This window comes from Notothenia rossii (assembly GCF_949606895.1).
Source record: "Notothenia rossii genome assembly, chromosome: 2".
NCBI classification, from domain to species: Eukaryota; Metazoa; Chordata; class Actinopteri; order Perciformes; family Nototheniidae; genus Notothenia; species Notothenia rossii.
The window spans coordinates 81,022,018-81,094,106 of NC_136904.1; the positions used below are offsets into that span (position 1 = coordinate 81,022,018).

Consider the following 72,089-nt stretch of genomic DNA (forward strand, 5'->3'; position numbering starts at 1 on the left):
AAGACTTGAACATGGTCATTTTTGTTTTGTAACATTGAATACAAAATTAAAATAAAGTATTTAAAAAAAAATTAAATTTTTTTTTAAAAATCCCGATTCCCGATTTTTTTCCTCCCGATTCCGATCTTTTGAAAATCACGTGACCGGCTCCGATCCCCGATCACGTGATCGGATCGGGACACTTCTACCTTCTATAGGAGTAGTTTTAACACATTTAAAAGTCAGGGATACAGTTTTCCCTTGAGAAGTAGGTACACCACTGTTTAAGTGTGTGCACTTGTAATGAAATGCCCCTGTAGCTCAATTTGTTATGGAACAATTGCTACATGATTTCTGTAAATCTAATCCATTCATTGAACATGAAGGACAAAGCATAAAGTTGATGCCAAATCAGATCTGGAATGAGATCATAGCAAAAGAGATATCCGGCTCACACAATCCATGCTGGCAAACTGGGAACCATAATCTTTTAGCAGCTATAAGTTTGGGGTATTGGGAAATAGAGGGATTATAAATTAGGAATTGCTCTTAATGCATTGCATCTAAAGTCAAAACAAGAATCACTGTAGAATACGTTAAAGTTCACACTTTATAAAGACTAAGGACTTCTAGCCTGGCTACCATTGCGCAGTGAAGTTTGTCCCCGTTAAATATACTCTTTGTTGCATAGATACAAGCATTGATTTGCCTCTCAAATTCAATGTTTCTTCGTTTTCTCTGACAGGCATTGCCATGGAAACACAAGGCAGTGGAATTACTGTAAAGTTAAGAGAGAGGATGTAAGAAGGAGCCAGTCCACCAGACTGTGAAGGACTGGTATAATTTCAGACGAAAGTCAAAGCTACATCATCTCTGTAGGGCTGAGACGTCTACAGCTTTTCTTGAAGGTCCTCTTGTACTTTTTGTCTCTCACATCTTTTAGAAAAACACTGTTAGTTTAACCTTACATTGTAGGCCTACAAAACAACCCTAAATGTCTTAGGAAATATGGTATCTTTGCATGTTTCCACAAAAGTAATAGCAAGGATTGTATCCTATTCTTGTCTCTCACACAGATGGGGTGTTAAACATTGATAGGGCTGATGCAGGGAGAAAGAGAGACAGCAAAACCGAGAGACTCTACTTTCCTCTCCGTTAGTTTTGATTTGATTACTCTTCAGCTTCCAATTTTGTGGAGTAGGGACATCTGTTAAAATGCAGCAACTGCAGACATTCTAAAACTGACAGGCATTCATGTGCAAACATAAAAAAGTACAATCCAGCTTGTGAGTAGTTAGACAGTGAGACATGTTTTTATGTTGGGCTGACTTTAATGTATTATTTAGCATATACTTACCATAATACATGCTATGTAGGAAAAATGCTGAACTACACCTTGCCTGTTTAGGTGGCGTTTACCTTCAGTCTGGTCTTCTATAATTAAGAAATGCTAAGATGATATTAGGATAGTTACATCAATCAAGACTAGACCTTTTAGGTAAAATGCTCGGGTTTTATATTTAAAATGTTTGATCTGCCGCGTTGTCCTACATTGTGGGACCATGAGAAAAGGCACAATTCATATTTTGCTCAACCATTACAGATGTGAAAAACCTTGACACATTCTTGAAAGTCAGATTTTTCATCTCATAGTAAATGTTTAATTACAAATCCAATGTGATTGAGCCAGCCAAAACAAACAACAATGAACAAGCGCTGTTTGCACAGACTCTACACACAAACACATATTCAGGAAGCGCAGACTCCTTGAAACACAGTCAAAACATACAACTTCCACGTCTCATCTATATAAGTTGTATTGTGCATTCAGAATGACATGTAAATGTTGTATGGCTGATATGCACTTCAATTGCATGCAATTAACCTCAAACTGTGACCTGTCTGCTCAAATCCTGTCACACTTGCATCTCAGCAGTTTCAAAGACCACAGAGGCATCCTGTGCTTTTGCAGAACCACAGATCACTGTCATTGCCCGTCATGCTTTCAGAAAAAAACACATTTCGTCTGCTTAGCTGCTCCCTTAGACATGCTATGCTCTGACTTCCCCATCAAAGACATAGTATCAAGCTGCCTGAACGATGTTACATAAAAAGGAATCTGTCATTCACGGTATGTTGCTTTGTAGGTGTAAAGCCACAAAGTTGATCTCCTGCCTAGCTCAAGTGTCCATTGCAGGCAGTAAGAAGCTGGTGATTATGCAAAGATGTTTTAGCTGCAAAAGGAAAAGTGCCTTATTAATTATCATGAATACATTCAAGAATTCATAAAGGCAGTAAGAACATTTAAAAAAAACGTGTATTGACTATTATCAAAATAATTATTTAACAAATAATTATTGAATAAAACATAATAAAAAATGCTGTAAATACAGTGAAAATGTTTGACTTATAAAACATTGCATGTATTACATTATACAAGAATATCAGTGCATGGGGTTTTTTCTCTCTTTTTCTCCTCTGATCTTTGAGCTTCAATCGTCTGCAATGGGTTTGGTGTTAAGAGGGTGTTGCTCAGCCCACAGATTTTCACCAGACTTATTTCCTCCTGAGACCTTGCTCCGGCATGTCTTCAGCACCAGTAGGACTATGACCAACATGGAGCAGATGACAGTAACTATGAGCATCCCCATCCAGATATTAGACTTGCATTCTGGCTTGGAGATGGCTTTAACGAATCCTGCAAAGAAGTGGACAAAATAAAAAAACTTGACTTGCATCCACGTAATGCATGACTTACCATGATTTCCAAACAATGGGATTTGCTGAAAGATACTACTAGTCACATTATGATGTGCTTACCTTCATCATAGAAATGAACAGTCAAATGTCCTGACTTTTCCACAGCAACCTTTCTCCACCCAAGAGAAAGAGATAGGAGCCACTCTTCTACCTCACAGAAATACAGGCCACTATCTTCAGGGCTTGTCTTTGAGACTGTAAGGCTGAATTGTTTTGGCAAAGGGTGGCCAAATCTTAGCTTATCACCCTTCCCAAGCCTGTCTTGTAGGGTGGCGTTACGGTAAATTGTGAATATGGGGCGTTGTTCCGTTTGTGACTCTTTCTGCCAAAACCATGTGACCTGGAGCTCAGATTCATTGCTGGATTGTTTGGTGATATGACAAGGGATTGTAAAATTCTGGGATCTGGTCAGATTCAAATCCCGTTCTTCCTCCACAACAGACAGGTTGATGTCTGTCAAAAAGCACAGAGATAAAAAATAGTACACATTTTATTCAACTCTAGTTTGACCAGGCCAATCCATCAATACCACTAATATAAATTTAAATTCCTAAATGCACGGACAGACATTGAAGAAGCTTAAGTAAGGGCAGAAACACAAAACCATAAAAAACATACTGGCGCAAAACACATGACAGCGATTAGAGAAGTGGTTATTCTGCTGAGAACAGAACAATCCCACCAGACAAACGCAAGCAGACAAACAAACACACCATTATAAGACATTATAATGTATTATTGACTGCATGTATTATGGGAATAGCTCAATATTTGTGCTTTATAGGATCAATTGCTTTTCCTTGCCTTGATAAAAAAGCCAACAATGTTGTTTACCAAAATGGTCAAACTGTTTCATTACACACCCTAAAAGGAATAGCCACATTTAAAATCATGCCTACAAAATCCTTTAAATCACGAGATCATACCTGTAACATTCACAGTCAGCAAGATGGGGCCAGCGCTGTCAGAGGCCTTTTGCTGCCAGTGACCTTCCTGATCCAGCTGGTATTGCTCCACCTGACACTGGTAGGTACCATTATCCTCCTCATGGGCCCTCTTTATTCTCAGATAAAAGCTTCTCTGGGTGGGTCTGGATAAATGAAGCCGCCCCTGCAGTCCTCTGAGCTCCTGGTTCCCTGGGTAACTCAGCAGGCCTTTGTGGTCAAGCTCCACCAGGGGGCTGCGGACCGAAGTACCGTGTCCGGTGTACAGCCAAGTAACTTTGTAGAAAAAAGATGGACTGGATGCACCTGAGATGATGTTACACTTCAGCTCCACTTCGTCTCCCTCCCTGGCAGTCAACCACTGCTCTTTCTTTTCTAAATGAAGGTCATTGGCTGGAGAATTAGAGTAAGCACAGAAAAAGAAATTGTAAATTAAGAAATGCTATCTATCCATTCATCCATTCATCCATCCATCCATCCAGCAAATGACAAATAGAAATAGATAAATATGGAAATCTGTCATTTGGAATATGGTAAGCTTTGAACTTTGACAGACCATACAGTATAAAGTTCTATAGAAACACTATATATACTATAACATTGTTTATATCAAACGTGTTGGGAAAAATGGGTTTCCTAGGCAAATTGTAAGGACTTCATGTATGTGAATACAAACTTACCAGGCTCAATAACTGTGAGCTCTGTGGTTTTGGAAACTGGTGAGAGCTGATACCAGTCACCATGAGGATCTTGAAGCCACTCCACCACCTCACAGACATATGAACCATTGTCTGAAATTCGAGCTTGCCGAATATTTAACTCAAAACTGGGGCCTTGAGTGCGCTTCATGCTGATTCGCTGACTGTGGCTCGGTTGTACATTTGGTCCGAATGTAACTAGAGCATCCCTGTCTGATTTCATAATCATCGTACTTTCTGCCTGCTTCTGCAGTAGCCAGGTGACTGCATAGTGAGTGGGAGTAGAGGGTTTTGAGTTGACTGAGCATTTTATTTTGATGTCAGTGTTGATGTTTCCTGTCAAGGCAGGGGTTGGCGTCAGATCAAGTTTGCTCGCTAGGACAAAGAGGGAAATATAAGTCATACATGGTTAGAAACTTAAATAAATGAAATGCACAATGCAGCTTTAATCCAAAATAGCCCTTAATATGTGTAGCATACAAAAGGTCAGCTTACTTGGGTTCAGCACCGAAATAGCCACTAGGTTGGATAGAGGCAGCTTCTTATATGCATTATCCAGGAAAACAGAAACTCTACACTGGTAGATTCCCACCTCACTTTGGCTCACACCGTTGATGAGCAAAGAGTGAAAGACTACATTCTCTTGTTTCTTTACTTTCAGCTGGTAGCGGCTCTGGTCTCCAGACCAGCTGATGGCACCATCATAGTACATTGTCAGGATGTTATCTAGGGTTGAGGCATCACGCTGCAGGCTCCAAGCCAGTGTAATTGGTACAGGTGGCCCTTTGACCCGGCACATCAACTCCACATTTTCTCCCACAGTCACATTGTTGTTGCGACTTATCAGTGACACTTTCACAAAAGATTCTGTAACGTTGGAAAATAAAAAAGCAGAAGTTGATGATCATACAATTGTCATTCGGTCATGAGTGTTTAAAGTAAACAAGAGGTGTGTGTAAATGACATTTCCAACATACTGTCCGTCTCGTTCAGTTATTGTAATTCGCACAACATTATGGTATAATTTTCAGTTCTAAAACAAAAATGCATATTATATGCAAATACGGTATGCAGTGAGGTACTTTAAAGTCTGCTCAGCAAATGCATGTTAAAGCCCTTGAAGTGAAACCTGCTATATTTATTCCATCATAGAGCATGTAGTGTTCAGCAGAACATAAAATATCCACCTGTTTTCTTTTTCTTAAAGGGGGTTAAAGTGCACAGTGTGTTCTGTTTAAAACCTTAAACAGTTTTCCTCATGACTTTGCAAATGTCAAGGTATGTGAAAATGTTTCCTGAGGTGACGCAATAGGAAGACATTGCAGTTCTAAAAGGGATAGTGTTATGTGGAGCAAGATTGTGCTCAGTACATTTCTTCAAATGACATTGATATTTCTTGCATGCGAAAGATGTTGGGCTGAACATACTTATGAAAGAGATAAGAAAGATTATTGGACTCATAACTGAACTGTTGGTTAGAAGGTAATCCAGGTTTGTTGAAAATCACTGATTATGTTTTCAAACAGGTAATCAGACAATCTGTCATAAGAGGAACCTGGAGTGTCAATATAACGGTTTCATCATACATTTTTCTTGAATAATTTGTACCACACAGAGAGAGCCACGTCTTACCCGAAGGAACCACTGTCACAGTGGTCGTCTGTGATTGGCTGTTGGTCTTGCTGTTGCTTTCCCACTCAGACACAGCACACTCGTAGACTCCTGCATCAGAAGGTCTGACCTCATCAAGCTCAAGGATGAAGGTGCCAGCCGCAGAACGCATTGCATTTACTTTGTGACTCATGAACTCCGCTTTTTCCACGACACCCTCCTGACTTAGACTAATGACTTTGGTGAAAATGGCCGCTGATGTGGATGTCGGTTTGCGCTGCCAGGTGACAGAGAGTTGACCTTTGACCCCATGCACTTTACAGGTGAGCATCAGCCCATAACCTTCGTTAACACCCACAGTGTTTTCCATTTCAACTGAGAACCCACTTTCTGTGATAAGGCAAAGCAAAAGATAGTTAGTGATTGTGTTGAAGAAGATAATAAGAAAACATAGTAACTTTATTATTAAAATAATCATGTATTATCTCATTAATAGTAATAATAACTTGATAAAATAAAGATGATATATCTTAAAATCCAAGGTACATCCTGAATACAATTAAACCCTGTGTATATAAATGTTTGTGTATATAAATGTTTGTGGGGGTGCTAGTGGAGCACGCTCACAAACTGTTCGTCAGAGCCTCACAGCGGGGTTACTGCGGAGCGCATAAAGCAGGCCCTTCACGCGATAGCAGAACGAACAGGTACAGGAGAGGTAGAGCAAGGGATCATTGTCCACTAGTTGATCGATCGCAGATGGCGTCGTGCTCGCGGACCTAAATGGGTCGCGTAATATACTTTGGCGGACGTTAATATACCTGGGCGGCCCGCCCAAAGTCTATGTATATTTGTGTCTTAGACTGACCTGTGGTTAAGATGCTGATCGAGAGCTGGAGTCCTGGGGAGCTCCCTGTGTAAAGGCACCAACTGGACCTCTGTCCTGGAGCCATGCTCTGCAGATATACTGGCCTTGGTCCTCGGTTCTGACGTGCTGCAATATGAGAAGGTAATCTCTGTCCCCTATCCGAGATGCTCTGAGCTCTCCTTCTTTCACTCGCCCACTGTACTGGGGCCCTACAGACTGAATGCCTGTAGGGCCAATGCGGACCAGCTCAACATTTCCTCTGAGCCAGGCTACAGAGAAGAACCTTTCATTGAGGTTCTGCGTGTCAACATTGCAGAACAGTGACAGCTCTTGCCCCTTTTGCAGAGTCACCGCCTGGGCAGAAATACTCACCGCCAGAGACGACGTGTCTGGCAGGACTTCTACCGGAAGCAAAGAATAACCAGAGTGAGACAACCACAGTAACAAACATCCTGCCATGATTCCACAATGACATAAAAGAGAAAGAGTTTAGTGAATACGTCAACCCAAATATTTCATTTTCATGATTCTTACCTCTGGCTTTGACATTCAGGGTAGTTTCCTTTGCAGCTTTCTCTGCGATGGAATACCAGGATTGGTCAGAATCTTGAATCCACTCCTGAGCTTGGCAGTAGATCCTGCCTTGGTCTGACAGTTCGAGCTGGGCCATGTTTAGCTTGTATGTGGCCTCCCCCAATTTATCTAACCTTATGTGTCCAGCTTGGTAGCGCCCTTCAAAACCCGAACCTGGGCTCAGTGTGAAATCTCTACCCAGAGAAATGATAGGCTTACGATCCTCACCGTCTTTGTGGAGATACCAGGCAAAAGACAGATGGGTGTGCTGGATGGTGTTGCTGGATGCCTGGCATGTTAAAGTGAGAGCATCACCCTCATTATAGCTCAGTGTAGGGGGGGAGGAAGGTGATGAAACACTAAGGGAGTTGTCAATCACTATGGGACCACATCAGAAGCAGAGAGAGAGAAAGAAAGGAAAGTCATATACTTTTGCCATCTTAGTTTACTGCGCTGTAGTAAGATTTTTCCATTCAAAAGTCCACTTACCTTTCACTGTTGTCTTAACACTGTATCTTCCATCATAATTAGTTTCATGGTTGACTACAGAGCATTCATATTCCCCTTCATCACCTTTCTCTAGTCGTTGTATCTTAAAGAATACTGAGTTTGGATTTTCATGTTTCAGAGTAATTTCGTCGCTCCTCACGCGTGATTTATACACCGAATAGCTGAAATCTAGGTCTCCGGTGCTGATGATGTTGATTTCCGTTGCTTTTGCAGGCTTCTTCACACGGAATTGAATTTCTTTAGTAATGCTATCATCTGTGAAGCCACTCACATTGCAAGAGATGGAGAGTTCATAGCCCACCACACGATACAGAGGCCCAGCCTGCGTTTCGGTGTTCACTTTTGCTTCCCCTGTTTGATGCACAGACAAAACACAGATACAGATTTGAGTAACTGCCACTTACAGTGTCAGTCTGTTTTATAAGTGTGCTATGTTACAGGGTCTAACCTTTTGTTATTTGTAATGACATTTTATATTGCTTTTAAAAAAAGAGGCAAGACAAAGAACACCATCAAAATCAATCAAAACAATACCAACAAAAAGAACAAGGAAAAAAGAAATACATAAATGAATAGACAGGTGCAGGTAGAATATCATGTCAACATTACTTTGGTAGTGCCAAATTATGTTCGGTATAATTCTCAGTCCTACATAAAGATGATATTAACAACCGGAGCACTATCAGACCCTATTTAATAATAATTATCTTAACAAATAATATCAATACAATACTCTCATAAACCAATCTTTTATTTTCAACTCCAACTTTGTTAGCTTCCCAACCTTTGTTTTTTGTATTGCATAGGTATGTGAAGAAACACATTGTAGCTTTAAGTTGCTTTCCACATTGCAGGAAGTCAAACCTTTTTGAGACCAGAGTGTAAAGTAGGTTATAATAATCATTGAACATGCAATGCCTGCAAATAGTGGGAACCCACTCTTAAAGGACATTTATTTGTAACTATAATAAAGGAAGGAATTTTTGCCGCTTCTCCAGACTCAAGTGATTTGATAGTCATGTATTAACCTGCTTCAATACAATTATATGAATAGACAGATATAAGAAAAGTTATTTAACAATTATGAGTAATTGAGTTCAGCCACACAAAATATCTGTAAATGCAATTTTTCGTGTTAAAATAAGTAACACAAATCCTAGTGAGTATGTTAGAATGATCAGTAGGATTTAGCTTCATATGGTTTGGTGGTTCTTTTCTTTCTTCCTACTTATTAGTATTTATTTATTCTTACTTATTAGTATTTTACTCAAAATGGACATAATATAGGCTCCTTTCTTTAAGTGACTATTTCTTTTCTTTTCTGTTTTATTACTGTTAGACTACCATCATTTCACACATCATGATCACTGTCCAAAATGAAATCCAACTGCAGGTATTCAATGTACTAGCCTACTTACCACAGTGCAGAAGTAGTCCCAGAAACAAGAGCAAGTCATTGGCCCTCAAACAAGTTTTCTGGGAACACTTCATCCTGAATCTGCCTCAGTTGTAGCACAGTGTTCACACCATGAGCCCTGAGTCAGTCGGTCTCTCGTGAGAGAATACATGCGTCTGTGCTGAGACAAGTGGTTGATGCTTCCTGTACTGAAGGTACACTAAGAGGAAGTCTGACATATTTCCTGCACACAGTTGCGTTGCAGATGTTCTTGTAGATCTATTAGTGATAATATAATGTCTCATGACCGTGCAGGTATTGTGTGGTGGAGTGTTTAAAAACAAACAAATAAAAAGCACACACCCACAAATGAGCTTTGTTCTACTCAGGATTTAATGTGGGTTACACACTCATTTGAAAAAGCACATTGTCCTCGTTTGGGCTTATGTAGGCTACATCACAGTTTGACACCAGCATCAAATTTGCTTGGCTACAAAACCAATTGGACAAAAATATGCCTTAAACAGACTGAGAGAAATCATGGTGAGCGCTAATTTGACCTTATTCTTACCGCAAATAATGGGAAGTGAATCTTGTGACGTTAGGTGATTCACTCTGTCTTCAGACATCGACACCCCTCCATGTTTCAAGTTTTAGGGCTAAGAACGAGCTACAGCAAAACAAATGTAAATACATATTTCAGAATAAAATATACGGTTCCCAAATTATGAATTTACATGATTAACAATTTGATAATCCGATCATTAAACATTGTGGAAGATAAAGGGTAAATTGATCGAATTTGCGTTGCTAGGAAACAGCTTGGATCCAAGTTTGGCCTATTTCGCCAAACATTTAAACATGAAATAACTTCAGATTGTGTTTGAACGGTACTGCAGACCAACGAGGCAATAGTGCCACTTAGTGGAGAAGATGAAATCCTGCATTTCTGCTGCAGAGCTGTCGGTCATATTCTAATTTCACCATCTAGTCTGAGCTATTGCTTTGATAGTGTCTACACATGCTGTAGACTATCGGTTCATAGGAGGTAAAGATATTATACTAGAGTCCTTTATTGATCTGAGAGGAGTCAGTAGTACAGACAGACTTAGAGGAAAGGAAAACAGAGGAAAAAGCTATAAGTTACATCTATGGCATACATTTTTTTTTTTTTTAAATGTATAAAACCCAATGTATAATATAGGGTGCTCAGCTAGTATAACTTGCATTTCATAGAACTGTGGAACTATTTGTGCATTAGAAGTACAGCAGTGTCAGTGCAGTAGCCAATACATTAGAGTATATTGGTTGTATAGCCCTCTTTAATATAATACATATGCATGCAATTAACACATGGTACACCATTTTATGTCTTTTTTTTTTACCTGATTCAACAGATTTGAACCTTTTTCCAAGACCTATATTCTGACTGGTTTATAACTTCAGACAAAACTAAGAAACTTTATAAACTGTGTCATGCTGCAATGACAGTTTATTCCCTTCGGTTAAGACGCTGAGTGTTATTTGCAGTATTCTATATTCGGTGCAATCCTTTGGAAGAGACCTGGCGTCTGTGGCTTCCGAGTAAAAGATTGTGTAACTTAGGGGAAATGTGCTCAGCGCAAGAAGAGGAAGTGTCTAGAAACATGCGTTGTGTATGTTGCTCACAGAACAGAAATAGGAAGTATGAAGAGTACAGGAAAAAACAGATCCACAGTGACACAACTGTTTCAACTGTAAACCGTAGAGGTCTTTTATCATAGTGCAGGGGCAACTCAAGTAGCTGTTCTTCTGAGTTTCTTCGGGGCTTCTGGCATAAAAGATGAGTGAGACACTGGAAAGGACTACAGACTGTCCTTTGCTACTTGTTGATGAGGCCAGCCGAGTCCAGGGGGAAAACAGTCAGACGGGCTCAACTGAGTTACGTTGGGAAGATGGAGGTCTACCTTTGGAGCTGCAGAGAGGGATGGAGACCCTACGAGTGAACAGAGAACTGACCGATGTGGTGCTGCGTGTTCAGGGACATGACTTCCCTTGTCATAGAGCCATACTTGCTGCTGCCAGTCATTACTTCAGGTAAAATAAAAACCAGTACTATCTAACTCCACTGTGACGGCACCGCTAGTGTGACTGAATTCATGTTTTATTTCTGTAGGGCTATGTTTTGCAATGGTCTAAAAGAGAGCCATGAGGAGTGTGTGGAAATAAAGGGTTTGGACAGTGGGACGATGCAGTCTCTCCTGGAGTATACCTACACCAGCCGGGCCCTCCTCACACACTCCAATGTCCAGAGAATACTAGAGGCTGCCAGTCAATTTCAGGTGAAACAAATACTTACTATATAAATTAATGACATGCCTTTACGTAAATTCATTGACTTCCAAATCTTCTTATCCTATAAAGATATGAGATGATAAACATATCCTCAGAACATAAATAAACCTGCTAAGAAAAACATTTCCTTTTAATCTTGACACATTTTTGACGGCCAATGTGGTGTGAAGAAGTTTTATCAGATGGGTAACACTTTCTCATTTATGTCACATTGATCACACGCATGATAATGCTTTTCTTCACTGGAAGCAAAAACTAAAATTAGCAGTATTCAAAGTTCAAACCCGACAGTTTACTTTTAATACAATATAGATGGCACTTTTATTGTGTCAAACAATGATATGCAAGTGATGCAGAAAACACATTTATTTACATTTAGAAAGACTCTGAGACTAGAAAAAGACGCAGAACGCATGCAGAACCTCAAATGGTTTTCATCACCTCACCTTTTCCACCATTCATTGGAACAAACATCTGACTAAGTAAGAATTGAAAGAAAGAGGGAAGTGAAAGTTGCACTGTTGTTTACACTTTGGATCAGTTTTCCATACAAGCTTAAATTAACCACACAGCTGGGCCACTCAGAGGGGGGGAGGCACATGTTTGTGTTTTTATACTTCTATTTTTGTAGCGAGTAATTTGAATTTTCGGAAATAATAATAAAAAAGCTATCTTGTTGTTACTTGCATGTTTTGTTTATTTTAGGGTTGCAATTTATTTAGTTTAGAATTAAATTAACATTTAGGATACATTTGGGGATATGCATTTAATAATAATAAGTTTAGTTTAGTTTATTTATTGATACAGTACTATACAAATGAATGCAATAACAAAACAAAATATTTAATTAATAACTGAATAATCTATAGTATCATTGTCTGATATCAATAAACAATAAAGCTTTTGCTAATTACACGTCCGAAAAGGGGTCGGAAGAAGTTTACACTTATTTAATCCAACCCCTTCTCCCTTTTTTTTTTTTTTTTTTTTTAACATCTAAATATATGTTAACATACAATATCAATGTATACTTAAACCTTCCCTAATTTATATAATCATTCATATAATATATACAGGCAAGTTAGGAGAATGGTCTCTATATATTTATATATATATACATATGTACATACACAAATTCATACAAACACAAATAACTTTATGAAGCACTTTTTTAAAATTGGGTAACAATGTTATTATTGGTAAATGCAACACAGTAAAATGTTAAAATGATTAGATTACAACAACAAAAAAGTAGAATACAAAATAAATAAAATATTGCAACATTGAGGCGCACATAGCATTTTTTATCTTGAGTTAGTTCGAGAAAACATGGCCCTCGTCAACTTTTAGGTTTCTAAGACCATGTTCCTGTTATCATGTTTCCTTTTGCACAACTCTTTTGAAATTCTAGTGCGGCTCAAAATTCTTTGAAATGTGGTTTAATCTTTTTATCGCTGACATCTTTTAGAAACACTGAACGTGTACATCAGTCATTTCAAAAGTCATTTCAAAAGATCTATCTTAAAAGTTCTAACGCCTACGCTGTCATTTTTAGTTCCTACGAGTTGTGGAGGCCTGTGCTGGCTTTCTGAGCAAGTCCCTGCACCTGGAGAGTTGCATCGGGATCCTGAATCTTGCTGATAGCCATGCCTTGCCGGCCTTGACGACGAGTGCTCAGGACTTCATCACCACTCAGTTCTCCCAGGTAGTCCAGCAGCAGGACTTCCTGGAGCTGCCGGCTGATTCGCTGGAGGCTGTCCTGCAGAGGGATGACCTTGACGTGAAGTGTGAGGAGTGTGTTTTTGAAGCTCTCATGCACTGGGTGAGAGCCCAGCAGGATGAACGCTATCCTTTACTGGTCAGGTTGCTCTCACATGTGCGACTGCCTCTGTTGGAGCCTGCTTACTTTGTAGAAAAAGTTGAGTCAGATGAACTGATTCGCCGCTGCAGTGAGGCTTTTCCTTTGCTGCAAGAGGCCCGCATCTATCACCTCTCTGGCAGCGAGGTCAGTACACAGGAAGGACCACAAAGGTGTTGTTGTTGTTGTTGTGTCATAATTTCTTAATAAAATGCTAGTAGGGCTAGGCCTTTTTAAGAACATCACTTTGTCCGCCAGTGAGAAGAGTCAAAGTCAAAAAGTCAAAGTCAACTGTTTTGTCAATCTTTCAGTTTGTGTGTACAGACAGAGATCGAAATACCGTTTCCCACAATGTATTTTACAAAAATACAAATATATATACAAATATGTATAAAATATGTATGTCCTATACACAATCAACAGACACATTTATACATATGCACACATTAAGATAAAAACATAACAATAAATATACAAAATAACAGTCACTTCAATATCTTTGGGAATGTACATTAGTGCAAGATTCTGGAGCTGTCAAATACTAACACTGAAAGAAACAATCATTTTGTGATAAACAGTGTTTCCCACAGAATTTGATTCTATTTGTGGGGGCACCGCACCGCACCGCACCCGCCCACCCCCCCCCGGCAAGAAAAGCCAAAGGCTCCTTAACCTATTCGGGTGGTCCATGCATCCACCCCCCCCCCCCTCAAATAAGATAATACATGCGAGTTCATGGCTACTGTAGACAACGATATTGTTGCTCTGGGTTGCGTTGTTAATGAGTGAAACACACCGGAGTTGAGGATCCGTGGGGTTTATTCTCTCAAAAATATAATTTACAATTTACAATTCAGGCATTTTGCAGACGCCTTATTCCAAAGCGATTTACAATGACCAATTACAGGGACATTCTCCCTGGACTAACCAAGGGCTAAGTGCCTTACTCAAGGGCACACTAGTAGTGGTGTTCCAGGCAGGATTTGAACTCGCAACCTTCCGATCATCAGCCCACCTCACTATCCATTAGACCACCAAAATAAAAATAAATAAAAATTATAATAATAATTTTTTTTTTTTTTATGAGATCCATTTGTGGCGGACGATATTTAATTGTGGCGCCCCGCCACAAATAAATCAATGTATGGGAAACACTGAATAACTACTGCTGTGTTTCATTGTTTTATAGTTTAATGTGCTTTTTACATGTTTGACATCTTAGGTGGTCTCTGAACGAACCAAGCCTCGTGTGCAGCACTATCTGTCCGAGGTGTTCCTGATCATTGGAGGCTGCACTAAAGATGAACGCTTTATTTCGACGGTCACCTGTCTGGACCCCCTCAGGCGCAGCAGGCTGGAGGTAGCCAAGCTGCCAATCACAGAGATGGAGGACGAATCACAAAATAAGAAATGGGTGGAGTTTGCATGCATCACCTTTCGCAATGAAGTGTACATATCTGGTGAGAGAGGTCGCATGTTGCATTTATTGTTATTTTTATGGAAAGGTTTAGTTACTGTGACATGTGTAGGAAATTCCCTTCAGTGCAGATGAAAGTGAAAATGTTCTCCCTCTACTGAGAGTTGATGTGCCAAGTTATGTTTTCTTTTTAAAAAGTTATAACTAAAACCTAAAGTGTTATTCTCTTTTGCATCTTCATTTTGTTAGCAGTTTGTTGTGAATGGTGCTAGGCTTCTGTTATTCAAAGAATCTGATGGCTAAGTCAGTGAGAAAAGTAGAGCTGAACAGAACAACAGGAAGATGTGGTTTAGTCTGCCGTTACAGTTGTAGAGGGTTGATGTGTTTCCAAACTCAGGAACTGACGCCCCAGCCGGGGTAATTTTAACCGTTCAGAAACTTGTACACTGTGATTCTGAGTTCAGACTACTGTAGGTCATGGCATTTTAGATCAGTGTGAAAGGTCTGTGGTCTAAAAGAGCACATTTAGAGCCATAATTCAGCGAAACATCAATGTTGTATGACAGTTGTCTCTAATGTTTCCAATTGCAGGAGGTAAAGAGACACAAAATGATGTTTGGAAATATAATGGCGCCCTGGACAAGTGGATCCAGATCGAGCCCCTGACCACAGGGCGCTGGAGACACAAGATGGCCGTTCATGGAGGGAAGGTTTACGCACTGGGGGGATTCGAAGGAGTTCAGAGGCTTGATAGTGTAGAGGCTTATGATCCCTTTCACAATCGCTGGACACAGGTAAACATACTGGACTTCTATAAAAGGGGTATTTTTGTGTAAAATTACAGCAACTGTTCCTTTAAGCAGATCTAATAATGGCCTTTATGTACAGTAGAGTCACATTTTGTAATCAGCAGCTGGAAAGTGAATACAGAATGACTTTGGGCTGTTCAAGCTAACAGATGCTGATTCTAGAGGTCTGGTTGCAGCTCCTGAACTTGCAAGTATAGAATTTGAGAAGAAATATAATTTGGAACATAATATAATGAAACAAAAACACACTCTAAAAAGAGAATATTTTTAATACATTTGTTTTAATTATCAATGTTTCTGTATATTATTACCACAATTAGATCATGTATTTATCTTTATCATTCATATGAATTTATTTATTTATTAAATATTGAAAATATTAGATCTAAACGATAACCGTTATTATTATTATTATTATTATTATTATTATTATTATTATTATTATTATTATTATTATTATTATATGCATAAGGTATTAAATGATTTACATATTTTACACTATTTATACCTCACACATTTCTTTATATGCGTCTGTTTGGTTCTGCTTGCAGGTGACACCTCTTGCTGTAGGTGTGAGCTCCTTCGCAGCTTCGAGCTTTGACAGATGGATCTATGTGATTGGTGGAGGGCCCAATGGAAAGTTGGCAACTGATAAGGTTCAGTGCTGGGAACCAGGGACAGACAGCTGGGAGCTGCGGGCGCCCATCCCCATCGAAACCAAATGCACTAATGCAGTCACATTCAAAAAATGCATCTATATAGTTGGTAAGTGGATAGTAACTAAATACATGTACTTGACATGGATCTTTTCACAACAAGCTTATTCTAAACTGATTTGATAATATATTTGACTTTTCTCTCCAATATTTTTGTTTGCATGTTAAATATGATGCATTTAAATTCATGAAATACCAATACATCCAAAAGTAAATATTAACTTTAGCTAAAACAATGTAATGCTACTTACAGTACACATGCATTTAACATTCATAATAATCCAATTATATTTATTAGTATAACATTTTAGGGATTTTAGTTTTTGAAATTCTCAACACATTTTAAAATAAATTGTATATGCTTTTACTTAAATGGCATTTTCAGGGCACGTGTTTATTTCTAACAGACTATTTTTGCTTTGAAATATCACTATCTTTACGTGATTAAAATATTGAAATATTTCCTCCACCACTGGCTTTACATTTAGTGGGTTTCATCTTGTTATTTAAGTTTATGTTTAGTGTGTAATGTGTATAGTATGTCATCATTAAAATATAGAAGAGCAGTTTAATTGTTTTTCAATAATTAGGTTTTTGTCAGGTTTATTGGTGAGAAATGAATGTGCGCGTATGTATATCTTTAATATGGTGTCTTTGTTTGCTTCCAGGTGGAGCCATGCATGCCATGTACTGCTATTCACCTCTGTCCGATTCCTGGTCCCTTGTGACCCGTCTGGGGGAGAGGGCGAGCTGCGCCATCGCTGCCTGCAACAACAAACTCTTCATCACCGGAGGACGGGATAATAAGAACCAAGTCATCTCCACAGTGATGTGCTGGGACGTTGGTCGAGGCGTGTTAACAGAGGAGTGTGTTTTACCTATGGGAGTGTCGCACCACGGCAGTGTGACACTCATGAAATCCTACACACACATACATAGAATAACACCTGCTTAAGAAGGCCAATGACAAAGACTTCTGTGAACGGACGCTGTTGTTGACAGAAAAGAGGAAAGTGACCAAAATGATGTAAATACAGATATTGTTTAAAGCATGTCTTTGTTCTTCATTTCTATGTGTGAGACTTGAAATACTAGAAGTCAATCCCTATGTTTATCATTAACCTGTTCCACCATGAGCCTGTTTTTTAGGTCTCAGGCTCGTAAATGACATTCCCAGAACAAATGACCATATCTTCCCTTCTAAAAGGGTTAAATTAATAATCTTTGTTCTCAAAGTAATGATAAACCTGTGAGTTGGATGTAGAAAAGTCAGAATCAATATAGATGTTTTTTTATTTTAAAGAAAATTCTGATTGAACATAGTAAAAAAATGTAAATTATAGTGTCGTCCAAAAATTCATTTTTACTTATAGTGAAAACTACCCTTGGATGATGGGTTAGTAGACTAAAAGCTTTAGGAATCCAAAGTACAACATATAAGAAGTACCCTGTATGTGTTCTTGTTTTAATGCCATTAAACACGTCTTTTGATCAGATTGACAGCTGCAGTGAGATGATCTCCCGTAAAAGCTCCGTAAAGGTACGTGTTGTGATGTCTGTGTTTGCTTCCCCTGTCGCGAGTTCGGATCGCTCAGTGATGATATACCTATATAATCTGTGGAGTCTCAGTTTTAATCGGATATATTGTATGTGAGTTACGATAAGTAATAAGGGTATCTTTATCTTGAATTCTGTGCCAAAGTCAGTTTGCATTTTTTTGCTCTGGGATCATTAGACGCTTCTTAGGAGACTTGTGCTTTGTTTTGGTAAAAATGGTTCATATCTTCAGTTAGCTGAGATTCTTCCCGTTAATCTGGTGCTACACATTAATAGTTTCATGTTAAGACGCCCTGAGACACAGTCTCGAAAAAAAACGTTGGGGGGCTCCAGGGCTTAAAAGGTACAGTACAATGTAATATAACAGCAATCATTGTTAAAACTGAATTGTATACTGATAAAATAATATGTACAACAGTTGCCTTTAAAAGATTAATTGGTATACAGTTCAATACTTTACCAATAATTACATTGTTTTAATGGAGTCTACAGTTGCAAAGACACACTAAGCAATGAAAGTTGCTAACATAGAAACAATGTTTTTTTGAGAAAACATGATGCATTTAAACGACAAAAAATATCCAAATCAACGGGAGGTGTGCTTATAGCACCTGGTGTTGTTTATATACGCGTGCGCACACACACACACACACACACACACACACACACACACACACACACACACACACACACACACACACACACACACACACACACACACACACACACACACACACACACACACACACACACACACACACACACAGGGGGTGTTTCTCAATGTCGAGGAAGGATCCTTCAGAGCCACTGTTTCAAGGATGCTACGTTATCGAATCCCGCTGCCGAGGACTGAGTCCTTCTTTGCGGGAAGTTTCAAGGATGCACATGTGTATCCTCCGCGATCTTAAAATACACACAACGCTTAGCGCACGGACCAATTTCCAAAATCTTTTTGGAAAACTATGAGAATTAAGAAAGGTGATTGAAGGTGAGAAATTAATGTAAATGTATGTATAAATGTAAATATGTAAGTAGGAATAACTTGCATTAATGATATCAGCAGTAAGGGGTGGGAAATGTTATACGCATTTGCTTCCTCCTGCTCCCTTTTGGGCACATATGATTTATTATTATTATTAATATTTTTGTTGAATATATAAATATTATTATGAATATTGATAAATACTGTATTCTAACAATACGGGGTTCTGTTTTTCACATTTTTTATTTGTTTTTTTTATCTGTTCAAAATAAAGATGTAAATGAAAAATGAAATGAAATACACATTTTATTATTGATTGGTGATGGTGATGATTTTCTTATGGCTGCTTATCCTCCATGACTCTTTCAAGGCTGCAAACAGAAGGAGAATGTTTTATGTTAGTTTAGTGGTTCTGTCCTGGAGAGATGATCATTTTACAAAATACAGTTGGTGTATATTGATTATGGACTACGACATGGAGGTTGACCGTTTATTCAACACGTTGCTTCACACGCTCTCATGACAACACAACAACATTAACTGTATCCGGTTCATACATCCCAAAACCCTGGTGCCATCTTAAAGGCACAGTCACACCTGGTGTGACACATACATAACATTTACCTCCCCCCTTCAAGAAACCCAATTAACTTTTGATCTACTCTAGATGAACTGGGTAGACTGCCAGTCACCAGCATAGCCATGTGGATTATTCTGCCACGCAACAGGCTATGCTCTGAACATTACCCCTGAGAGTCACAGGCTCATAATATGGTCCTTCAAGTATCTTGGTCTGACCCGGACACGGGCCGGATGAGCTTCGGGACGAACTACTGGCTCAACCGGGTCAGGTGGGAACTCAGCTGGACCCTGCAACTGCTTGTCGGGTAAAGCAAAGTCCCTGTCCTCTCTGGGCCCTGGGTCCCCGATGAGGGGCGGTGCCACCTTCCGAAACCGGCTTGCATGCCACCGTGATCCGTCGGCCAGACGAAAGGTGGCTGACCCCAGTTGAGCGGTGACCTTCATCGGCGCCGTCCAGAAGGATAGCAGCTTATGATCCCGGTTAGGACGGTGAATCCTGACCCAGTCCCCCACTGTGAAGGAAGGCGCTCTCACCCTCCGTCGCTTGTCAAACCGCTGGCTCATGCGACGCTGAGCCTCTGCGACCTTGGCTCTCTGGCAGGGTGCAGCTGTTGGCGTGACGGCCGCCGGGGCCCGTAGCCGATCAAAAGGGAGCTGTAGCTCACGGCCCATCATCAAGAGGGCTGGGGAGCTGCCGGTAGTTGAATGCGGCGTCGCCCGGTAGTGAAGCAGGGTGCGGAGCAGCGCGGCTGAGAACGGAAGACCATCTGCCAGGTGTGCTCTAATCCCGTTCTTTAGGGTTTGGTTGAACCTTTCCGCCCCCCCATTTGCTTGCGGGTGGTAGAAAGCTGTACGGATGTGTTTAATCCCCCTCTCTTCCACAAAGGCGGCAAACTCAGCTGAGACAAACTGTGGGCCGTTATCTGTAGTGATGGCGTTAGGACTGCCCCACCGAGCAAACAGAGAGGAGAGGAAGTCTGTGACAACCCGAGCCGTTACAGACCCTGTGGAGACCACCTCTGGCCATTTTGAATGGAGGTCGTAGGCCACCAGGAGGAAGCGTTGATGGTGTGGGACGCCATGGAGTTCCCCACAGATGTCCAGCTGCATGTGCTCCCAAGGCGCGCGTGTCCACTGCAAGGGCTGCAGGGGCGGCGGGGGTGGCGGGCCAGTTTTCCCAGGGAGCAGGCAGGCCGTGCACTCCTTCACCATTGTCTCTATATCTCGATCTATGCCCGGCCACCACAACAAATCCCTGCAGCGCTGTTTCACCTTCACGATACCCAGGTGGCCTTCGTGAGCCATAGCCAATACGCGTGCCCTGAGGTCGATGGGGACGAATGTGCGGAGACCCCGGGCCAAGCAGACACTGTTCCAGCAGGTCAGCTCGTCCTAGACCCAATGAAAAGGGCCAGCTCCTCCGGGAACTTCGCAGGCCATCCCTCCCGGATGTAAGTGCGGAGCCGGGAGAGTGTGGGGTCCTCCTCCGACGCGAGTCGACGGTCCTCCAGGGAAACCGCAGCCTGAAGCGGGGCGTGGAGCATGAGTATGAGCTCTGACTCTGTTGCGTCCGGGCCCGCGCCGGGGTGGGGGTGGCGCGAGAGAGCAGGTCAGCCACCACATTCTCCCTGCCGGGAGTAAACACCGTGGTGAAGTCGTACGGCAGGAGTCTCTCTGACCAGCGGTAGATCCTCAGGGGTTTGTGCCCTGATCCCGATGTAGCAAGCAGAGCTGTGAGAGCCTGATGGTAAGTATGCAACGTAAAGTGTCGCCCATACACGTACATGTGCCACCGCTCGCACGCCCAGACGCAGGCCAGGGCCTCCCGCTCCCCCACCGAGTATTTCTGCTCGGCCGAGTTGAGGGACCGAGAGGCGAATGCCACCGGGCGCTCTGTGCCCCCCTGGATCTGGGGCAGCACCGCCCCTATTGCCGTATTGGACGCATCACAGGTCACAAACGTGGGGCTTGCTAGGTCAAAGAATGAGAGTACCGGCGTTGAGGTGAGCTGCGTCTTGAGCTGGCGAATAGCGGCAGAGCAGGCCGGGGTCCACTCCCAGACCGCGTCCTGTTTCAGGAGTTCGCGTAGTGGGGTGGTGGTCGAGGAGTACTGAGGAAGGAAACGCAGGTAGTAGGCCGTCATCCCAAAAAATTAAGAGATCTGAGCGGGACAGGATGGCTCAGCCAGGCGCAGCACCGCCTCTACGTTGGAGTGTAGCGGGCTGAGGCTGTCGGCGGTCAAGCAGAACCCCACAAACTCGATGGCTGGGACGGCGAAGGTGCACTTTTTCCCATTGAGTGTAAGGTTGTGTTTGGTGAGGACGTCCAGCACCCTCGCCAGGCGTTCGTCATGAACGGCTGGTGTTGCACCATGAACCACTATGTCGTCCAGGAAGACGACCACGCCCGGGATGCAGGCGAAGATGGTGGTCATGATCTTTTGGAAACAGCTGGGGGCCGAGCTGAGGCCGAAGGGCATGCGGGTGTAGCGAAACACTCCGACATGCGTCACGAAAGCTGTAAGGCTGCGACTGTCAGGGTGCAGCGGAACCTGCAGGTAGCCTTGGCGAAGGTCTAGTTTTGTGAACATGGAAGAGCCATAGAATTGTGCGGCTAGCTCCTCCACTGTGGGCAGCGGGTACCTGTCAGGTATCACGGCCTTGTTCACCGGCCTGAGGTCGATGCACGGGCGCAGGCCCCCTGACTTCTTCTTCACCACCACTAACACTCGGCGGTGACGTCGTCGCGCAGGGCGAGAGGCAGGCGGCGTATGGGCTGAATCACAGGGTGTACCTCAAGCTTGAGGAGGGGCTGGTGGTTAAAGGCGATTAGGCAGCCCAAACCACTGAAGAGAGCAGCGCTGATGCCACGGCGAGCCAACAGACAAGATGGCGGTCCCAGAATTGTCCATAAGGCTGAAACCCAACTCACAAAACAAATCAAAACCCATGAGGTTGGCCCCCAGGTGAGACACTTGAAAGGTGAATGTGGAGAGAGCCTTAGTCCCGTAACGCACAGCAAAGGAGATTGTGCCCGCCATTCCTATTTTAGAGTGTCCATACCCATACAGATCCTCGGCGTCGGCGGTGAGTGTTCGGAGCGGAAAGAGACCCCGGACCGTGGAAACATTCAGGAGCGACTTGGAGGCCCCCGTGTCCACCAGCAGCGGGAGGCAGACCCCATCCAGCTCCACGGTGCAGCTCTTTAGCGGTTGGGAGATGGCTGACAGTGAGTGGATGGTCGCCGGTGCGTGCGGCCCAGGCGTACGTGGAGGTGGGCTGTCGGTTGCAGGAACAGAGCGACAGAGCTGTTAGTGTGCTCAGCCAGCTGATCCCGTATCAGTTCATCTTCCAGCGCTCCGAATTTACAGAGGCTGGCTAGTCCCCTTAGATCAGCCACGTAATGGTGGACGGACTCACCCGCCTGTTGCCGGCGTTGCCGAAAAACAATCCGCCGGAGCATAACATTTTGTGGAGCAGCAAAGTGTCCAGTGAGCATTGTAACACAGTCCACATATTTCGGAGCTAGTCCGAGAGTCCGAAAAATCCGCTGTCCCTCGCTGCCCAGTGAGTGTATCAGCAGCGCTTTCTTCTTGTCTTCGTTAGCTTCAGCTAGCCCCGCGGCTACTATGAACGTTTCGAAGGACTCAAGCCAGCGAATCCACCTAATCTGCGGTTCGCCCGGTAGTGCGAGGAACGGGGATAGAGGTGAGAGTAGAGAACCCATAATCCTCGTCGCCAATGTTGTATATTGATTATGGACTACGACATGGAGGTTGACCGTTTATTCAACACGTTGTTTCACACGATCTCATGACAACACAACAACATTAACTGTATCCGGTTCACACATCCCAAAACCCTGGTGCCATCTTAAAGGCACAGTAACACCTGGTGTGACACATACATAACACAGTTACTCAAGTACATCTTTGCAAATCAGTTGTGAGTCTTCAAACAAATCGCACTCAATAAGGCAGGGCCTTGCATATGGTGCACACTTGCTAGCCTGTTCCATTCTTCGTTCTCCGATGCTAGGAAGGATTCTTGCCTAGCCTCTGAAGGACCTGACTCGGAAGGACATGTCATACCAAGGAAATTTCGAAGATGCACATGTGTATCCTCGGTGGTGAATTTCAGTTGTATTGGATAGTAGAGATCTACTGGAAACAGTGGAGAGAGAGGAGATGATATGCAGCAAAAGGCCCAGCCGGATGGTTGCTTCTCCATGTGGAACGTGTTGTATCAGGTAAAGCACTTTGGTACCCAGTTATTTATGGTATTAATTTCAGGTGTAACATCACAACAATGGTTGTACATGATATAGACCTCCTCCACCTCTTTGCTGTCCTACTGTTAATCCCACCCTCAAGCATTTTTTAGGGTATAGTTGTAAGACTAGTACCAATAAATGGAGCAAGTTTCATGTATGTGACCCTTTTATTTTGTAAGATAGCAAGGGGGTGCATATTGTGACAACCAGGCCTGCCGGAAACCCCCCCCCCCCCAAACAAATATGTTTCTACTAATCCCACCCTCAAGCATTTTTGAGGGTATAGTTGTAGGACTAGTACCAATAAATGGAGCAAGTTTCATGTATGTGACCCTTTTATTTTGTAAGATAGCAAGGGGGTGCATATTGTGACAACTAGGCCTTAAACATTTATTAAATACAAAAATAACTGAAAAATAAGTGACGAATGAATGCAAAATCCAGGATTCGACACCACTACCATCAAAATACGAAGCGAAAAGTTTAACCACAAGAATCAAGACTATATGACCTACCACTAAACCGACTCACAGTCTGAAAATTACCATTAAAAAAACCCTGGACGTTTACTTTTCGTTTTAAGCATCGTTTTAAGGTCTAAACCAGGGGTCACCAACCTTTTTTAGGATGAGGGCTACTTTCAAAAAATAAAGCAAGTCGGGGGCTACTTTTAGTCCTCTTTTTTTTTTTTTTTTTGCAGTGTATATATTTTATTTTTATATATTATATGCTTACCTTTAACCCTTGTGTGCTGTTTGGGTTTGTGGGACCCGTTTTCAGTTTTTACTAAAAGAAAATGTATGCAATTTAATAATTTTAACCTGCTTTATTTGGGGGTGGACCTCACATCCTCCAGGGGGGATCTCACATCTTCTAAAAGATTTTTTTTTTAATGTTGAAGTGAAATGCACCAATCTGCTGCACTTTGAGTACAAAATGAATTTATGGATACAGCTCTCAACACTCATACTAAAGGGAGCTGTATACTTTTCAATACTCCAATCATCTTTAGAATATTATCACAACCAATAACAAATCATTTAAACTGGTTTATTCTTATCTTATGTTACCTAATTAGCATTCTTTCTTTTTATTTATAGATATTTTACTAATCACTCCCCTTTTAAACTGTTTTTTGTACTGTCCTATAGTACACACTGGAATGACTTCTTACTTTATCTATATTAAATAGATAAAAGTGCTCTCTCTCGCTCTCGCTCTCGCTCTCGCTCTCTCTCGCTCACAGAGGCTGTGTGCTCCTCCTTGGCGATGACGGGTTGCGTTAAAAAATAATAATAAACATATTTGTAAAGTGGGAGGACACAAACGGGATTTCGAAAAGTGCGGGGGACATGTCCCCCCTGTCCCCAGTGGCGATTACGCCATGCCTGTGTGTGCGTCAAGTGGAATAAATATATATGCAAGTTACAACACACACAGAGTAAAACTCTGCTCCTCATGTGTTGTATAGGCTGGCATGATAGGCTGTTCAATGGGGCTGATGTGTTGTGTAGATTCTGCCAGAAGGAAAATCAGAAGGGGAGGTGCCACATTGCTTTTCTTCCCGACTGCAACGCTGGTCCCGCAAATCAAGCAAAACGTGATTGGTCGATATTCATTGTGGGGGTGGGGGAGGAGGGGTGTTAGATAGATATAGAGTTGTAGTAAGTAGATAGAGTTCGCTATGATTTAGGTTTCGTTTATGCATAGAGTAGATTATTTTAATTACATTTCCTTTTTTGTTTTGGATTTGCTTGGCGAGCTATTTTTAGAACATGCCCGGCGGGCGACTCACGTTGCCCCTGCGGGCGACTGAGTGCCCGCAGGCACCGTGTTGGCTACCCCTGGTCTAAACGTTTCATTTAGAAATGCGCGTTCCCGTGACACGGGGCGCATTTCACAGTGGGGGTGCATAATTTGACACAACACCGGTTTAGCTAGTGCACCAGCTAAACCAGCCAACCATTCCAGCCTAATATCTACTGGCTGGTCAGGCTGGTCCGGCTGGTCAATTTAGCTGTTTTTTTCCGCAGGGAAGATACTACGCAAACTTACTTGAATTTCATACTGAAAGTAACCAAGGGCCATTTGCGAAAAAAAAACAGATAACCTAACTTCCTGTAGATTTTCAAAATAAAACACATTGATTATTCGACCAGTCTATCAACTAATCACATTTATATTTGCAAATCGAACACACCTAATTTGGAATATTGTGTTGAGTTAAACATTGCTGTTAATTGGTCACAGACAACACTTACATAAACAGATAGATTATCTTAGGGAGAGTGGGGTAAATTGAGCCATTTCTTTTTAGCTGTCCTCTAAGCAAGGAGAAATGACACATAGTTAAATGAAAGCACACTTATAATTCAGGATGTTTCCTATCAATGGCAATGATAAGAATTATTAAATATTACTTCTAAAAAAAAAAAGTGGTCTTGTGGCTCAATTTACCCCAGTTTAGGGGTAAGTTGATCCAGGTCAGGGGGTATATTTAACCACTGTTGGGTGAATTGACCAATTCACTTTTTCCAGTTTAAACCTGGGCATACCTACAAAAAATCTTAAAGGTAACAAAATAAATAACAAACCAAATACAAGTTTAATTTTTTTAATATTTTAATATATATTTCGATTGAATTGATTGATATATTTTTTTAAATGTTAACAGGAAAAGTAATCATACAAATGGTGATACAATTTCATACATCTTACCAATCAAACACAGGGTAAATTCAACTCTCTTATTATCAACTGGGCCTACTTTCATTCTGCTACTCCATTGAACCACTGGCTCAACTTACCCCAAGGCCCATGGTTCACTTTACCCCATAGCCACCATTTTAGAAAAAATAGCCTAGCTTAAAAATGCTGCAGTCATCTTTAGCTTAATGATTCACATGGTTTAATACGCTGCTAACACATCAACATATACAATATATGTTTTTAAACCTGGATACATTTTGCTTGACATGACAGCCGATATAGCTGACATCTAGAAAATATACTTTGACAAGCAAAAAACGTTTTTTTGTAAAAATGTTTACTTACCAGACCACAATGGGCATCTGAGTCATTCTACAGAAAAGGTGGAATCTGGGTGATACAAATCTGCTGAAATATATTCCTTCTAAACACATCTAAAACTTGCTAAATAGCAATAACTAACTCTTAACTTGATGAATCCACAACAAGTAGAGCTTAAAGTATTTTTACTATTTTTATATTATACAAAGCTTATTTACATAGGGATGTCACTGGTGTTACGTGTTACCAGGAAGAAGAGTAACACCAGTGACAATTTGGAGAAAACACTACTATTTTAACAAAATGGCTGCAATGTGTCAGACCAAATATGGCTTCAGTCAATATCAAAATCGTTTAACTCTTCAATACAAACAAAGTAAGAAGTATCTGACTTTCCTTATGTCTTTGTCCACTGCACTGCGTCAAATTATCTCTTGTTACAGGAAGCACTTCAGAGACAATACATTATTTCAAAAATAAAAGCGTTTTGTGTAGCAGTAACACCAATGACATAATTTTGGGTGACTGACATTTATTGGATATTATTAATAAAAATTTGCGTTTTTTTTTTACCATTTCAGTTTTATATTTAATGTATGTAATGTTATGTAAATATGAATGACATTTATTTATTGAAAAATATATATTTTAAATGAAAACTATAGGCTCCTCTTCCATGTATGACCAAAGTGACAAGGCAGTTCCTTGAACTTGGCATTTTAAATAAATTGCAATTTATATATAAAACAATTTTTTTTCGTTTTTTTATTTAGTACCATTGCAAAGACAATCTCTATTTATTCAACATATATAATGAAGTTAGTGAGTATTAGGTCAACGTCATGTATTTTGGTGTCTGCAAAAGTAAAGATAAATGGGAGGAGCTTGCATAATTTCTGGTCACCTGATTACAACTATAAAGCGTTGCCTGGTTACAGGGGGTGGTTCAATTTACCCACTGCCTCAATTTACCCCCTTCTCCCCTATGTAGATATAGTATAAATTAATGTTTAACAAATTTGAATGGTTATAGAGATATTTGATTCGTTAATTTACAAGTTTGTAACTCTGGGTTGATCACTCACGTTATGTTAATGTGTTTAGATTTAGATGGTCAGATTTCCAATTTATTGTGAAGGAGAGGGGAAATCGCCAGATCGAGAGACCGGAAATAGGTGTTAAACCTGTCCCATTATTCCTGCTGCTATTCTGCCTGGATCCTAAAAACACACCTCTAGGATCACCTGCGCAGGTATTAACTAGTTTATTTTAAAGCCTGTCCAAACTTGTTGGAGTAAAAATAACAATCCGGGAACCTTTGGACTAACTCTGTTGAGAAAAATAATATCTGCCAGAAGTGAAAGTAAATGCGAACAAGTGAAAGTAAATGCTTCAAACGGAGATTTTTCTGCTCTTCTGAAATGGCTCGTCGGTATTTCCTGACTTATTTCACCCTCACATCATGCCTAGGTGAGTTTGTCTCTTAAATGCTTTTGTCATTTTTATCCGGTTTTTAAATGTTTGTTTCGTCTTAAAAACTCGAGTGCACTCCTACTATTTCACTCACAGGCCATGCATGGACAGGTTAATGATTTATCTAAAGTTGAGTACAATAGTTCATAATATCTCAGGTAGTAATAAAGTGTCTGTGATACACACAAGTAGGCTACTGACCTTTAACTCTTTTGGTTAAAAACTCAAATGAATGTTGAATTTATACCGAAAGTTATTATAGGAATACAGCATACAACATTGAGAATGATCATACACCTGTCAAGTTATTACAGTTTTGCACAGATATTAGTTATTGTTATCATATCTTTCAATGTTACAACTAAACGTTTCCACATTATACTGCCTATATCTACACATTCATGTATTTTCTCTGTGTCTAGTTGCAGGACAGTCTCCAGAATATGCACTGCAGGGTGGGGAGGTGTCCTTAAAGCCAGGCGTCAGTGGAAACCCTGATGGAATTCTGTGGAAACATAACGGCAACAAAGTGGTAGAGTTTAATGGCAAAGAGCAACATGTCTACAAACCATTTGAAAACAGGATCACTGTTGATTGGGTCTCTGCAGATATCCAAATTACTGACCTCAGGTTTGAAGACAGTGGAGAGTATGAGTTGGAACTAGAACTTAACAAAAAGTTGCAGCGTTTTTTTTATCAATTGGAAGTCATTGGTACGTTTTTTTTACTTTACTTTGGTTGTATGCCGTTTATCACATGAATATGTTACCATGATTTTATAGCAGGTAGTTGATCCTATAGCAACCCCAATGCCTTTAAATGACCTTAAAATAAAACCCAATGCACAAATAAATTGATGGAATGCAATAAGGAAGATGCCACTGCCAAAGTTTCTATTTTTTAGCAAATAGTTTTGCATTACAATGGATATTTAAATGTAAATGTGACAATGATCAACATAACATTCTTAAATGTTCAATTACGAGTGAAGTTAGTAGTGAATACATGTTTATTATCAATACAACTTAGAACACCTTGTAATTGACAACTTGTCGCTGATGATCGAGCTTGTGAGTCACTAGTGTAAAACAATAAATGAAATAAGCATTGTTAGTATTTACAGTTTTAAAAAAAAAACAGAGTAGCAGTATCAAAGACATGTGGTTGTTTTCTTGAGAGCGTTAAAGCCCCACAGAGGACTCATCGAGTCACTGAGACAGGACTTCTCTCCCACACCCAACAGTGTCTGTTAGTTATGTTATTAATAGGTCACCTATAAAAAAGGATTTTATACTTTGTACATTTGATTTGATTGTTATGATGGCCTTGGTATCAGTTAAGATACTGTAATGACTCAAATCAACTACAGGTAGTACACAGTTTCATTCAGTGTCAAAGTAGGAATTAGTGGGATTTGTTGTATTGCAGTATAACGTCAGGGTGTTGGCCTTAATGTCAGGATGTATACCAGTATTCAGATTTAGCCATATTTAACTGTGAGAACACTCTTTCCCTAACTTCAAACTAATTAGTTATAATAACCTTAACTCACTAATTATTTTTAAACAGAACAGCAGGTTCCCTTATGTGACAGTGAAGATTAGTTATAATTGAAATGAAATACAATATATCTTTTCAGCACTTTATGTCCTTTATATCCTTTACCATGTGTAATATGTTGTTATTAGATAGAGATAAGGTAACATGATGGAATCATTCATTTAGGTATGATTAATTGATTTTGTCCTTAATGCATTCATTAAGACAAGATTGCCAAGCCCACCATATCCTGTGAGATAAACGATGACAGCATCGGTAACATCTCTGGAAAGCTGCTGTGCTCTGCAAAGCCCGGAAGACTTCAATCTATAAAGAAGTTGGAGTGGAGATCTCAAGGAAGCGTGCAGCCTGGCCCAGAGTTTAACATTCCTCTGGGGGGCGAACATAATGAGGAAGAGTACAGTTGTACAGTCAGCAACCCTCGGAGTAATGAAACAGCTACATTCACTGCAAAGGATTGCTACCCAGGTAGGTCACTATGTTAACATGAACATTATTATTATTATTATTGACCCGCTGTAAGCTATTAGGTAACACCTGCATGTATCTGCTCTGTGTGTTTCACAGAATGAATACATTAATATTACTGGTAGTAATAATGGGTAAACAAAGGTATTTCAAATGAGCTTCTTTATCTTTTAGTTTTAATATCAAGAGGGATGACAGGGTTCATGTCCAAAATGTAAACTAAAATGTTTATGTTGTATGATTGTTGCTTCAGTAATGAATGTAATGTCACAAGATGTCGTTGTAACATTTACTCTTGTGTTTCTGTGCAGTAAAAATCTCATCTGTAGGACTGACTGCCGGCCTTGTCAGCTTCTTTTGTATTCTCCTCCTTGGGGTTCTTCTGGGCATAGTTTTGTACTGCAAACTATGCCATAAAGGTACAGTAATAGTATTACACCTTAAACGGAATTCTTTCAAGAAATGATTTGCTTCAACAGTAATATTAGCAAACAAACATGTGAACACTAATGCTCACATATTCAGAGCTATGTGTAACAGTTGACCTAATGTCCTTTTAGTTCTATATGGAGCAAGGCTTTCTGTCATTTGGAGATATTAAGTATTTCCAGAAGAGAACATTATGCATAACAAGCTATTTAATTGCAGTATAATTGTACACAAGCAGTCTAACTTTCAAACATATGAAACTAAACACAATTTGTCTTTGTTCTTTTCTGTCCTCTCACTCATGGTCCAGCATGTTTTGCAAAAGATGATCCTGAAAAACAGTCACCAAAAAAAGGTATGATATTGTCTATTCAAACCAAAAAAATGCTGTGGTGTTTATAAATAACTAAGAGGATTTATTGATAATTTAAAAAAAATGTTCTTAATTGTCCTTGAATAGAATAATCATTTTAATTGAATACTAATGTCTGCACAACTGAGATGGGAGAACAAGCAGTAAAGACAACAAATTATCAAAGAATAAAAAGTGTAGGTGCTCAAATAGTTGCGGTTTTTCAATAAAGAAAGCTCAAGGGAAAGCAAAGACAACAAAGGTCATTGTAATAAACATAATGGGAACCTGCCCCGTTCTGGTCTTAATTTCTTTCTCTTTTCTTTGTTGTAATTGTATAGAACATTGTAGATTACTTAAAGAGAGTAGTAGTTTAATGTAGCTGTTGTTAAGCCTGCTTTGTACACAGGGAGTGTTGCAGATAAGAGCTATAAAGCAGAGATAAGCCATACCTCCAAAGCTGCACAATCCTTTCAATTAAAACAGCAGGCGTTTTGAATCTCAGACTGAGCTTTTAAGAAGGCATATATTAATTCCTACTTGGGTCCATTTGTAGGCAGTCCATGGCTCTCATGTGAAAACGCTTCTCAGCCTTTTATTAACATTACATATTGCTCTTTCATTGATTGTTCATTTCTTAAAGGTATTATTGTTTTAGAACTTTTTTTTAATGTTCAATATCATTATTTCATACCAGTGAGTAACATTATGTTTTGTATTTCAGGTGAAGAGAAGAACGAAGCAGAGAGTTCTGAAAAAGAGCGTCTTCTTCATCCCAGTCAATCCACACTACGCTCTAACCAGCCTCTCCATTTTAATCAAGGTAATAGAAACACGAAGCTACCTGCTAGAAATCACAGAAAGGACACAGATTCTGAATTAGTTTCACGTTTTTATCAATTGAAGCAATTAAGGACTAAACCAGGATTGCAGTCTTTATTTGATTCCTTTCTTTTTTTGTTCACAGATCATAATATCAATCAAGAAGATGATACGCCACGAAAAGGTTCCACAAACAATATTTTATTAACTATATCTTAAACATAGTATAAAGAATACTATATGTTGATGTGTGTGCTGTTCGCTGTTTACAGGGATGGTCAAAGAGCGCAGAAAAATATTTGAAAAAAGCGATTCTGGATATAACGACGGACCACAGATGGGTATTAAGTTTACCTTATTGTTAGCTGACAGCTTCAACTACTTGTTGTGTTCAGTTGTACCTAATCCATTTTTATAATCAATCAATAATTTTATTTATCATATATCACACTTTTTTTTTAAATAGTTGACATTTTGAAGATTAGATGAAGGGATTTCTTTCCTAAAAAATAAAAAAGCAAGACGTTTTTTGTATGATTTAATTGTATGTTGATCAATTAATTGATTAATATATTTTTTCAACTTACACATTTTTCTAACTTTGGCTTTTGTTTGTTTAGGAAAAAAAATCCCGCAGGGTAAGCTCACAGACTCTGAGGAGGCAGAACCAACCCCCGCAGGTGTGTCGGACGTCCCGACAATTTGTTGTACATTGTGTGCATTATAAATGATCATTTAAATGAAAGATGATTTATCTTCTGTTCATCAATTCATTGATCAATGTATTGTTTTCATGCTACTGTTGTTTGAATCCCAATTTCAAAGACTGCTCTGTGTGTTTTAATTTCTCAAAGTCTTCTTATCCTTGAATCTATTTTTGAATCTCCTTCCCCTCGGCATAATGAGACAGCTTCTTCTCTGGATCTGAATAATCGAGGAGATGAAGATGCAGACCAGAACAGAGAGGATCTAGAGAGAGAAATCCCACAGGGTAAACTCACAGACTCTGAGAAGGCAGGACCAGACCCAGCTGATCTGTCGGAAGGCCTGAGTGAGGAATCCTCCGTTCCTGAACAGACAGGTTTGGGAACTATAAAACAAAGTTGGAGCTTGAATCAGATTGTCAGAGTGAAAAACAAACACTAGGATGAGGAATAACAGAAACAAAATACATTTCAGCACAGTGACAAGCATTTATAAAATACATAATTAGGAACAACTAATGGACAGGTACAACTAAACTTTTCTCAGAGGTGGGAGGAGTACTCAAATCTTGTACTTGAATAAAAGTAGAAGTACCCGAGTGTAGGAATACTCTGTTACAAGAAAAAAGTCCTGCCTTAAAAAGGTTACTCAAGTAAAAGTACAAAAGTATTGGCATCAAAATATACTTATATTACCAAAAGTAAAAGCACTCATTATGCAGATTGGCCCATGTTAGTATAATATATTATATGTTTTGATTATAATGATTGATCATTAAAGTGGTATCAAAGCTGGTAAAGGTGCAGCTAGCTGAATGACTCGTGGATTTACTCCAGGTGGAACTAAAGTCTGATTTAAGGGTTGATTGTATCATTAATCCAAATCTGTGAAGTAACTAAAGGTATTATATAAATGAAGTGGAGTACAAGTAAATGAATCACCTCTTAATTGTAGTGGAGTAGAGGTACAAAGTAGCATACAATGGAAATACTCAAGTAAAGTAGTCAGACAGCAACGAGTCTGGGTGTGACCCTAGATAACAAACTGTCCTTCACTGCAAACATCGCTGCTACAACCCGCTGCTGCAGATACACGCTTTACAACATCAGGAGGATACGTCCCCAGCTGACCCAGAAAGCAAAAACACGTGGGTTTGCTATCCATGCTATTCTACATTACTATAGTGTGAGTAGATTCTGTGAAGGTGTACATCAGCACTAGAGGAAACACCCAGTTAGGTTTGATTAGATATCTTTTGTAATATCTCACACACAAACAGAGGGTGCAGCAGGTTTTCATAAATGATTGATTATTCTTTGCAAACATAAACCTCCATGGAGTTAGACTGACTCAATGATTGTAACAATTCCTAGCAGTCAGGTGCACATCAGGTGAACTTTGTTTTGTGTTTAATCAATCAATCATATTACTTATAATATATCAACAAAAAAAAGTGAAATGTTCTTAAAAACCCAAAGTATAAAAGAAACGTTCAAACATTGAAGCGATTATCCGAATGAAAGATGATTCATGTTTCCATACTACTTGCCAGATAAACATTTGTTGATGTTCTAGTTGATAGAAGAAAGATGGACGTTGACCAATGATGGCGTTTTAAAAAGTCCAAAGCTCATAATTTGGACATTTATACTATAGAACAAGTTAAAAGCTGGAGGAATTATATTGGATTCACTTTATTGCTATTTTGTTATTAAATCACCATGAAGTACTGATTTACCGTCATTTTCGGACTATAAGCCGCGCCTTTTTTCCCATTTTTCGACCCTGCGGCTTATATAACGGTGCGGCTAATCTATGGATTTTTACAGCTAACGGCCACTAGGGGACCTCCTAAATCTATGGATTTTACAGGTTACAGTCCACCACCTTTAACTCTATGGGCTCTATGGCCGGTCCGCGCCCCCCACCTTTAAGCGGCGGGCTCCAGCAGGAAAAGCTGGAGGCCGGAAAAGAGTGAGACAGGTAGCGCGCAAAAGTAAAAGTGGAACCGAGAGTGGTACGAGAGACGGAACGAGAGCAAGACAGACAAACATTACGAGAGCGAGACAGTTTGTCCCCGTACCACTGGTTGAAAACCACTGCTGTAGATCACTGCCGGTACGTGCGCTGGGAGCGCACCGTTTAAGTTTGAAAGTTGAAAAGTTTGTGTGTCTGAAACGCTATGTGAGACAGTACAGTTTACACAGCACATGTTCTGTAGCTACTATTGCACTAAATGCTAACACTTGAATACGTTATGCAAATATGCAACTGTTTGTTGAAATGTTAATAAATGGGAGCTTCCTCAAACAGCCATCTCTTTCCCGACAATCCCCTCTGTGCACGAACCCTTACATATGGTAATTAAACATTAAAACACCTGCGGCTTATAGTCCAGTGCGGTTTATATATGTACACATCATTCAATTGAGCTGCTGCGGCTTATATTCAGGTGCGCCTTATAGTCCGAAAATGACGGTAATTCTTGTGAAATGCTGAGGTCAGGTGAACTCATTATGCTCTTTTCTTTTACTGTGTGTTGTTTTTTAGAGCCAGAGAAGAAAGACGATGAGGCTGAGGAAATGCAGTCTGCTCCTGCCAGCGCTGAGACTTGTTCTCCTGCTAAGCCACCTGAGGACAGTACTTTTGGACACAAAGAGGACGCCAACTCTCAGGTCACTAAAGAAACTAAAGAGAAGAATGTCAGAGAGTCTGACTCACCGGGTGAGGAGGAAAGAAATGAATCAGACGACTCTACCGAAGACAAACATTCGCCCACCCCTCCTGAACACAAAGGGTTAGAAACAACACGACATGAGCAAGATTTAAAAGCCGCAGAAGAAGAAACACACACAAGCCAAGATAACAAGCAAAAGGTCAGTGAAACAGTCAAACCGGTTTCCGAAGATGGAGATAAAACAGAAAGTGTAGGCGACTGTAAAGAAACAGATAAGGAACCAGATCTGTATTTAGCCACCTCCCAGCAATGTCAGAGCCCCACACCTAGCAGTACCTTTCAAGAGACTCCAGACACTGCAGGAGCAGAGCCAGATCAAGAAGAAGAGGAGCAACAAGGCCATGATAAGTCTAAGGTGCAGTCAGAGAAAGATAAGGGTGATGTTGTTGAAGATAAACATGAGGTCGAGTGTGGCCGTGAAGAGAAAAAGCCAGGCAATGAAAGCCTTAGTGAGGATGAAGAAGAACAAAAGAAAGATAAAGTTGTTGCTTAAGCCTTTAGGCAACTTGACAAATATGAAAGGTAGAATCCAAGATGGAAGTTGATAATAAAAGTGCAGGTGTAAACACAACACATCAGCAGGAAATGAGATCAATACTTGATTTTAAATGTAGAGTTCAAGGACTATTTAGGAATGTATAGACAGTCAAAATGTAGAGAAATACCTGCTGTGGTATTGCAGAAAGAAATTGAAAAGATGGACATACTGTACAGCAGGAAAAGAAGCAGACAATTAGCAAGGGGAAAAAAAAGTGGTTCATTCAAAGGTTATTCAAAATATCAAAATGAAATGAGTAATATCATTATTCTATCTCCGTAACATACAGTGAACAACAGAGATAACCATCTCTCAGAGAGCTGGCATGCTCCTGAAATGACTTTATATTATTTACATGTTTACTTGGCAGTGTGCAGGAGGTGAAGGGGCAGAGCACCAGGGTGCACAACTAACACATGTGTTGCTTCCTTTTTAAGATAACCCTACTTCTCTTATTTTTAGCTATAAAGTTATTTTACATATTATTCAACAAGTGTTCGGTTAACAGCTGCATTGTTTTTTTCAATTGTTTTAATTGTTTGTCTTTTTAAACGATATAACTTATCCACTAATAACTCTACCTAATATGCTTAATTTATTAATCAAGGTAGATAAATAAGAATGTATAACTCTAATCAATTTAACAGCACTAATCTTGTAAATGTTATATTGTGACCTTGGAAACATTTGTAGTTGGTTGTGCAGAGACTGACGTGCTCACACACTAGATGTTTGCCGTTTTTAAAATCTTAAAGCTTTAATGAAGGTTTTGTAGGTGAGTATAATCATCAAACACAATAAATAATTCGTCTGGATTTATAATGGACAATATATGTGTTCACTGTACGATACTGTAAGCAATAGAAAATACATATTTGACCTTTGCTCCAAGTATTGATAACGTTTCATGTATTAATTTATCTGTATTGAGACCAGCTTATCACTGCTAATATTTGAAGTGTTTTGGAGCTCAGGGTATATTTCACATTATAAACTTTTAATGATTTATATGATATTTCCATGCATGACACTAAGATTTGTTTACAATGTGTTTTTTACCTTTCTAACGCTTGAGTTTTTGCTGATGATATTGTTTTCGAAATGTTTCACTGTCCTGGTTAGTAAAGGCATTTACATTTTTAAATAAAAGCTCATATTCTGCAGTTTTGTTTTTGTAATGACATTACCAGAATATCATTGATGATTACAGGATTTGCTCGAGAGATTCGTTCAAAACATAAGAAATGGAGCCAGAAAGCTCCAGGGATTTATTTACAGGAGAAGCAATGTATCATGGAGGAAATTATTGATGAAATGATGAAATAAGAGAAAAATAAGTTGATAAACTGATGGTGTGTTTGACAGCTTAGCACAGCGAATCTATAACAAAAAACACTTACACTGCATTACCTGATACTGGTAAATAACTGTCAAGATGTATGTGCGCCAGTAGGGGGCAGTGTTGATCAACTCTACACATAAACTGAATATAGGAAATGAAGTTTTTTTATATTGTTCTAAACACAGAGAAGTGAAGGACATCCTCATCTATAGAGGTAACACACCTTTGATAATTGTGATGCAGTTTTACAGGAAACAGAACATTTCTCTAAAGCATACGTGCACTTTGAGTTCATGGGGATGAGGAGTTGTATAACTGCAGTGTGTAGGAGTTTGTGCCACTGTGTTTATAAAGTGTCGAACTGAGTGGAAAGCTGCCACAGTCAAATCAACTAAAGCAGCTAGTGATAAAAAAGCAGGTTCACTCGCTGCATGGACGACAAGCTGGTGTAGATTTCTTAAGGTAGTGGCTGGGCCATGTGAGAAAGTCATGCATGATTAGTTTAACCTCTGAGCCACAGAGACGTCTGTGATCTGCTACCACCTGACCTGTGGGTTCAGGGCACAAGGAGAAAATGAACACTATCCTATTTCTGTGGTCACAACGAATACTGAGGGGATATTAGAGTATTGAATTATTTGTGGGGATCGGGGCTATGCCTCCTCCGACGAGGGTCACAATGTGGTTCCACTGAGACATCGCTGATGTGTTGAAGGCAGCAGGGAAGCTCACAGGCGCAGAGTGTTCAAGTCATTTCACTATGCCAACATTTTTAATATAAGCATATTTTCTGTGGAACAATTGTTACCCCAAGGCTTTTTCCCCTGAAATAAAATGAAAAAGTGACTGTCATGCCAGCCTAACCTACCATGGAATGCCTTTTCAAATATAAGTACTTGTTTCCTTTTCCACATCATATAGTTATAATACACTGGGCCGTAATATTCTTTCAGGCACAGGCCCTGCTTTTCCCCTTAGGTTGTTTAGGTCTTTTCTGGCCCTGTTGCAATAGGAGAGAAAGAGAAAAAGAGGTGCCTTTTATACCAGGTTGATTAGCATGCTGGGTTGTTTAAACTGCCTCCTGGAGGGCTGACGTGAAATCGAACAATATCCTCTGGCTTTAGAGAGTTGGCCCGATAGCTTCTCATTTATTTTTATGCAGAGCTAGGACAGACCTTGGCAATACTCCGCTAAGGAAGCTGAGCCCGGGGAGGCCAGGTCTGGGTAGGTCAGGACAAATCAATTAATATCAGCTCAATAAAAGTTCTTGGCTCTTTCTGGGCCATTCTTTACTGTGACAGACCAACCTGGGAACCAACCCTAATTATGTGGATAAGTGTTGTTGAGGCTTTATAATGAAATACAACCCTTTTCAATCTCTATAAAATACCTCTTTTATTGTCTGATTTGTCTTTGGGCCCTGTTTTTCTGAGAAGTGATAGTAAAATATGATTGTCATTGTTATTATAAGCGTATATTAAACTAAATCTCCCTCTGAGGTGATGATGTTTATGACTTTTTATCTGGGCCCAACCCAACCTTTATGCTGCCCGAGGTAGAGTGATTATTATACCCATGGTGGCAACCAAAACAGTGGAAACATTTATTAATATACCACTTATATACCCATGAATGCCACCAATGGGACACATAAAATGGGTGTAGTGTAGAGCAGTTGTTTGACTCTCCTCTCTGAACCAAAAAGGATCTCAATAGAAATTATTAAAATATCTGCAAATAGACCTCAGCTCCTAACAGAGGCCTTGTGCGGGGGAACATCTGATCAGGCCATTGTTGAGATGTATCAAGTGATAATGTTGTTATTACTTCACTCATTTAATTGGAGGATGTTATACTGTTATGGCTGTGTCTGAACAACAAAGGCTCTATTAAACACATCACTGTTGCTGCGTTCATATCTGGTGACCACAATATAAGCACTGGTTATTAGACCTCAAGGATGAGTGGAGGTGTGAACAGCGGCAGACATGTTGGCCTCCTGGTGGATTCCTTAACATCGGGACAGCTTAAAGCTAATTACAAAATCTCAGACATGTCTTTGGGGCAACATATTTCTGCCTGCATGCTTTCTCTGTCACACGATGTCTTGGCAATTCCATCTGAGACATCATCAATTGTTACTTCAATAAGTAAATATTTTCGTCTGTATGGCCAGGAAAAATCTTGGAGACTTTGAATGTGGCTTATTTTGGGCTTTGTGGTGGGGACACAGACCTGGCTTATTTTTGTATTTTATCTAAACACTATGGGCACACGGGTAAGCATGGACCAGAGCCAAACAATTGCTTAATTGTTTTAATAGTGTAAAACAAATGCCTCTTTTGTCAAGCATTATAAACAATTATAAACAGGAAGGTGACCCAGTCGGTTCAAATTGAGCAATTAAACAGGAGGAAGGAAATATTGAAAAGCAATTATTTGTACACAAATCATAAAAATATATATTTTTATTAGCCATGACTAAGACCTAACAGTGTTTAAAACATTTTGACTTTTTAATGATCAACCCACTGTAATAAAGCTATTTAATATTTCCTTGCTTGTTGTTGGTACTTCTCCATCTTAGAGGACCTAAATTGCCCTTCTGTTTTTCCAGTTTTTCCCAGGGGGCATCCTTCATTTAAGATACAGAACAACAAAGTTATCTCTCTTTCCCATTAGACAATATCAGTTTGACTGCTGCAGTATAATAAAGTATATTTTTTAACTTTTTAGGGATGTCCTAGCCATTCGATTGGCAAACCTCATTGCTACAGACTGAACAATCTTAACAACTAGAGGAAGACTTTAGTGATCCCCTCACTTTTCCCCTTGTGTCAACAACATGTTATAGTCTTTATATATACAGTACAGTCTATGGTTGGACCTAGACCGTTTTTGATGAGAGAAAGGGTTAAAGATTGTCATTAAATTTGGTTCAGCTGTGGTTACTCACCATAAGAAAAATAATCATATTACCATCAGTCTCAGCTGCATTTTAAACACGGAAACATTACACATTCTAAGCAACAGCTTGTTTGTAGTGTCATTGTTAGCATGTTAGCATGCTGACATTAGCATTTAGCTCAAAGCACTTAATTGTCTACAACTATCACAAAGCTGCTAGCATAGCTGTAGTGTAGACTCTCTGTGATGGTCTGCTATTTATCAGAATATTTGCCATTTCAAATTCATCGGAGCCTTGCAGAGCATGTAGTCTTTTGAGACAGATTAGATAGATGGATGACACACACAGTATTTTGATTTACGAACAGTATTCTCTAGCAATGAGCCCCACTCATCATCTGGTTCCGCACTCTTTTGTCTAAAAACAACCAGCACCATATGAAGCCATTTGTCAAATATAACTTCAACACAAGTAATGGTAAGCCTTTGACTATACAAAGCTGTCACACAACAACTTTAGTTTTTCATTTTCTCACATTTTTTAAAGTACTCTGTAACCATTTGTAAATCATTTGAAGTGTAAAAAGAATGCACTGCATTTTAAAACATTTGCAAAAATATTCTTTCAGCACCATGGACCGACAGTTTCCGAGAACCAACAGAGGGAAGTGCTCTGTTTTTGTTTTCTGTTGTCATGTGTCTGTAAATACTGTCCTTAACAGTCGAGCCGTTTATTTCAGAGCTTTGTCAGTTCTTTATTTGAACAAGCTGCCTGTCAACGTGCCACACAGACGCATCTGCACTTGTGCACATGCAGAACCTGACACAATTCTCTTGTGTCACAAAATGGAAAACGCTTGCAGCATACCGCCTGTCTTGTAGTGTCTGTCTATGGGAAGATTAAAGCCAATCCAAACTAAATGTACTCTCTACAACTCTGAATCGGTGGAGGTTGAGACCACCAGAGGGGAATTGCTAGCTCCACTATGTCATCGATCATATCACATTATCATTGATCTCAGTCTCCCACTCTCCTCCCCTGTCTGTCTTTGCCCTCCTGAGTCTTTCAGTGAAATTTCTCATGGCTCACTGTTGCTTCTTATCTTTTGCGTGTGATAGGTAATCACAATGACATCACCAGAATAACATGTTGCATTTGGGTGCACAGAGATTACTTCTTTAACAGTTTTGGTCCTGGGCTTTTAATGTGAAAAGCTTTTTTTGACCATTTTCTTATAGCAACATCTGTCAATATAAGCAAGGAATGTTGTGTTTTGTCTTCACATTAAAAAGTAAAGCCTTCTACCAAAATCATATACCCTCCTGTAGAGTATTCATTGACAGCAAGCACTGTTAACAGCAATTACTAAATAAGTTAAATTATTAGATCAATTCAAACACATCATTGAAGCTTTGAGTTTATAACTTCACATTCGAGAAAAGGCAAGATTTCTACAGAGCAGCAGATAGAAGCTAAGGCTTTGGCATGGAGGTCACCCACATTTAAACTGTGCCTAGGTTAATTGGTTTATAAGAGTCCTCAATAATACTTATTGAACAATTACGATCTGACCCAGAAGTCAAAAGTTCAATTTTAAATTGCTAATATGCTAAGGGTTATAATCAAAGACATATTCAGTAAAAAAGAAAGACGAAATGAAAGTAATTTCAGTATTGAAAAATATTGAAAATAGCAAATGAATAATTGAGTTAAATGTGTTTCTTTCAGTAAGACAGATCCAGAATTGTGTGGAGGATTGTGGCTATTTAACATTCTTATGAAAATGAGCTGTTACCAAAACAAGATGTATAACACTCGGCCTGCCTCTCTTGTGGTCCATGCAGAGTCTGAATATGTCCAAATGCTCTCCATATGTCTGGCAACTCCACTGACCCCTCTTACTTAAACATTGCCAGGGTGAATGTGTCCCACGTTCGGCTAATGTACGTAAATATTCTACTTTACATAGTAAGCATCACAGCAGTAAAAAAAAAGGAGATGTAGATCTACCACTGTGGCATGTCGAAATACGGATAAGATAAAGGTTGACACAGATTGAAATAAGTTATTGCCAGCAAAAGGAATTTTTATATACTCAATAATGATGCATTGGTACATAGGGAAAAACTCCTGCTGTTAATGCTCACTCTGCGAGACATAGAGTTACTGTACGGGAAAGTGAGCGTTACAGCCAAATGTTATAATTGTTTATTTCTGTCTGTTCAGCTCAGTGGGAGCAAGTCACTTCTGTTTCCTTGATCTGTCTGTTGGGACTGATTCATGTGGACGGCACCGCAGATTGTGCTGGTGATTGCCCAAAATAGCCCTTGCATGCAGCATTGTACAAGTTTTTAATAGGGTACATGCGTAAGGAGCAGTGTCACATTTGTGCAACATTTTTTATTTGCACCTGAAACATGTTCGCTTATGTGTGCATTCCTGCCCTCATGTGCTTGAAGCCTGTGATCTGGCGAGTTTCTCTCCACCCATGGTGGGCCTCCCTCAGCCAGATGGATGGTCTCAGCCAGTGTCAGAGAGGTGACAGCTGGCTGGCCTGGCCTCTCCTGGCCAAGATCTGGATCCTGTCCTCTGACAGCTCCTGACAGCTCCTGATGGGTGACACGTCTACCACTCCCCCCACCCATGAGCTTGCATCATGGAAACTCCTGGTTAGCTGAGGAATCAATGATGTCTCACAGCGTGCTTTAATGAAATGTAAATTATATGAGCCACACCCCGGTGAGATGACGCCTGCACTCATAAGTGTTATAGAGGAAGTAGCCACCTTACTGATGATTGAGTAATTAGGTCCTTTCAATGGCTGTAAAACATGTTTTACAGAGGAAGAGTAATAGCTGCTCCACTCCAAACTGAAATTGTATAACAGGTCACGCTTCATACTGAAAGTCTAAACTCATGTACCGTGTCAAAAACCTCATTTGGTAAGCCACACGAGCTGTCACAAAACCTCTCATGAAGGCCATAAATTAGACTAAGCCAGTGCTACTTTTTTTTAGCTTCACATAACACATAACAGCTCTCCCTGTTGGCTCTTATGTTCCCTTACTCTTTAGTGGCCTTACCATCACAGTCAACTCATTAGAGAAGCTGGAGGCCTACACTGCTGCGACCCGGGGAGTGGTGCTGGAGCTGGGGACTCTGTGGACTCAGTAATCTGTGAGTCATTATTTTCAGCTTCCATGCAGCCGGATGCAGACTGCAGGACATCGATGGGGCTGTGCTTTAACTAAGCTTACTAGTTTATGTGTTAATGAGACAGCTCTGCGGGGATGGGAAGAACACACACAGAGCAACTCAGGAGACGTCTGCTGCCCTCCCAAAGGTAATTCCCTAAATGAAAAGCAGACTGCATGCTAGTCATTGTTGCATCAAGGGGGTGAGGATGAATGGTGACGGGGTTGTATTTCAACACACCTCCCCGCGCTCTTGTTACGGGGCTGAGATGAATCGAGGCAGGGGTACCTTGTGCAGACACTCCCTGCCGATGCTCTTTCTTACCCAATTATCCTTGACTAGAAGGAGTTGTGTAATACTGGCTGTGTCACGCAGCTTTCGAATGGATGTTTTATCCTATCAAGGCCTTTTCATTTTTCAGATTAAGAGTTTCTCATGCGTCCAACCAAGGACACCAACAGGACTGAAGTGCTCCACATCTGGGAGACATTAGAGACACATGGAAGAGGCTCATTTAAGGCTCTTGTTAGCTCACCTGACGCTTTAAGTAGGACCATTAATATTGATCTACTTAAAATATGAACAACCTCGGTTAACACATGTCTGTTCGATGAGAGAGACACAACTTCCCTTGGTGTGCACCAGCATGTCAATTCCAGGCCTGCATCAGTCGTTGCTATCAAACTGGCCCAAGCTGTGATTTGGAGCTAATAGGCTTTCCAGATGTTCTCCCCTGTATTTCATTGAATCCAACACCTCTGCAGGCCACTGTCCAGCCATAAATCACAGCCTGCGTGCTGCATGCGGAGAAGGAGGGGATGTGGCTTGATGGATAGGTCACATGCTTGATTCATGAGCTCACTGAGAATATCTTCAGGACACAAGCGAAACAATTAACTGTTACCTTAACCCAGAGGCCACAAAGTCTCTTAAAGGGGTTTAGTATCCCCTTTATAAGCTCCGAATCCCAAGCTCAAAGCCGCGGGGACAGAAGAGCTTTATAAGAATGATTTGGTTTTATGTGGTATTTTTGGATGACAGTCCACCACAAGTCACTGTGCAGTGTTAGCAACAGTTCATGGCTTTATTTGTGTCTGCAAGCGAGCTTCATTTCCAACCGTCTGCGGTTAGTCAGGTTGAACAGATGTCTGATAAAATGTTCCTTTCTCATCCATCTAATGTAAATGTTCTATGTGACCAAGGTTGTTATTAATCTCTGTAAAGCATCAGGGAAGGTTTTTTTGCCTATCGCTGAGCCAGAATAAGTCCTGTTAAGAATTACTAGGATGCCTGTATTCAGCATGTGGGCTTGGCATTTATCCATGAACACACATGAAGCCATTTGCACCTACTTGAATTCTCCAATGTGTAATTTGTTGATCCTCCCTAGCCATGCTCTCTAATGAGAATCTTAACCTTGAGCTGTGTGGAGTTTTTAATTACATAGACGTTTCATTCATCTGAATTGTTATGAATAACACTCGTAAACCTTTTTGTTGCGGACACCTTAGGAAAATAACACAATTGTAAATCTTTCTCCTTTCTGATGTATCCACTTTCCCACTTTTTTAGGTTTTTTAAATGACCGTTGGCACGTCTGAAGTCTCTCAATGTGCAATCCATCTGCTCTTTGGCGCGTATACAGGAAATGAGCAGATCCATAATCTATACCTGCACTGGCAAGTTGACCTGACGGAATGATCGATCTGGTGTTAAGGTTTATCTTTCCAGGAGATTTTTGTTTGACTTAGATATCTTAGTGGGAGATATATGTATGAAAAATGCATAAAGCTGTTTGCTCCCACTATCTGAGCTCTCCAATATCGTGAATCATCAAACATCAAAAAAAGAAAAGAACCGTGTTCGACACACGCAAAGGTTTATGACCTGTTACTTGCACGCAGTTAGACATTTCCCAAATAGTTCCCCACCCTTCACATTTGATGGTGTGTGGATTTGTGTTTAACTGTTAGTATTGTCACGCCCAGATATTACCCTTTCTACAATTATGGACCTCTGGATGGTATTGTTCCTGCAGTTCAAGTACAAACATGCTTCTCCTTCTAGACATCCTTGCATTTTTGCCCACCAATCCAGGGCACCGTAATTATATAGTATGAAAAGATAAAAGTGGAATATACCTCTGAATCAGGTATGGTGATGCATTATCCCTACATAGTCAACTTAAAGACACAATACATCGATACATATTTATTTGCTATTTATGGATCTAGAATATTTTGTAAGAGAGTGTTGAAGTAATCAGCCTAAGAAGTGTCTGCCTTATTTTGATTGTAATGGAACTAGATCACATTCTGCTTGTGTGCTCCAAGTTAAAATAAGTTTGAAAACTCAACAGCAAAGTTTCCTTCCAGAAAATCATGAATTTTGCGTAGGAACTATTTTCTTTCTGTCAAACTACACCCACCACCTGAAGGAAATGTGCATCTACTCCTAGACTCCTAGAGGCTTGTGACAGCATGAGATGTAAACAGCCTCCTCTTTTACTGAGCTGTAACCTTAGATAACTCAGGAGAGCCTCTCCTCCATGAGCAGATGCACGCTTCATGCAGTGTGTTAAGATTGCCAGGTGTAGTTGGAAAGAAAATACATCCTACACTACATTATATTTCATTTAGCTGAAGCTTTTATCCAAACCAATACGTGCATTCATCATCAATCAAAAAACCAAAAATCCTGCAGGTATATCAATAAGTCATGTTAATTTACAGAAGAGCAATTTATTTTCTTTGTATTGGCCAAGGCGCTGTAGGAGCCATTGGGTCACATCATGAAACTGCTCATTGGATCATCTTTAAAGAGATATAATAACTTATAACCGGATCATGATTCTCTCGATCTCTCTGTCCGTACACACAAACTGAAAGAGTGACAATAAAGTTGAGTTTGACTTTGAATTCTGGAAAGAGACATTTCTGTTCAGTTAAAAATATATATTTGTTTAGATTTGAGAACGACCATCTACAGTAAGTGCCATATAGGTTCACTATATTCAAGAGAATACGGCACCAATACCATCTTAATACATTGCACTACAGGTAAGAGGAAGAATATGTATTTTTGCTTAAGTGATGAACTGTAACTATGTTATATTTCAGCGTACAAAGAGCTCCAGCTCTCCACAGTGACAGCTAGAAGCCTGCCACTGTTTCATCCAGAGAGCTGCCTATTCTAGGCCAACAACAAAGCCCTAGCAGCTGCATCGACTGTCATAAGCTCATCCTGTTATTTATTTTATACAAATCACTTGCACATGTTTTGCGCTGGCTTGCCCTCAAGGTTAAAGCTCCCATCCGAGGAATGATGTTGAGAGGACAGTTGGCAGAGTGATAGATCTACTCTCAGCTGTAGCCACTACAACGTTGTTTCTCGTTTCTCATCCAGACCTCGCAGCGAGGTCCAGGCGCTAAACAAATGAGTTCCAGAGATATGCATGTGAAACACTGCGTTGATTCTGGCCTGTTTGTGATCACACCGTTAGGCTCAGATTAAAGTCACATCAGAAGTAATCCGAGGGAGCACCTTCACATGGCAAACCATTACAATCAATGTCATTTGTCTGAGTTGAGCTGCCTGGTGTGATGGGAAGTGAAGAGGTGACGAGTTGTGTTGTTTCCATATCAAAGGAAAACTGGTAGTTTGAGGATCACTGTACACCAACTGCATGTGGCGAAGGGTCTAGCTGATGAATGAAGAAACTAATTACAGGAAGTCGACCTGTGGTGCTACACGCCGGCAGAAGCTTGAGGTCCGGACGTCATGTTACCAGGTTCGCAACATGGACCTGTCAAGACGCTCTGTGGTTGGTGCAGACGCTGGACGGACTGACATTATGCTCTACCCTACTCATGTGAGACGATGAAGGGAAAAAAGTTATTCACATCCATCACAAGCCTTTTAAAAAGTCAGCACAGAAACTGCTGCATGCAATCAAAGGTGAATCTAAACAAAAATAGGTCACAACCTGGATTCAATTACAGTATATAGGCTACTGTACAGAACTGTGCCTTAGAAACTCTCCAGTATCTGGGCTTTGCTGTAGCTTCACTTGTGTCACTTTGGCCAGAGTGAAAGATCTATTTGTGTCTGCCTTTTGATATAATATAGGCCTACTAGGGTCATCTGGAGGAACTAAGGGAAACAAACTCAATGAGTCATGAACAATGACACAGACTCTGAATGAGAAATAACAAGATGCTTTTGATGCAATTCCAAGTTGCCTTCCAGGAAAAATGTTATGACATTTCAGGTCAATGGCATCGTTTGTTCGTGAACTTTTCATATTCAGGGAAATAAATTGATACCAAAAGCCTTTCAGTGCAAAACGACCGGAACAGATTTCTCTCTTAAACTGAAGCTGTTCCACTGGGAATGGCATATCCACAGGTTCCTTTCCTTGACATTCTCTTTTGCTTTTTAACAAGCTCTCAGAGACACATAAAGGCCTCTCCGTCTTTCCAGAGACTAAGGTTGATGCAACTCTTTGGAGTAGAGGATTCTTTTTTCTTCCAAATGCAAATCAGATTGAACGAAAAATAGATCATGAGCTAACCATCATAGCATGGACAACAGCTTATAAAAAGATGTTTAACATTTATACAAACTGTGTGGGTTTAGACGGTAAACCTTTTTGTTATATGAAACAAGTATCCACTAAATACAGGCTTATTCCTATTCCGTTGTATATCGAGTATCACTAAGCCCGAAAGTTTTTGTTGTTCCTTGCTGTTTTGAAGATCATTTCCTCAGTGTAACATCATTCATAAACGCTGTACAGACGGATGTAATGATTACGATAAACACTTTGATTGTTTGCTTTTGTTTTGAAATAAAGATCTATAATAAATGGGCTCTTGACAAACAAACATATGCCTGGTTTCCCCCAGATGTACTCAGAGGCTCGGACAGTTTAGACAGAAACAATGCCACAGCAATCATGAAACGGAATAGAAAATCCTCTGCATGTCATGTGCTCACACCATATCCATCAGCTTGAAAGCGCTGCTTGAAAAAAGGGTGGATAAAATATACATATCCCCGGATTTGACATGGAATTATTTGAACCTCCGCTGGGATATAAATCCATCCTAATCCTGCGGTAACTCGTAAACAGTCTACTGCTCACATGACGTGCCTCATGCACGCTGAAGTCTTTTTCAGCGTCTCACAATATACTCGTGTTTTTACAGTTAAATCTGCCACTAGATCATTTCAATTTGAAGACATAGAATTGTGGTTTTCATCCAAACATCTACAGAGCTTTCGTGCTGTGTGTCTCACAGTATCCGAGGTCCCTAAAGCCTGACTCAGAAAGTGATAGGTATAGTTGTCTAAATAGTGTCATGGATGGATCACTAAATGGGACTATGGGTACAAGCTCAGGGGCGACTAGACCAGAAGCTCTGTATTAATTGACTGATATTTCTTGTTAGTAATTCAATTTCACATCTGCAGAGACATGCAAAATAATACACAACAATACTAAAAAAAGACATTAAACCACTAAATAGCGTTAAACTATACTGAAGAGTAAAAGAGAGACATAAAACATCTAAAGGGAGTTATAAAACTGGAGAGATATAAAATGACTGTCCAGTCCTTTTATGTCTTGAGAAACATTTATAATAATTAAAAAGACGTACAAAATCTTGAGACATTAAAATGAGTAATTACATTTAAAATCACTAAAGAGAAAAAGAACAACAACAACAAAAGTAAAAAGATTAAAGAGACCCAAACGATGACAACTGACGCAAAACAACCATTAAACTATTAAAATGGTACAGTTTATTATAGCTAAGAACCTGGGTTTTGGATATGAATCTGAACTAATTTGACTCATATTAAAAACAAGAACCTTTGCCTTCTATTCAGAATAATTCTAATCGCTGCTCTCTCACAGAAACAGGCTGCGCTGTGTCCAGTATCCTTGGCCCCGACCTTGGCCCCATTCATTTGAATCAGAAAGAGCCTTTCACTGGAGGATGTTGAAGTCACAGAGAAGCTGGACTCAACTGCCTTCTCTCTTCCCTTGGACTTAACAAAAACCCATCACCAAGGGACTTATTCTTTTTTTTACTGCAAGTCTTATAAGCTTGCGCTAGGATAAATGATTTTCTTGCAGAAGTTAATATATGCCTGACTTTTATGATTTGATCTAATGCACATGTGGAGATCACCTACAATTATAAAGCCATAGCTTTAAAGTGAAACAAAGCGTGATGTTTATTTGTATGGTCAAAGATACATCATCTTTTCAATGACTAACTCTTTTGCATTTGGCTTTGTTGAATCTCACATGTCTCAATCTACACTCTAGATTCACGAGGGAAAGCCTGTCTGTGTTTAGAAATGACGAAAGCACAATGTCTCTTCAGGCATGCCCCTCTTTCGAGAGTCCAAGTTCAGATCAGCTGCAGCGAATGCCTCTTCCTCAGTATTGTACAGGCGTCATAGCACAGGCCCCTCTGCCCTCATAAACACATCCAGCAGGGAGTGATTATTTCTCAAGATGTGGAGATCGAGGACTTGCCAGTTCATGCCTCTTTATGAGTGTTTTTGCATGACGGCCTGTTCCGCTGCACAATGCTTTTGTTCTTCTTGTTAGAGGAGATGCGCAACCCACCCGCCCTGTGTCTCTGTCACCTTGAGATCAGCAACTGGTTGGAGAGAAAAAGCGCTGCGGGTTTACTGTATGTGTTTGTGTCTCCCTCTAATGAAATGCACCATATCAAGTGTCCCCAAATTAGTAACAGTATTGCAGGTCATAAAACGTGGCATCTCCTTTAATCCACAGTGACTCAACCATGCCTGCCTTCTCTCATGTTGCAACATCAGGAATGCATTTCCATCTGATGTGGGGCTCCTTAGCCATGTTCATGCATTTTTGAGGAGACCAATTTGTCCCCAGATTGTGAAATGTAGTAAATCAGGACATTTCGCAGGGATATTATGAGTGGTTGAAGTGTGGGCTTTGGAAAAGAATGAAAAAAAGATCAGTCATAAGAAAGATTTTTCTTTTCCCTTCCTTGGATAGGACCTCAGAATGAATGCCAAGAGGCAAGGTTGTTATTTAAAAGTCAAAGATAAGTCTTGATGAGTCACTTCTTAGAGCTCGACTCTGTCTTACTTCATCTTTTCCCCTTCAGATCTGCATTTAGGGATCAAATTGAATTGTCCTAATGCTTCCTCACAAAGAAAATGTCATTCCTTTTTTTTTTAAGTATTCCTTTATAAACACACCTGCAATGTATTGTTTAAAAAAAAAAAATCATTTATATTCTCTTTATTGTGAATGGTGGAAAAAGCTTGAGAACTGGCCATCTCCATCTGCTGATGGTTATCATATGATATGATTTAAGGCTCCAAAACTTAGATTAAATGGACTTTGTTGAAATCATTTACAGATTTTAAAAGAAATATAACATTTCTGCTTCCAGTATGAGAATATCTTTGTGTTCCATTCATGCAATTTAAGTTAAAACCTATAAGAAATCCATCAAATAAAGTTATATATTTAAAGTATCCTGTATGTCTGTGTGAGTCAACAACACTGAACAATACTCAAGACTGCTCCTCAATACCTATCATTTTAATTACATTGTAGAAATCCAACTGGCTGTTTTCCCAGACCTATATGTACAGAGTCAGTCACACAAGATCGGGCTTGGCAAATGTTTATCTTTCCCAAATACTAAATAGGACCCTGGGGATATTATACTTCATTCCACGTTGTCTCTCACTTCAAAGACACTGCTGGGAACTGACATATTTTACTCACTACATCTCATAACTACCAGAGGCAGATAAGAAAACATTATGTAACGTATCACTGAGCCATTTTTAATTTTCAAACTGTAAATGAGCAGTATAAATCCACACGCAACCCAATATATATACATATAAGAAAAAAACATAATTATCTATTCTATTTATCCTTATTTCCCATGGCCAAGCATTATTCCCTTAGCATCGACATTAGGGAGGAATGTCCTGGCTCCATACCTACATACCTCATAAATTAAAGCATGTAGACAAATTGCACATGAAAAAATTAGACTACAGAAATGTGAGCTGTGTGTTTAGCAACATGCTGTTTGACTCTCTGGCTCTCCAACAGAGCTTTTATTATTCTGCTTCTTCCCGGTACTCCTCAAACAAACCCTCACACTCGCTTGATTAAATCCTCCAATGAAAATGTGTTTGTGGAAAGAAAGGAGATATTTCGTGCTGAAAACACTTTGCAGACAATTCACGGCCCTTTGTTTTCCCAGAGAGGGCTGCACTTACTCCAAACCAGATTGTGTCTGTGTTTGTTGGCCGATAAGTGATTGAATTATATTTCCATCAGGCCTTTTTTTTACTTTTCCATGTCTTAAGTTGCTTTAAGATGACAGTCAAACTAATACCCAGCAATTCAAATACTCATCGAGGTTTCATATCCTGACAGTTTGATGGGATTGTATAACCCTAATAATGTAAACTTCTTTGGAAAAGGCTGATTGTTGGTTTGTTGGCAGCTCTCACCAGCCCTAACTATTCATGTCTTCCAAATGGTTGTTTGTTTGAGCTAAGATGAAGTTTGTAATATTTCATCTGTTCCCAATATGTGGTGGTTGTTTATGATCCACCTTGAGCTAGCACCTTACTTTGCAGAACATTAATATCTCTTCTCTGTCAAAATGATGTATCTCTACTTTCTAGCAGGACACGTCATCTGTCTTAGTTTACATTTAGCTTTCAAGTGGCCTGTTAATATGGCTTGGATGTCATCAAATGCTAATGTACACTGAACAAATAATTGATGATAGCCACTTGATATGAAGATTAAAGGCATTCCTTCTGTATTATCATACTAGGGGCCTTCATCCAAGAGCAAGAACCCACAGACTAAATCACGCATAATGTTGCTTTCTTCCACATTTTATTGGTTTGGGACCATTTCAGCACAGCAGACTAGTGAGTCCACGGCAGTCTGTCATGTTGTAGCGGCGGGCCTGTTGTGATGACACATCTCAAGTGGGATTTGGCGGGATTGAAAGACCATGAGTGCATTAGGAGTGGAGACACAGCGCCAAAGGCAACACCTGTAATACGAGTTGCATGTTTCAAACAAAGTAGCATTACAGTCACTTCCAATCTCTAAGAAAAGGAAGCATAGTGGGCAGTTCAAGAAATATAAACCTGCTAATGTTTTCCCATGCTTTGACACTATGTCACTTGTGTTTCTGGTCATTTTTTATTAACCAAAACGTTGAGATGATGGGCATTTTTCTTCATTCAATGCATTAAGGCTTGTCTTCAGAGGGAACATACTGTATAGCCACTGTTAGGCCGAGTCCAGTTGGGTGGGGAGCAGGAATGCAGTATGGATGGTAGCTCTAAAAGTGTATTTACTGTAATGAGAAGCAGACAGGAGGACCTCTGAGCTGCCGTTGTTTCATACAGGTTTTCCCTGGATTCCTGTCTCACCCCTGCTGGGTAGAGGCTCATGAATATGTAAATAGAAAAGGGACTTCCTGTAAACATCAATCAAAACTCTATCTATTCAATTACTGGCATCAGATCTGAGATTCAGAGATTCAACAGCAGCTTATGATGAGAAGAAATTCTGCCTGTGGCAATGCACCGACCATGTGGACAATGACTCAATTAAAAACAGAACCACAATAGCTGGCAGACCTTCAAGATAAAAGCCACTGAATGTAAACACTCAGTGACACTGAACTTGGAAGAAATTCATAAGAAGTTTAAGTCAAATGAAAGAGGATCAGAATGCAGCAGAACATCTCAGGAAAGAAATATAATCCCCTTTTCTTGAAAAGAAAAATACCTAGTATGGAAGTTTAACTCAATTCAATATGTTCTCATAAAGTATGTTGACAAGGCTCAAATTCAAAGGAGCACTCTCTCTCTGAACACATTTCATCCTTGATAAATGCCAGAGGCCAACACTATTTCTTTTTTATGAAAAGAGAAAGCAATAGAAAGCGGGTGTGTGGGGGTGTCTGTGAACGAGTGGACTCAGATACACAAACAGCAATCTAAAAGAAATATATGAAAAAGGAAAAACAACAGCTTTGGACACCTGTTCAAAACCTGTTTGCCATGAGAAAAAGATGACTCACACTGGCAGAGGATCAGTTGATTGGAAGTGTGTCATTTAGCAACCTCGACATCTCTGTCAGTGAGCGATTGCAAACAGTCCTTTTCCACCACAACAACAACAACACGGCTCAGTTGGTGGAGAAGCTGTGCTTGACACAAACCTATCCTCCGCTAACAAGAGCCAGACACATCAGCAGAGTGCTGTTGTTGGCAGTCAGCACTATGAAAGACAGATCGTGCAGCGAGGCCAGAGGGCTACAAGAGGGATTTTACTGCGACCACTACAGTGGTTTGTTAATATAATGTTAGCTTTTTGTATTATCTTTACATATTGTGGTTTCCTTTCCTTGATTTGGTCATAATTATTGAGGTTATAAAGCATCAGAGCAATGTGCCCTTCAGGAAATGGTTGATTTACTCTTATTTTTACATCAAAAAAGTCATCAAACTTAAGAAAGCAAATACGCAGATTTAAAGAAATTAAGACAAATTCCTGTTAAGGTTGTTTTCAGTCTGTCTCTGCATATGTGGTCAGTAGATCTCTTTGCCATACTCAGTGAATGTGGTCTCTCTAAAATATTGAAATATAAACATGGCTACGTTAAATGCATTGTTTGTGTTTCTTCGCCTGGATTTTTTTAAAGCCTGTAATATTGTAATAGTATATTAGTTTTATACGAGCTTTACCTTTGAACTATTGATTTGAAATCCTACACTTTCTACTGTTTTCAATTCATGTCATTATGTCAGCATATATAGGAATATGAGCCATTCATTATGTCTACTTGGTTTGAAAGAAAGTTTGCTTTTACGTAAGATTGATTGAAATTCAATCCAGAAATACACTCAAAAGATGGCAGTAAAATATTGTCAGAGCTGAAAGGAATCTGCAAAGCATTAGGAGCCTCGCTTGGAGGAGCAGATGAAAGGCGCTGCCCATATATTAAAGGAACTGCTGGGGAGGTGAAGGATTCTCCTCAGGAGAAATCAGAAACTCTCTTCTCCCATGTGGTGCGCTGACAATAACTCACCAGGCTGTCAATCCATTTTAATCAAATTACTTTGCTGATTCAAAAGGTCTATTTTAAAACTGGAATAACACAAGTCTTGCTACTTTCACATCATGGAGGCTGTTTTCAATCAGATCTGCACAATATTGCATTGTCTTTGCAGCTTAGCTTGAAAGGCCTGTGAATATGAGAAGAGATGAGCACAGAGATGAGTTGTGTTGAGGGGGAACTCGCAACTTTTACTGACGTGAGAAAAGAGAAGGCTTGCAGACACATCACACACATCACATGAAGCAGTAAATCTTGTCTGAAATAAAAAGTGTTTGTTTGTTTAAATAATTGAGCCTAACGGGACCTATGAGGTTTTTCAGGAATCATCTCTCTTGAGGTGCTTCACTTCAGATAAATGACAGCTAATGTTTCATAAGAGAGAGCCCTTTGTGTAGAGTGATTAAACATCCAGCCATTACAACAAAAATCAAATGTTGCATGCAGTCATCTGATAACAGGATAAAGGATGGAGAGGGAACTGAGTCTGGAAAATAAGCTGTAGGTTTCTTTCATGAAAAGCAGATTGTCCTCAGATAAGTAGCTGATAATGTCATTCATCCCAAAGGTGGGACGTGGTTAACAGCCACTTACCATCAAAGTGGGGGGAAAGAGAAATCATCCCTTGTCTTGCCGTGCTGTGCAAACCTTCCTAACATGTATACCATATGTTTTTTCTACTCCTCTTGAGTGTCATAAACATGTTACAGGCTGCACAGGCACAGTGGCCTGTCCTGACACTGAATCACAGCATTCCCTCAGCTCACCTAAATCTCAGCTCCACTCAACACCTCAACACAAACGGAACTGTTTATGTTGCACACAGGCTGGAAAAGCACACTTGCCACGCTGCATTTAGTCAAGGGATTCATGAACAAGATGTACTGTTTTATTTTATATCTCTGTCTGTCACCTTTAACATTGTTTGACGATAATAACACCTAATGTCCGGTCATAACCACTGCAGATATCCCTATTTTCCCTTCAATAATCAGTATTTTCTGTGCAATAGTATATCGACAAATGCTTCAGTGGTGTGACTGAGATTAATCCTCACTGTCTTCCTCACAAACAATACCAGGCTGTGCCTTAATGCTGCAGCAAAGGAAATGGTCCGCCATCACTGAGGTTGTAAATTGAAGTCATGAAAGTATCAGAAGTTGCTTGTATAGTGTTTTTTTTATTCATTATAATGGTGTTAATGGCTATGGTTAATGGCTATGCATTAAAGGGATACAAAGGTCCTCTTTAAAATATATATTTTAAGCCTTTTAAGGACTTTTTTGGAGAGACCAGGGAAACAATAACAACAAATAACAGGAAACAACGGCAGAGTGAGATGAGTAATGACATGCAATATATACATCCCCAGCCAGAAGCAAACCGGAGACGTTTCAGTTCCTGGTTGGTGCGTAACCTCTGTATGAGCAGGGCGCCCTCGTGGGCTTCTTGATGAATTCAACTTAACTAAAGACAAAACAAGGTATGCTGTAAGATGATATGCTTAAGCCCGCAGGGTATTTCAACAATTTAGGTCTGTCATGGTCACTCACCTGTCTTTACAAATTGATTAATGATTTATTTCCTCCACAAAAGTGATCTAAACACTTAAATATTAAATAAAGCAGTATTTACATTGAAATAGAATGGAATAAAATATGAAATATGTGCAGTAAAAAAAACACATATTGTCAACATTATAATATTATTTTGAAAATGGCAACCATTTGACAGATATGTGAAATCACATGCTATGAATGACGTGTTTACAAATAATAAAAATGCATTCAGTGTGTGTAATGCTTTATATAGGGCAATATGTTTAAATTGTACAATCACGATGTACACACTTCCTTTTTAAAATTATTTTCAGGACATAACTGAAGTCCATCAGGCTGAACGGCTCTCAGCACGGCTGGCGTTCGCAGAGAGACACCGGTGACCAGAGATGGAGAGCAGTTGACTTTCACCAGCAAGGCCCTCTGTTTGACATCATGTTGTGTTAATGAGAGCCAGCTGCCCGCAACATCAGCATTCAACTTCATACCAGCATAAAAAACATGAAAGTTAGTGCTTTAAACATGTCCAGATTCCTCTGTACGCCACAGGCAGAACTAGCCTGCTCGTCAGCATTACAATCAATGGTGCCTGTGATCATCAAGGGTGGAAATGAGCTCTTAGCCTTTGAGAGCACACACACACACACACACACACACACACACACACACACACACACACACACACACACACACACACACACACACACACACACACACACAAAATACTGCATATTCATTATATAAACATTGTGGTTGGCTGATGTTCCAGCTTTGTTTTGAATGTATTTGGATCATCGTCTTTAAAAATAAAAACAAGAAAATCATATTATCCCGGTTAATTTATTTGTGGAGTCAATTGCTGTGCCGTGTTTTCGGGGGCCTGTAAAAGCTTTTGTGATTGCACATATAAGCTGCTCTTTTACACTGTAATTGATTTCATGCTCCCTTTTCAGCTCATGCCTCATATTGATTTTGTCAGGAAGTCTAAAGGACTTAATAACATTTTGGAAAAACATCCAGTGAATTGATGTGTCCAATAATTACCTCTGATGCCCCCGTCCTATATATATATATAAACAAACAGGGACATTTATTGTTTTGGGTATGTACCAGAGGCTGATCCATTGCAGTCCTTTCACAGCAGACAGACGAATGGATTGCCTGTTTTTAAAAAGAATTGTCTGCGCCAATCCAGAACAATCAAGATGGAGACAGAGCTTATTTTCCTTAGAAAAACATCTGTATAGAAAATGAGCAACTGCATTTGAACTGAAGTGAGAATCTTTTGTTTATTTGCATGGAACATCCCTCAGAACACATTTATTCACAGCTCTTTCTTCTGTCACGCAGGTTTATTTCAACATACCAAGGACGCAGAGGTGCTGAAGCGTAGTGTTTGTACATCAAATTATCCCTGTCGTAATTTCGTCTTTTACGGTAACAGCCACTTTGGATGGAAGATGCATCATCTTATTAACACCTCTGACTTAGTGCAGAGGGCTACTGATGTGTTTACGGTCTCCGATGCTGTTCCTGTGTGTCTTCAGCGGCACGCCAGCAGGAAAAGTGAAGGAAGCTCTGTTCTCCCCTGACAATATCTATTTCCTCTGTGTGGATTCCATCTGAACTCAACCCCTGACCTCTCCCCTTGTCCCCGAGCCGGGCCCACGCCGACCTCTGACCTCTGCCTCTGCCTCTGAGGCCCCGGCTACCGACCCCAAACACCGACTTCACAGGAGAAAAAGAACACAAGATGGAAAGTTGCCTCTCATTGCTAGTCACGCCTGGGGGGGTGTATTGTATTGTGAAAAAGAAAAAAAAAGCCGACACCAGCCAGCAATCCCAATTTGAAAGTGTCAGCGGTTGTATTTTGAGTTATTACCTACAGTATATCGTTAAACGCTTCAATATGAGCTCATGTAACAGTGGATTGACCACAGTGTATAGATGATAGCATTCCAAACTTCATTAATTAGGAGCGGGTCACTTGGGTCAACATGTGTTTATTCTCAGGAAGGAGCATTAAGGGGATTAACGCTAATCAGAGGGGATTATAGACAGCTATTTCCCAGTTGGATGGTACTTTCCTCAAAAGATCTCGCCACTTTGTACGCCTGTGGAGGAGGATGTTTGCTTTGGAAAGAGGGATCTGGAGAAGTATTCCTCTGGTGACAATTTCTTTGTAAACACAAACACGCTGGACCTCTTGCTTACCTTTGACCCAACCTCCAGAGAGGGGCAAGTCCTTTGAACAGTGTGTGTTTCAGCTCACGTTGGTTTATTGTGAAGCTCTTCATGTTTAGATAGTTGACACCGTTTCAAAGAGGTGTTGATTCAACTGTGTGCTATTCTTTGGCCTTGTTGTTGTATTATATTACATTTAACTGTATTCAGTGATGAAAAGGACTACATTAATCCTGGTCACTAAGTAACCTTCTGAGGTACCAAGGTATTTTGTACCACTTTATGCTTCTACTCCACTACATTTTAGCAATCATTATGATAGATTAATATTTCACATGGAACACGTATAATTGGTTTGCAAAATATGGTATAAAGCAGGCATCCTCAAAGTCCGGACTCCGGTCCGGATCCGGACCGAACCACAACTGTCTCTGGACTCTGAGCAAATTATACTTTTCATATGCGAGACATCGCCACAACGCAACGAGTCAAAATGTTCCGCTGTGTCCAACAACAAACAGCGCTCTGCATGTCCGACTGTTCCACTGTCTGTGTGTGTCTGTCAACACATTGGTCCAATCCCATTCAGCATCCCGTCAGAGTTGTTTTCCCCCACCAACAGTCTGCGAATCAGAGGCACAGTAGGGCGGGTCTTCGCGGAATGCGGGTGGGAAAAATGCGTGTGTTTAAAAAAAAAAAGTCAGAGAGTTAACAGCTCATCTAGTTGCATCTGTACTGTAGAGCTCTAGTAGCCTAGTTTCACCTACTGGGGTGGCATGGGGGGGCAACTGCTACCCTCAAAATAGGCCTTGCCACCCCAGCTGCCACCCCAGTTGGCAGCTTTGTTTTGAAAGAAAAGTTGTGGCTCATCGGAGAGAAAGTCTCTAATGTCCGAGTACAAGTGAATGCAGCACAAGACGCACGCCTTGTAACCCCGCCCCCGGCCCTGGCGCGAGCTTGGAAATATGATAGGCGGCGATTTCATTTGAACGGTACGGCGCAAAACGAGAAGCATTCGGACCCAAGTACTGAAGGAATGAGGTATTTGCGGTCTGCAATGACAGAGAAGAGCCTGTCAGGTTGGCTGTACTCAGCATTGAATCAAAACGCACTAAAGCTGTTGATCTTAATCAGTGTGTGAGGCGTTTTGCTGAACAAGATGGTAATCGCCGCATTCAGCTGTAAAAGACATGTCAACTTGATGCTCTGCTCACGGATGAGCATACAAAACTGTTAAGATGATGACCTTACGTGTGTAAATATATGTTTTTCTTTGTGGGGGTCTGCCCCCAAAAAACAGTTTCAAGTCCTGAGAAAGTCAAATAAGACGGTGTGTAAAACTACACTGCCCAGCCAACAGAAAGTAACCACTTTGATTGAACTAGGCCAGTAGGTAACGGCTTTCCACTGGATCATAACTGAAGTATAAAATAATGCATGACTGAAGTGATGGAGACCATGTTTGAAGGCAAACTAAAAGAGGAAATAACAGGTCAAGCAAATCCCCCTCTCAGATTCCCCAGCAACAAGAAGAACATAAATACTGGCAGGTGATTTGATGAATCAGCTTTGTGATGGAATACAAAAAGCACAGTGCGTTTCCTTAGCTGTGGATGAGTCCACTGACAATGCTCAGTTGCTGGTGTTTGTGAGTTTTTATGATGAGGCAAAGGGGGGGTTTGTTGAAGATGTGTTGGGCCTGATGAACCTCAGTGGACACTCAAGGGGGCAAGACATTTATAAAGCAATAATGGGAATGCTGAATGAAAGAAGGTGCGGCTGCCTTTATTCATAACTGCAGCTCTTACACTGCGACCCTGAGGGATCGAGCACAGACACAATAACAAGGAAAACTGCTGCATACAGATTATTTTTGTTTTTGCAACCTCGTGTTAAGAATCTTGTTGTAATTGTTTAAAAGTTTGAATGACCGTAATAAACGGACCTTTGTCTTGTTGAAAAAAAAATGTTGGACCTTTAAGATTTGTATTTGAGTACCCCTGGTATAAAGCATTGTTATAAATCAAAAACCAAACATTTTAAATGAGCTCAAGCTCAACCAGATGTTCATAGCTTAATGAAATAAAAATATTCAAGATGTATATACACATCTTCCCATTCTTTCTTTTTCCATACTTTGTAGACGTTGCTGATGATGATTCTGTTATTTGTACTCCACTTTTAAGTCAATTATGTATACATATCTTTTACTTTAAAGGATATTTCAACATTGCAATACTGATACTTTTACTTTAAATAATTGCAGTCCATTGTACATCACTGGTAATACTGAAAGGTCATTTATTATGTTGCTTTCTACAACACATCTCTCTACAGTAGTCCAATATATCTCCAATAAAACGGCCTCAAGAGAGCTGAACCAACAGCTTTTTGACACAGTGTCAACAAACAGGACCATAATTGGATTGATGTTATTGGAGAGCTTTAGTATCGGGCTGCATTTTGGTTTGCAGAGGTTCACTTTATAAGCTGACAACTGTGTTTATACGAAATTATTTTTGTTTGGGTGTCATTATAGCAGCTCAGCCGCTTGCAGAATTGGAAATGATATTCCCTGCGGAGACACAGAAGCAAAGGAAGTTGTAGATAAAATGAAAGGCAAAGAAAACAAACACATTATCTGTCTGGCCTCGGATGTGATGATGTTTATACATCAGTGTCGTGTTAGAACTGCTTTTTAATCACAGCTCACACATGCTTATCAAGCTTCTCACTTTGTCAGCGTTTAGGGAACAGGAGGCGAATGCTAAGCTTGTCAACAGCGCTGTAGCTCTTGTGCTTGTGTAACGTGTGGCATGTTCTCGGGTCTGCCCATGTGTTCTGGACTTCATTAGACTTAGACTGAACATCTTTTGCTGCCTGTCAGCGAGATCCTTTCATGTGTCCCCTGCCTGGTCCCACTCACCAGAGCCTAACCAGAAACATGCCACTGCCCAGGGCAAGGTCAGATTTCTCACCATGCATTGAAGCAACATTGCCTTTCCTAATGGAGGGGGAAAATACCCTGGTTATTTTTCATCAATCTTACGGACAATATATTCCATCTCTTCATATTTAAACCAGTACAAATGGATGTCGTCCATGTGGAAGTAATCTGGAGGGAATGCATGGCTCTGTTCGATGATCTCACTGACCTGAAACTCACATGAGAGTAACATTTGCCTTCAAATCGTTCAGGTTACGATCAGTGTCATCTCAAAGGCAGGGTAAGGTCCCTCAATGTTTTGCCCCATACTTCAAAGTCATACCCGCATCATCAAAACTTTAAATCCACCCATCCTTTAAAGAGTAATGGTACAGTTGCTCAGTCAACTACCGTAGTAGGATGACCCATAAAAGTAGCTCATATTTGACAAACAGTAATGCATGGCTCATTGCAATGTTAATCTGCAGAACGAGTGCAAGGGGGTCACAGGAAATGTGTGGGAGAAACAGCCTATCTTTGTTGCCCTCTGCTGAATGGTCTCACTGTTTTATTCTCAATGCGAATAAAACCAGGGTTAATGTCAACCAGCAGACGGGTAAATATTTAATTGACCTGGATTATTCGAAGAGCCAAATGAATAATATTGTTTCAGAAATATGTGTTCAAATGTGAAAGCGATATCCCCCGCCTGACTCTCACAATAGGGATGTAATGTCATGCAAAGTGAATAAGCTCTTACTGGCCTTGTACCATCAGAGACAAAGCGTTTGTACTGACGACTGGCCCATTATTTAGTTGTTGCAGTTTTTTCCTTTCTTTTATGTCCTCGGAGACTTGGACGTCTTGCAACATGCCTCAAAAGAGGCTAGAGGCCCTTTTGTTTTGAGGTTTTCACACTTGAGGGCCATGGTATTTGGTGTGTGTAGAGAGGGGCTGTGACAGGCTGAAAGAGAGAGGGGCTGGGCTGGCTCACACAGAAAGGAGCCTGGGCTCAACACTGGCCCTGCTCCCAGAGAGAGAGAGAGAGAGAGAGGGGGATTAGCGTGCACAGACCAAGAGGAACTAATCTCCTGCGACATAATAGAACTGTACATAAACAACATCCCTGAGAAGTGAGCGACGCAGCATTGACTGACTGAAGAGGCTGAGTGTGTGAAAACAAGAGGCCAGAATAATTTGTTGCTCAATGTGGAAAATGGTGAGAAGAAGAGACTTCTAATCGAAACAGCTGGACAGAAAAGACTCTTCACAAACATTCAGTTATTAAGGTAAATTAGAATTGACCCCGATTAACCTCCAACAGCAGAAGAGGTCATTTTACAGTTACCTTTGTGGCAATTCTTTAAATGTAATCGAATCTTGGAACTTTTGTTTTATCCTATTTCCTAATTTTTTCTCAATAAAATAAATAAAATTCAATACTAGACGTGCCATAATACAATAAACTGAAAAGTATGTCATGAAGTCAATGATAGGTTTAGCAGATGCAGTGGTTTGTCATCTCAACAGATGAGGATACAGATATCCATTAGCAAGATTTTGTTCCATTGGAGGATGATTGCACTTCTAAGTTACCAAGTAAAGATGAATGAATGTAATGAAAATGACCACACATACAGTTATATAGTCATTCAAGTACCCTTTATAAGAATGTCATGTGAACTTGCCTGAATACACATGATAAAACATTTAAATGGTATACACTTTTAACACTTTTCTGCATGCACTCCCTTCAAGATGAATGTGTGTGTCCTAAAAGTGGCTTTCATCCGACATACAGAAGTAACTCAGCTTGTTGTTTTAAACACAGAAAACATACTCCGCACTTATAGGATGAACTATCACATGTCACGCCTAGCTTTATTTTCTTGTAAACATTTCCACTTTTCATTTTATGGGGCGAAAGGCTGCTGAGCATGGGAGGGTTTAATGCTTTTCAAACACACAAGTGCTCTGAGAAGCTGTTGAGAGGTGCCCGACCTCAGCGATGGTAAATTCGCTGTGGCTGTTGAGCTAGATGACCTGTTTATTTGGACTTGCAGAGCGCCTGTCCCAGGCTTCTGGACCGATCAGTGAATATGTTGTACACAGAGTCAGCCATGATGGCTTCTACAGCCAAAATAAGCAACAGTAACTGCCAAACGGCTGAGCACTGGGAGGAGATGCCTGTCTATTTACTGCTCGAAGGAACCTCAATTAAACAAACAGCCAAAGTAACTGGTTAAGGATTATTTTATTACTTAGGATTTTGTACAGTTTCTACCATGGAAAAATAACATGTAACATAAGACTGTATTTACAATTCCATTTTTACAAAATGTCTTTACAAGATTTTTTCGCCGGTTCAAAAACTTGAGACTAGAACACACGAAACATTCACATTCACACACATCCAAACCAAACTTTGTAATACACACATAAATAAATATAGACATTCACTGACTGTTCCACGACAAATATTTCTACAGCCAAGAACATGTACAATTCATCATTTCCACACAAGTTATAATTTCATTAATAAACATTACATATTACTCCCAATATAATTCTTTGTTAATCTGTTAATGAAATATTGCTAACATAGTGAAAAGAGGTAACACAGACATTATTTCATGCCAACAGAATGCTAACGGTTGTCATGCAAAACCATCACAAGCTTTCAATTTAAAGCAAGTAATTCATTTACAGTTCAAAAATCAAATGTACTACATGCAACATACTATGTGAAATATTCTGGGTTAGACAACAATGACTTTAGTTACATTATCCATCAGTACTGACTGTTTGCCTAAGCGCCTCTTTAATGGGTAACACAAAATAAATAGATGAATTTTTACTTTTCTTTCTTCATGAATAAACAATTGTTTTACAGTTTCGGGCATTTCCTACCATTCATCTTTAACCATCTTCAATCAAGTATGTGTTCCTTCAAACCATGACATCATTCCTTGTTATTTATCAACCTTTTGTATTGAAATGTTGTTTATATAATTTACAGCTGTGTACGATTACAGCTGGATCACTATTGGGTCTTAACTATTACCTGGAATTTATAACTTCCTGATGAAATGGGCATGTGTTTAGGGAGCTGTGTACTGAAGAACACAGAATATGAGACCTTGCTGTATGAATTTCACTGTACAGACCAACCCGTCCGCTGACATGCATCAGTCGAGGGAGAGGGCTTCAGAAGGAATAGCTGATGTGTTGTAGAGCCTGGAAAAGATGGACCCATATTTCACAAGCAGGGGGGGTCAGTTCATGGTCTGGTGCGCTGTGTTTCTGTTTGGTTCCACACATTCCTTCCCCGACGCACAGGAGCAGAGAGCCACCGGAGCTTCTCTCTATTGGGTTTTCCTCGGCCTGCAGCTCAGTGCCTCTCTACTGATGGCTTCTGGTGGTGAGGGTGCCGGAGTCTGGGTCCTAAAGCAACAAATGTAGGAGAGTCAGATCTCGGTAATATTTGACTTTAAAGGTCCCCTTTTATACTGTTTTTCATCAATATATTATATAGGTATCAGATATATACAAAACATGTCTCTGAAGTGTTTGGCTCGAAATACCAAACAGATCATGCATTGTAGCATCCCATAAACCCCTCTGTTTCAGCCCTGTTTCAAAAGTGCTGATTCTCTGTCTGTTACTTTAGATGAAAATAAGGTGCTACTCCCCACGCCCCTCTGAGAGATATTTGGTTAAAAAGAACACAGTGGTGCTCTAGGAGGAGATTCAGGTGATCAGGTGGGCGGGTGTTACCTTGGTTGGTTATTGGCTAATGGTTACACAAGCCAAAAAAATCGTTATGACATCATAAAGTGGCCAAAATCTGATCAGCTCATTTTCAGACAGGTTTTTATATAAATGGATCAGGACAAAAAGTGAGCGAATCTTTTTTTCCTGAAACTTTCTGAATCTCTTTACACAGAGGGGACACATATTCATGTATAAAAGACATGAACATTTGGATTTTGCATAATAGGTGACCTTTAATTTCATGCAGTAAACATATGGTAGTTTTGCTCCTTGCTCTTGCTGAGACATTTTTTCAACCTGGTATCTAGGTCATAAATACTTTTCATGTACTCTCCATCTGCGGGGCTAAAAACCCAGCTTTTATCTTTTCTGTAAAAACAATGCCTAAATGATTACACTAAGAGATGCAATGAAAGCACAGCATCTATTCTTATAACATTGAAATAGTATCCCTTAATAAATGTGATGTGTTCAAAAGTCACATTTCTGGAAACCTGATGAATGTACGATCAATATCTAATCTCCTTTTTAGCTCTGTTTTGCTTTCCACCAAGCCATGAGGGACCTTTTTAGCCACTAAATGCTCCACTGTGTTCCGTAGTTAGGCATGATGTTGTTGTATTGAAAAATGATGCAGGCAATAAAACCAAAAGAGGTTAGCTGAAATATGCCAAAATGCTTTGTAGAGCCGAGGCAGACTGCTGTAATTCTGTGTGGGTTCATCACTATGAACGACCCCTCTTACACTCAAGTAGGCGTGTGATCCTTGTGGTTATTCAATAATATATTGATCATACTTTAAAGAATAGTTTGATACTATGGGAACTACACTTTTTTGCTTTCTGGTGAAGGATTATATGTGCCGGTTTATTTCTTAGCTCTTGCCTGACAGCCCGTTAATGGACTAGCTTTGAAGGTACAGATGGATTGAGCTTGTAAACGTTGGACAGAGCCGAATTCAAACTTAAACTGAAAAAATATTACTTTAAGAAGAGATTAAAGGTCTACTCTTAGCACCACTGAATGAAACAAAAACAAAATCATATTCGTGGATGGGATGTAGCACAAAAGACAGTTGCAGTTATTTAGTACTTACGGTGTTGAATGACTGGTAATGTGTTGGGGGTCTGGAAAGTCTTGACAGTGGCAGGACCTTCCCCCCCAGTTGTTATGACCTGCACCTCCAGTCTGTAGTAGGTGGATGCTCGCAGGTTGGACACCACAAGCAAGTTATGATCCTGTCAGGTGAGGGAGGAGAGCAGCAGAAAACAGAAGATGCAATCAGTGAAATAGGACAGAACATGCCTTTGAATGAGACAGGACTTGAATTGGCCGTATATCAGGGGAGTATCAGCTGCGGAGCTATCAAGCACAAGCCACAGACGAAAACAAAGACTTTGTTTTCATAAGGCTCGCTGTCTCCCCTTTCCTTTGCAGCCAGCTTGATAAAGAGTGCGGTGGGTGGTTTTATTTATAGACAAGCTCCAGAGGCTGGGAGGTGCAGATAGGCGGAACGTGTTGTTGATTGAGCAGATTATGTCAAAGCGCTGCTTTTTCAAAGCTCTCACGGAGGATAAAAGAGGAAGACGTGAAGGCAGATGAAAACATAGAGGAGGAGAACTTCCAGCAGGACACAACACTTCCTCAGATCTCTCCATGTGCCTGTCTACACACCATCGCTTAACACAAGATTCATGCAAAGAGGCCACATCAGTGTTATCCTCAAATCACCCTCACCTCTGACATGCTGTGAAACAAAGTGCTGCAAATAGAACATATCTTTCTACTACAGGGGACATTTACAGATTATATATGACAGCATTATCCAGTGGGATATGGACACATATTCAATCTGAAAACAGCCCATACTCTATGGCTGTATCGCGACTCAACATTAGATAAACAGCAATCCAGTTTTAATAAAAATAGACTTACGGGAGGCAGGATCTGGGACTGGGAGATGATGCTGTTGGGCAGGCTGTTTTGCCGGCTTTCAGTGGTGATCTCGGCCCAGGTGACCTGGAAGCCTGTGATTCGCTGATTGGGAGCCACCCTGGACACACGCCACAAGAAGTTGCCGGTAATATTTCCCTCGATGATGGAAAAAGAGGCCGTCAGGTTCTCTGGCTTAGCCAAAACCTTTGGAAGTCCTGGAGCTGTTACGAGAAAGGTGATTTGAGTCACAGTGTTGATAGTGAAGGAGTAGCTGGGTTATAAAACACATTTGCTTTCTTGCCGAGAGTAAGATGAAAAGATGGATTCCACTCTCATATCTGCAGCTAGTGACACTTTGTTACCTTTGGAGCCAGGTTAGCTGTTTCCAGTCATGTGCTAAGCTAAGCTAACTTGCTGCTGGCGGTATCTTCATATTTACTGTACAGACAGTGGCATCTACCTTTCCATCTAACTTTGGCCAGAAAGCAAATAGGTACAGTTGCAAGAAAAAGTATGTGAACCCTTTGGAACTACCTGGATTTTTGCATAAATTGGTCATAAAATGTTCTGATCTTCATCTAAGTCACAACAATAGACAAACACAGTCTGCTTAAGCTAAAACCACACAAACAATGATATGTTTTTATGTTTTTATTGAACACACCATGTAAACATTCACAGTGCAGGGTGGAAAAAGTATGTGAACCCTTGGATTGAATAACTGGTTGACCCTCCTTTGGCAGCAATAACCTCAACCAAACGTTTCCTATAGTTGCATATCAGACCTGCACAATGGTCAGGAGGCATTTTGGACCATTCCTCTTTACAAAACTGTTTCAGTTCAGCAATATTCTTGGGATGTCTGGTGTGAATCGCTCTCTTGAGGTCATGCCACAGCATCTCAATTGGGTTGAGGTCAGGCCTCTGACTGGGCCACTCCAGAAGGCCTATTTTCTTCTGTTGAAGCCATTCTGTTGTTGATTTACTTCTGTGCTTTGGGTCGTTGTCCTGTTGCATCACCCATCTTCTGTTGAGCTTCAATTGGTGGACAGATGGCCTTAAGTTCTCCAGCAAAATGTCTTGATAAACTTGAGAATTCATTTTTCCGTCGATGATGGCAATCTGTCCAGGCCCTGAGGCAGCAAAGCAGCCCCAAACCATGATGCTCCCTCCACCATACTTCACAGTTGGGATGAGGTTTTGATGTTGGTGTGCTGTGCCTTTTTTTCTCCACACATAGCGTTGTGTGTTCCTTCCAAACAACTCAACTTTGGTTTCATCTGTCCTCAGAATATTTTGCCAGTAGTGCTGTGGAACATCCAGGTGCTCTTTTGCAAACTTCAAACGTGCAGCAATGTTTTTTCTGGACAGCAGTGGCTTCCTCCATTTTATGACCAACTTATGCAGAAATCCAGGTAATTCCAAAGGGTTCACATACTTTTTCTTGCAACTGTATATTTCCATTAAACATTGTATACATGTATTCCATTAATATGATAACAATATGCTCACATGTCTGATTACTTTGTCCACACTTAAACACATCCATTTCAATATACCCCTTACAAATCAAAAGGCTGAAGACTCACCTCCCTCCCCAGGGCAGGGGATGTGTTTGTGAGTCTTGCTGCGGATGGTAGCACAGGACGGTGTGAGGAAGGTGGTGCTCTCGTCCTTGGAGCGTCTCTTGGACTTCAACATGTGAACGGTGACTTTGTACTTGCAGGAGAACAGCAGGCCCGGGAGGTTGATGTAGTTCTCCTGAGCCAAGAAACACATTATTCAGCCATGATGACTTTGACATGTCACCCAGGTCAGGTCCCATGGAGCTTCAGAGATAATTAAATACACAGCGGCGGGGCAGATCACATTCCCGCTCATGCCTCAGGAACATCACCCCCACATTACAGGAACACTTTGAACACTCACATGGTAGAGGTTAAACCACTATCCTTTTATTCAACTTACAATACAAATATGTTTATATAGCTTCCACATGTGGCACAATCACGACTTAATTAAGAAACAGTAACCAACGTGGATTTATGGGTAACTTCTAATAAAAAGGAACCACCCGTAAATCTAAATTAATTCTGTGCTACACTCATTTAGAACTTGGATTACTGATCCTAACCAAAACAAAAAAAGCGCAGTTCTCATTGCTTTTGAGGAAACTAAAAAAATCCTGCTGACTAGTGGATTTGGATCTTGCATTTGTAATAAAGAGGCTCTATATTAATAGGCAGTCGCTCCCCAGAGAGAGGGTGTGTGTATATTCTCTCTGATATGAAACAGCTTTGATTAAAAGTGAATGAGGCGCTGCGCTCACATAAAAGCAAAATCCTGGAATCCTTCCCAGTGATCTATAGAAAATGGATGTATACTTCCTAGCAACGTGAGGGCTGGTCCCCAAAGAATGTGTTGATTGCCAGGCCTCTGCCATCCTGTATCAGCCTGAGCCCAAGCAGTTAAAACACCCCCCTACCCCCCACACACACACACACCCCCAGACTCGACATACCCCTACCCAGCAGACCCTGCACTCCACAAGAAAGCCCTACGCATGCAGAATGCAAGAATAATGGAGGTGAATAATCGCCCATTCCGGGAAACATTGTTTAAGTAAATGTGTTTTATTGGCCAACATGCCTGACCACACGACTGACTCATAATATTCAAAACAAAAAGCCAGAGATTTGCCCAGTGCAAATCCATCACAACAGGGCTTCAGGCTCACTCAGTGGACTTGTTTTCTTTAGCGGAGCGGCTCTTTCCAAGCATCAGACAAAAGGTTAGGCGCGTGCTTTGCATAGCGTGGAGCTGCTGATCCAAACATCGCTCTGCACTCCAGGACCCCGCAGTTTGAAGGTGTGTGAAGCGGCTTCTGGAGACTAACCTGTGTGACAGATTTCTCTGGTCCTCGGGTCTCGTTGTGGGCGCAGTACTCCGGCATCCACTGGACATGGTAGCGACTTACAGCGGGGTCTGAAACAAAGGGAGGAGGTCACATAACAACAAAGACATAACATAGTATCCAGATTTAGCGCAATAAAGACTAATCTTTGAATCTATTAGCTCCTTTTATTAAACATAAAAGGAGCAGTGCTTTGAACGCGTTTGCTTGTCAGTGTTTTCTTGTATAATGAATAGTGTCAGAGTCATATAAACACAAAATCTACTGACAACATCTTTTATATGCCTTGACGTTTTATTTGATTCTTTCATAAAGGAAAATGTCAAATATTTATTGGTTTCGTATTCTCAAATGTTATGATCTGCTGCTTTTTTTAGCTCGTAACAAATCGTGCATTTGATTAATCCCCATCAAAACAAGCTGCCTCTAGACGGGTATTTCTTTCTACGTTATAAAAACAAATCATCATATTCAAAATAACCCTTTAGCAAGACACTGATGTCTAATCTGCTCTCTAGTACTGAATGTATTTGCATAAAAGTTTAATTGCTTTAGACTAAAGCATCAAATGATTACGATGGTCAAATAAAAGCCAAGTAAAACTATAACATGTTGTGGGAATAAAGTATAGAGTAGTCTTAGATATCCTGAAGAGCGTAATTTACATAATTGACATAACTATGGTAATTTACAGTTGCGTTATGTAACTGCACCCACTGTACATTCATTTGGATATCAAAAGTCAATCCGACAGGCTCAGCTTATTAACTGATGAGTATCTCACATATTACAACTCTCCCTTTCTGAGAACTGATATCTCTCTTTCCATTATTGATGATCACGATAAAATAACTTCCTTCTCTATCCCTGCATTAGTTTATTAACAGGATTGTTCTGTTTCCTTAACCTTCCCTTTTGTTCCCTGAAAGGCCCAGTTCTCAATCCAAACGTTCCTGCTTCTCCTTAAATGTTTCTCTTTCTCATTAGCTGAGTATCAGCCTTGGTCATGCTGGGACACTGCAGTCCCGTTTTGCTTCATTACTGTACAGTAGCTCCTCATGAGCTCATTGGCAGTGTTTATCGGCCTCATATTGTGTTACTAGGTTTATTTTTCATTCAACTGTGTCGCTTGGGTATGTGAAATACTTCTCCGATTAATAATTGAGTTATGCTAGGTTCGCCCCTCGGCGGGGGCCTGAGTTGTAGTGGGAGAGATAAAAGGGGGCCTTTGAAGGCTTAGACACAGATCTGGCACTTGGAGCCCCTGAGCTCTTTGGAAGCAGAAGAGAGGAATTACAGGGAACCGGGAAATCGGGAAAAAAATAAACAAGATATGCTTAGCCTGCTTTGACAGAGAGGGGATGTGGTATGTAAAACAAGAAATGGGACATGGAAATCAGGTAGAGAACAGAACCTCAGCAGTGTTCGATAAATCATGTCTGGAAGCGAGCCTCAGAAGTGCCACTGCTGGACTGCTGTCTATTGTCTTGGTGTTGGGCAGACAGTGATAAATTATCTGAGCCGGTGTACAGTAAGGTTCACTTTCACTGCTGGAGAAAGCCCAGAGGCCGGGCTGCTTTGGATCACAGAGACAATGAGTGAGGGTTTAATCACGGTTCAGTTAACCTGTCCCTTCTTTCTGTCACACAAACCAGATGTCCAGAGACTACAACTCTCCAGGCCATCTGTACGTCCGCGTGTTTACAGTAGTGGAACACAGGTTGTCAGAGTCAAAGCCAGGGTCATACCTCAGACTAATGAGGGCCAGTGACACACACACACACACACACACACACACACACACACACACACACACACACACACACACACACACACACACACACTGCGCTAGAAACAACACACAGAAAAAAGAAGCTGGACTAGGATTAGCACTGCACTGCAACACTGTGATTCCCAAGCCACGCTTGATCCCCGTCAGCATCACTCAGCCCTCTGAGTCCAAGCCAAGCTCGCTAACAGCTCTGGGCCAACTCTATCTTCTCCCTCTCTCTCTCTGATTCAGCAGTTGGTGTCTCACCAGGCCTCTGCTACGCCAGGGTTTGCATTCTTGACTCTCAGATGTGGAGTTTGGCTTAGGCGATGACATATATTAGTAACATAACATAGACCAGTGAATGGGACTTGACAGGTTACCCTGAGAGCATGGTTCTTTCAAGGTTTCCATA

General features: G+C 40.4%; 4 protein-coding genes across 6 annotated transcripts in view; 2 read left to right on the plus strand and 2 right to left on the minus strand.

The window, feature by feature from the left end:
• Positions 1-1,612: 1,612 nt before the first annotated feature.
• On the minus strand, positions 1,613-9,546 carry LOC307029700 (immunoglobulin superfamily member 3-like). Its single transcript, XM_079665778.1, has 10 exons — positions 9,362-9,546; positions 7,923-8,294; positions 7,395-7,811; positions 6,876-7,261; positions 6,014-6,449; positions 4,877-5,248; positions 4,364-4,756; positions 3,666-4,076; positions 2,800-3,192; positions 1,613-2,677 (listed from the first exon to the last, which is right to left on the minus strand). The coding sequence occupies exons 1-10, from the start codon at positions 9,432-9,434 to the stop codon at positions 2,472-2,474; spliced, it is 3,459 nt and encodes a 1,152-aa protein (XP_079521904.1). The 5' UTR covers positions 9,435-9,546; the 3' UTR covers positions 1,613-2,471.
• A 1,288-nt stretch (positions 9,547-10,834) lies between these two features.
• klhl6 (kelch-like family member 6) lies at positions 10,835-17,969 on the plus strand. The gene is made up of 7 exons (XM_079666908.1): positions 10,835-11,415; positions 11,495-11,660; positions 13,229-13,678; positions 14,754-14,991; positions 15,540-15,742; positions 16,309-16,522; positions 17,142-17,969. The coding sequence occupies exons 1-7, from the start codon at positions 11,162-11,164 to the stop codon at positions 17,426-17,428; spliced, it is 1,812 nt and encodes a 603-aa protein (XP_079523034.1). The 5' UTR covers positions 10,835-11,161; the 3' UTR covers positions 17,429-17,969.
• A 10,092-nt stretch (positions 17,970-28,061) lies between these two features.
• Positions 28,062-37,143, plus strand: LOC307030743 (uncharacterized protein). 3 transcript variants are annotated; one of them, XM_079667374.1, is made up of 11 exons: positions 28,062-28,366; positions 28,792-29,082; positions 30,134-30,397; positions 30,709-30,816; positions 31,137-31,181; positions 31,903-32,001; positions 32,146-32,184; positions 32,273-32,341; positions 32,621-32,661; positions 33,015-33,081; positions 35,256-37,143. In XM_079667374.1, exons 1-11 carry the CDS (start codon positions 28,264-28,266, stop codon positions 35,933-35,935), a joined length of 1,806 nt encoding a protein of 601 aa, XP_079523500.1. In that variant the 5' UTR covers positions 28,062-28,263; the 3' UTR covers positions 35,936-37,143. The 3 variants fall into 3 exon arrangements, with proteins under 3 accessions (XP_079523500.1, XP_079523499.1, XP_079523498.1); XM_079667373.1 differs by having other exon boundaries at positions 32,621-32,638; positions 32,911-33,081; XM_079667372.1 differs by having other exon boundaries at positions 28,063-28,366; positions 32,621-32,680; positions 32,911-33,081.
• Positions 37,144-63,515: 26,372 nt separating this feature from the next.
• Positions 63,516-72,089, minus strand: part of anos1 (anosmin 1) — a 38,609-nt gene continuing 30,035 nt past the window's right edge. The window contains 5 exon segments of the mRNA XM_079667388.1: positions 63,516-64,724; positions 66,151-66,292; positions 66,990-67,210; positions 68,579-68,750; positions 69,886-69,974. Of these exon segments, the coding sequence (XP_079523514.1) occupies positions 64,672-64,724; positions 66,151-66,292; positions 66,990-67,210; positions 68,579-68,750; positions 69,886-69,974 (677 nt within the window). The 3' untranslated portion in view covers positions 63,516-64,671.

What these genes read in the sequence shown, in the direction of transcription:
- LOC307029700 (XM_079665778.1), bottom strand. Translation starts at nt 9,434, where the DNA reads ATGAAGTGTTCCCAGAAAACTTGTTTGAGGGCCAATGACTTGCTCTTG. An exon ending in AGGACTCCAGCTCTCGATCA is followed by an intron (nt 6,450 to 6,875) that starts GCATCTTAACCA and finishes TTAATAATAAAG; the next exon opens with TTACTATGTTTTCTTATTAT. An exon ending in GCTCACAGTTATTGAGCCTG is followed by an intron (nt 4,077 to 4,363) that starts GTAAGTTTGTAT and finishes CTAATTCTCCAG; the next exon opens with CCAATGACCTTCATTTAGAA.
- klhl6 (XM_079666908.1), top strand. Translation starts at nt 11,162, where the DNA reads ATGAGTGAGACACTGGAAAGGACTACAGACTGTCCTTTGCTACTTGTT. An exon ending in AGGCTGCCAGTCAATTTCAG is followed by an intron (nt 11,661 to 13,228) that starts GTGAAACAAATA and finishes TGTCATTTTTAG; the next exon opens with TTCCTACGAGTTGTGGAGGC. An exon ending in AAAATGCATCTATATAGTTG is followed by an intron (nt 16,523 to 17,141) that starts GTAAGTGGATAG and finishes GTTTGCTTCCAG; the next exon opens with GTGGAGCCATGCATGCCATG.
- LOC307030743 (XM_079667372.1), top strand. Translation starts at nt 28,264, where the DNA reads ATGCGAACAAGTGAAAGTAAATGCTTCAAACGGAGATTTTTCTGCTCT. An exon ending in CTGCAAACTATGCCATAAAG is followed by an intron (nt 30,817 to 31,136) that starts GTACAGTAATAG and finishes CTCATGGTCCAG; the next exon opens with CATGTTTTGCAAAAGATGAT. An exon ending in AGATGATACGCCACGAAAAG is followed by an intron (nt 32,185 to 32,272) that starts GTTCCACAAACA and finishes CGCTGTTTACAG; the next exon opens with GGATGGTCAAAGAGCGCAGA.